This window comes from Triticum aestivum, chromosome 3A, assembly GCF_018294505.1.
Source record: "Triticum aestivum cultivar Chinese Spring chromosome 3A, IWGSC CS RefSeq v2.1, whole genome shotgun sequence".
Lineage (NCBI taxonomy): Eukaryota > Viridiplantae > Streptophyta > Magnoliopsida > Poales > Poaceae > Triticum > Triticum aestivum.
In genome coordinates this window covers 720,387,058-720,459,146 of record NC_057800.1, presented here as the reverse complement: position 1 = coordinate 720,459,146, position 72,089 = coordinate 720,387,058, and the positions used below count along the sequence as shown (strand labels likewise).

Here is a 72,089-nt window from a genome sequence, read left to right as displayed (position 1 = left end):
ATTTTAAAGTCTCACTGAAAGTTGAGACTTTAAAATTATTTTAAAGTGCACTATAATCTTATCTTTGATATCTTAATAGGAGCCCTACACCAGCGGATTTTTCCGGCTTCTCAAGCAGCCATGTCACCCGAATTAATTTTAGGTGTGGGATCAACTTTGAATACAATCGTCTTTTCAGTGCTTGGGTTGTACGACGAAGTCAGCCTATTGAGAGCATGTGGGCTGCCTATAGCCAAGTACTAGGTCGCAGACTCCTTAAATCGGCTGTATAGCTCATGGATGTCAACGGCCGCACTAGGTCGCTCACCGTCATCTTCTTGGTTGTAACTCTCATCGCCGCCGCTATCTCTTCCACTTCCGCGACCTAACCTCTCCCAGAATAATCCGCGCATATATATCAATAAACGGTTTTGCTAAAACTCAGCTAGCTGAGAAATAAATTGGTCTCATTCACATCCCTGCCCGTTTCGATCTAAAATCCTGTGCAATGTGAGCCACAATGGGCTTAACAAAACTGTTTGCAATGAATACCTAACACACACGGTGATATGAAATCCAATAATCCATGTTGCAATGAGGTATCTCATTGCATTAGGAGATTCAATAGAACCGGTGCGTGGTGTGGCACCACAGTGCAATGGGTTAGCGATCATTACAATATGATCTTCGCATCAACGACACAGGTCGATAGCGCTGGGCCAGAGCATCGTATGTCCATGTGTGATGTGTGGTTTTTGTCAAACGAGATATGTATGAGAAGATAGATAAGATAGATAGCCGCATGGGTAGTTTAAATTCTGTATTCGGTTGTAACTATACTTCTTATCTCCTATACTTCTTCTCCCTCAAGTTATGTATCTCCAATAGAATTGTACGCGTATCAGGGACTCGCAATCCCCTATATAACACGTACCACGTCCCCCTTGAAGGGTAAGACGTTTCCGCATCACACATGGTATACAGAGCCTTCTCTTCCAATCTCATCTAGCCTAGCTCATCGCCATTAGTGCCCTAGCCATGTCTTCCTCCGGCTCCTCCCACCCAAACCTCAACCAACAGGTTACGGACAGTGGCGGACCCAGGAATTGAAGTTAGCCGGGGCGAATATTTACGGTCTAAAAAAATTTCGGTACAAATACAACTCTATTCAATCAAAACTCATAACATTCAACAAAAAAAATATAAAACATGTCTTAAACACTAGTAAACTAACATATCGTGTGCAATCGAAAGATTTTTTCAAGATCAAATGGTAAAAAAATCAGTGTCCTGCTGCCAGTCTACTGTTCCTATCCAACTAACATGTCCAGTACTGAACATATCAAAGGAGACTAGAAGAACTGAAGAGGATACATGCTGATGATGCTTGTTCTTGGAATCATGTGGTCGCTTCCGGTTGGTTGACCTGACTGTACCATCCGTTGCCACCGCCAGAACCAAAGCTAGAGCCCCAGCCTCAGCTTCAGCTTCTTCAGCAGCTAGCCAAGCTGCCTCTTCATCGGAAATTTCGGAATCCATCAATGCAGGCGGCAGACAGTGAGACAAGAGACAACAGCAGCACGGAGCAGCGGGGCGTGGCGCCGCGGCGGTACCGCACGGAGTGGCGAAGGAGCGGTGGGAACGTCCAACACTGGCGGAGGTCGCGAGGCATCGGCGTGTCGGGTGTCGACGGAGGCGCGGAGCAGCGTGAGGCGGCGTCAGGCGGCAGTGCAGTACCGCTGCAGTGGCTAGGTCGTAAGGGGAATTGGGGAACGACTGGGATCGATTGGGGATTTTTTTGTTTGACGAGCAGACCTGTCGATTGGGCATTTGGGCCTGCAGTAACGTCTAACGCAGCCCAGTTCTGCATTCAAGCCCAAATCTCTTCCTCCCTCAAACTGCTCACGTACCCCTTGGATTGGATAGAGTCATGTGTAAACAGAGAACAACGCCAATGTCGCCGCCACCACCATGAATCGCTTGATGGGGTCATGTACCTAAGGTAGGGTCATGGACCTGATCTAAGTACCTTACCCAAAGACACCCTTAGAAGAGGTCGCCTTCTAGTCGACCAACGAGGGACTCACTCGACTGACTGAAGGACTCGACCACGAAGACTCACTCGACCACCAGGAGGTCAAGAGGCACTCTGCACTGCAACGGCCTGTGATTAAGTAGGCTTTATGATAGTAAAGACACTTTATGTGGGGCGTTATCAATAACGCCCCAGACTTAACTCACCTTAAACCCTCTCCTACGTGGGCTGGCTGGGGTCCTGGCGCACTCTATATAAGCCACCCCCCTCCACAGGCAGAAGGGTTCGGCACCTTGTAACTCATATACTCATAATCCACTCGACCGCCTCCGGGCTCCGAGACGTAGGGCTATTACTTCCTCCGAGAAGGGCCTGAACTCGTACATCCTTTGTGTTTACAACCTCTCCATAGCTAGGACCTTGCCTCTCCATACCTACCCCCCACTCTACTGTCAGGCTTAGAACCACGACAGTTGGCGCCCACCGTGGGGCAGGTGTTTTAGCGATTTTGTGGAGAAGTTGCGATTCTTCCGAGTACTTTCATCATGGTGTCTGCTGGAGTTTTGGTCGAGGGTCAAGAGATCCGTCTCGGCACTCTCACCTTCATCGCCGACGACTCCGCATGGCTCCAGGAGGCTCCACTCGACGTAGATGCGCTCCCCGTCCGCGGTGCGACGCATTTTCGCGCATGTGTCCGCGGCGTTCTGCTGTGGCAACCGTCGACCCAGTATCGGTCGGCTCCTCCATCGTCCACCCTCCTGGTCTCCCGCCAGCGCAAGCGCTCGGGCCGGTCGAGGCTTCAGCGATGGGTGAGGCACGCGGTGGCTCGCCAATCAGCCACCACCCAAGTCGCGGCAATCGAGCCCGACGAATATCTCTACGGCTTGTTCGACCTGTCGACTGGCTCCGTAGAGACTGCATCCGAGTGCGATAGCAGTGATCCATCGGCAGAAATCTTGATGGTCGACGGGCCCCGCGGTCCCCCTGGCTTCGCCCATGACGGTGGAGCAGGTGACGGAGACGACCCCGCACGAGGCTACGAAGAGTACCAGCCCGAGCCACTCGACTCTCTGCAAAGAGAGGAACTTCGCCGCAGGAACGTGGATGCCCTGCATACTCCCATCGCAGGAGAAACCCCCGAGGCTCGTGCCTTGGAGGAGGCGCGTCTGGCCAATTTGGCCGAGCGCACTCGGCTGGAGAACCTTCAGCGAGCACTCGACGAGCGCGCGCGGCAACGAGTTCCCGACACCAATCGACGTCAACTCTTCCCGCCGACTCAGGTATATCGAACCCCAATCCAGAATTTAGCAGCTGCGACCCGTATAGCAGAGTCCATCCAGCCTTCGCAGTCGGAAGCTGGCAGAGGTTTGCTGCAGATCAGGGATCTGCTTCGGGCAGCAGGAGATCAGAATTCAGCCGTGTCTCAGTCGCGCAACAGAATTCACAGTCGATCCGTCACTGTGAATACGGTTCAGTCGGCTCACAGCCCCAGATCGCCTCCGCGGCGTGAAGGGCGCGAGAATCGGCGAGATCAATATGGCGACAGACTCGACCGAGATGATAGGCGTCGAGTGCCCAATTCCCCTCCGAGGGGAGGGTCTTACGCTCCTCGGCAGCCAGATGATAGGCGTCAGTACAGTACAGGGCGTAGGGTTCCAGTCGACCCCAGAGAACCAGGCTTCGACGCGCGATCCATTATCGTGCAAGGGTTGGTCGACCGGAACAGAGCCCATCGAGGTGGACTCGACAGAGATGTACCCACAAGCAGTCGAGTGCATGTTTCTGGTCCTGAATGTTTCAGCAGAGCTATCAGAGCCGCAGTTATCCCTCCCAATTTCAGGTTGGCAACAGGAGTCAGCAAGTTCACTGGTGAGTCTAAGCCTGAAACTTGGCTTGAAGACTACCGAGTGGCAGTTCAGATTGGCGGTGGGAACGACGAGGTGGCCATGAAGCATTTGCCCCTCATGCTGGAAGGTTCTGCCAGGGCATGGTTGACTCAATTACCTCCCAGCAGCATTTACACTTGGGAAGATCTGTCCCGAGTGTTCGTCAGAACGTTTGAAGGAACTTGCAAGCGACCAGCTGGATTAACAGAGTTGCAAGTCTGCGTGCAGAAGGCTAATGAGACTCTCAGAGAGTATATTCAGAGGTGGATCACTTTGCACCACACTGTGGAAAATGTGTCTGATCATCAGGCAGTCTGCGCCTTCAAAGACGGCGTCAAGAACAGAGAACTGAGTTTGAAGTTTGGTCGAACCGGTGACATGACCTTGAGTCGGATGATGGAGATTGCTACTAAATACGCCAACGGTGAAGAAGAAGACCGACTCCGAAGCGGCAAGCACAAGCCGAGTCAGTCGGAAAAAGGAAACACCAGTCGGAAACAGAAGCGGAAAGCTGAACCGGCAGCTCCTGGAGAGGCTCTGGCCGTGACTCAGGGAAAGTTTAAGGGGAAACCAAAAGGATCCTGGAACCCCAAGAAGGTAAAGGATAAAGAAGGGAACGACGTAATGGATATGCCATGTCACATCCACACGAAGAAAGACGAAGAAGGGAATATCATCTACCCGAAGCACACCACTCGCCAATGTCGACTCCTGATCCAGCAGTTTCAGGGAAAACAGTCTAAGGACAAGGAGAAGGAGTCGGACAAAGCTGAAGACAAGGAGGACAGTGAGGAAGGATATCCGCATATCAACTCCACTCTGATGATCTTTGCAGATGTGGAAAGCAAGAGTCGACTGAAAGTCATTAATCGAGAGGTGAACATGGTTGCCCCAGCGAAAGCAAATTATCTGAAATGGTCTCAAACACCCATCACATTCGACCAATCTGATCACCCGACTCATATTGCCACCCCTGGGAGGCAAGCTTTGGTGGTCGATCCAGTTGTCGAAGGCACGCGACTGACAAAGGTGCTGATGGATGGTGGAAGTGGGCTGAATCTGTTATATGCAGACACACTGAAAGGAATGGGCATTCCGATGTCCCGACTAAGCACTAGTAACATGAGCTTTCATGGAGTTATACCAGGGAAGAAAGCCGAGTCACTCGGCCAAATAGCCTTGGACGTGGTGTTTGGTGACTCGAAACACTTTCGCAAAGAAAAGTTGACGTTTGAGGTCGTGGATTTTCAGAGTGCATATCATGCCATTTTGGGGAGACCAGCTTATGCACGGTTCATGGCTCGACCATGTTACGTGTACCTCAAATTGAAGATGCCCGGCCCCAAAGGAGTGATCACTGTCACCGGTGATAGGAAAAAGGCAGAAGAGTGCTTTCAGAAGGGCTCCAAGATTGCCGATTCCCAAGTGACAGCGGTCGAGTTCGAGGAGTACAAGCAAAACGCAGATCCGAGTGATTTGCTGCGATCAAAGAAACCCGCCACAGAGTCTGCATTCCAGTCGTCTGGGGAGACGAAGCCTGTTCATATTCACCCGACCGACCCCGATGCAGCTCCGACCCGCATCTCCACAACACTCGACCCAAAATAGGAAGAAGCGCTCATCCAGTTCCTCCGTGAGAACTGGGACATTTTTGCATGGAAGCCCGCTGACATGCCAGGTGTTCCCAGGGGACTGGCTGAGCATCGCTTAAGAGTCGACTCATCTGCAAAACCAGTCAAAGAGCATCTTCGGCGGTCCGCCGTCCAGAAGAGAAAAGCCATTGGTGAAGAAGTGGCTCGACTGTTGGCGGCAGGATTTATCCGAGAGATATACCACTCCGAGTGGCTCGCTAATGTCGTCATGGTTCCTAAGAAGGACAAGTCGCTCCGAATGTGCATTGATTTCAAGCACATCAACCGGGCCTGCCCGAAAGATCATTTTCCTCTCCCTCGCATAGATCAAATTGTTGACTCGACCGCGGGATGCGAGAGGTTATCTTTTTTAGATGCTTACTCCGGGTACCACCAGATCCGTCTGTACGGGCCCGACGAGGTAAAAACAGCTTTCATCACTCCATTCGGGTGCTTCTGCTATATCACCATGCCATTCGGCCTCAAGAATGCCGGAGCCACATTTATGCGAATGATTCAGAAGTGTCTACTCACTCAAATCAGTCGGAATGTGGAAGCATATATGGATGATATCGTTGTCAAGTCACGAAAAGGTTCCGACCTGCTCGCTGATCTCGCCGAAACATTTGCCAACCTCAGAAGGTATGATATCAAGCTCAATCCATCAAAGTGCACATTTGGAGTTCCTGGTGGCAAGTTACTCGGTTTTCTCGTTTCCGAACGGGGAATCGACGCTAATCCAGAGAAGATTGGCACTATTCTCCGAATGAAACGCCCTGTGCGAGTGCACGATGTCCAGAAGCTTACTGGATGCTTGGCCGCATTAAGTCGATTCATCTCACGACTCGGTGAAAAGGCATTGCCTCTTTACCGACTGATGAAGAAGACAGACAAGTTCGAGTGGACTCCAGAAGCTGATGCAGCGTTTGCCGAGCTCAAAACTCTGCTCTCCACCCAGCCGGTGCTTGCTGCTCCAATCAGCAAAGAGCCTCTGTTGCTCTATATTGCAGCCACAGGACAAGTCGTCAGTACTGTGCTTACGGTCGAGCGGGAAGAAGAAGGAAAAGCTCTCAAAGTTCAGCGCCCAGTGTATTATTTGTCTGAAGTCTTGACTCCATCCAAGCAGAGATATCCTCATTATCAGAAGCTTGTGTATGGAATATACATGACCACAAAAAGGTTGCTCATTATTTTTCTGATCATTCCATCACAGTCGTCAGCGACGCTCCACTATCAGAGATTTTGCACAACAGAGATGCAACTGGTCGAGTGGCCAAATGGGCGATTGAACTTCTTCCCCTTGATATCAAGTTTGAGGCAAAGAAAGCCATTAAGTCCCAGGCAATAGCAGATTTTCTCGCCGAGTGGATTGAACAACAGCAGCCGACTGAAGTTCACTCGGAGCATTGGACCATGTTCTTTGATGGCTCTAAGATGTTGAATGGTTCCGGTGCTGGGGTTGTCCTGGTTTCCCCCAGAGGAGATAAGCTCAGATATGTGCTCCAGATTCACTTCGATTCCTCCAACAATGAGGCAGAATATGAGGCCCTCTTATATGGGTTGCGCATGGCCATTTCACTCGGCGTCCGTCGCCTGATGGTCTATGGCGACTCGGATTTAGTGGTCAACCAGGTGATGAAAGAGTGGGACGTGAGAAGCCCGGCCATGACTGGATACTGCAGTGCAGTGAGGAAGCTGGAAAAGAAGTTCGAGGGGTTGGAGCTCCATCACATACCCCGACTGAAAAATCAAGCAGCTGATGATCTAGCAAAGATAGGTTCCAAGAGGGAAGCCATTCCGAGTGGCGTGTTCTTGGAGCATATACACACTCCGTCAGTCAAAGAAGATCCTTTCACCGAAGAGACTCCACAGCCCAAGAGTGCCACAGATCCGACTGTGGTCGAAGTCCCAGCAGTGGTCGACTTAATCATGGAGGTCTTGGTGGTCATTCCCGACTGGACAGTTCCATATGTCGCGTATATCCTGAGAAAAGAGCTTCCGGAGGATGAGGAAGAGGCTCGGCAGATTGTCCGTCGATCTAAGGCCTTTACCGTAATCAAAGGACAATTATACAGAGAAAGCGCGACTGGAGTTGGGCAGAAGTGCATAACACCAGAAGAAGGTCGACTCATCCTCAATGATATCCACTCGGGGACCTGTGGTCATCATGCGTCCTCTCGGACCATTGTGGCCAAAGCATACCGAGCTGGATTTTACTGGCCCAAGGCGAATGAGATGGCAAAAGAGATAGTGGATAAGTGCGAGGGATGTCAGTTCTACTCGAATATGTCACACAAGCCTGCGTCGGCTCTGAAGACCATCCCACTCGTCTGGCCTTTCGCAGTATGGGGATTGGACATGGTCGGCCCTTTGAGAACAGGACGAAGTGGCTTCACGCATGTACTGGTGGCAGTCGACAAGTTCACCAAGTGGATCGAGGCTAAACCAATCAAGAGCCTTGACACCGGTACTGCTGTTAGCTTCATCAGGGAACTAATATTCAGATATGGAGTCCCGCACAGCATCATTACGGATAATGGGTCGAACTTTGACTCAGAGGAATTCAGAGCTTTCTGCGACTCCCAGGGCACACGGGTCGACTACGCTTCAGTCGCCCATCCGCAGTCGAATGGACAAGCAGAGCGAGCTAATGGACTGATTCTTAAGGGATTGAAGCCTCGACTGATGCGTGATCTCAAACACGCGGCTGGAGCTTGGGTCGACGAACTTCCCTCTGTACTCTGGGGACTGCGGATCACGCCTAATCGGTCGACCGGAAGAACTCCATTCTTCTTGGTCTACGGAGCTGAAGCAGTCTTGCCGAGTGATCTTCTCCATAATGCTCCCCGAGTTGAAATCTACAACGAAGCAGAAGCTGAACAAGCGCGGCAGGACGCAGTCGACCTTTTAGAGGAAGAAAGGGAGATGGCTCTGATCCGCTCGACCATCTACCAACAAGATTTGCGTCGTTTTCATGCCAGAAATGTGAGAGGTCGAGCCTTCCAGGAAGGAGATTTAGTTCTCCGAGTGGATCAGCACAAACCACACAAGCTTGCTCCTTCTTGGGAAGGTCCCTTCATCGTCACCAAGGTTCTCCACAACGGGGCGTACCGTCTTTACAACGTCGAGCATAATATCGACGAGCCCCGAGCTTGGAACGCGGAGCTACTCCGCCCATTCTACACTTAAGTTTTATCACTCGGATGAGTTGCAATAAAATACTTTTGTAGTTCATGGACCTCAAGATAATAGTGTCATAGTCCCTCCATAATTTCTGTCACTTTTTATTTTTGTCCACATAAAATTCCCCCTCAGTGGGTGACTTAGCTGCGAATCCGTTTCGCCTAAGTTTGTAAAAATCCTACGGAGTGGTGAGCCAGACTCCCACTCGGAGGCTTAGCCGCGAATCCGTTTCGCCTAAGTTTGTAAAAATCCTACCGAGTGGTGAGCCAGACTCCCACTCGGAGGCTTAGCCGCGAATCCGTTTCGCCTAAGTTTATCAAAATCCTACCGAGTGGTAAGCCAGCCTTCCACTCGGGGGCTTAGCTGCAGTCCAAGGACTCGCCTAAGTTTATCAAAATCCTACCGAGTGGTAAGCCAGCCTTCCACTCGGGGGCTTAGCTGCAGTCCAAGGACTCGCCTAAGTTTATCAAAATCCTACCGAGTGAAGAGCAACCCTCACACTCGGGGGCTTAGCTGCAGTCCAAGCACTCGCCTAAGTTATAAAAATCCTACCGAGTGAGGAGCAACCCTCTCACTCGGAGGCTTAGCTGCAGCCCTGTGCTCGCCTAAGTTATAAAAATCCTACAGAGTGAAGAGCAACCCTCACACTCGGGGGCTTAGCTGCAGTCCAAGGACTCGCCTAAGTTTATCAAAATCCTACCGAGTGAAGAGCAACCCTCACACTCGGGGGCTTAGCTGCAGTCCAAGCACTCGCCTAAGTTATAAAAATCCTACCGAGTGAGGAGCAACCCTCTCACTCGGAGGCTTAGCTGCAGCCATGTGCTCGCCTAAGTTATAAAAATCCTACCGAGTGAAGAGCAACCCTCTCACTCGGGGGCTTAGCTGCAGTCCAAGCACTCGCCTAAGTTATAAAAATCCTACCGAGTGAGGAGCAACCCTCTCACTCGGAGGCTTAGCTGCAGCCCTGTGCTCGCCTAAGTTATAAAAATCCTACCGAGTGAAGAGCAACCCTCACACTCGAGGGCTTAGCTGCAGTCCAAGCACTCGCCTAAGTTATAAAAATCCTACCGAATGAGGAGCAACCCTCTCACTCGGGGGCTTAGCTGCAGTCCAAGCACTCGCTTAAGTTATAAAAATCCTACCGAGTGAGGAGCAACCCTCTCACTCGGGGGCTTAGCTGCAGTCCAAGCACTCGCCTAAGTTATAAAAATCCTACCGAGTGAGGAGCAACCCTCTCACTCGGAGGCTTAGCTGCAGCCCTGTGCTCGCCTAAGTTATAAAAATCCTACCAAGTGGAGAGCGACCCTCTCACTCGGAGGCTTAGCTGCAGCCCTGTGCTCGCCTAAGTTATAAAAATCCTACCGAGTGGTAAGCCAGACTTCCACTCGGAGGCTTAGCTGCGGCCCAGTGCTCGCCTAAGTGGACTGAAGAATAAGTCGATTGCAATAAAGGCGCCTTGCTTTGAACCTGCAAAAGACATTTCAAGCCGAAGGCAATCGTATTCAAGCACCAATTCAAGTTTGAATCGATATCTAAAGGAACCGAAAGTGCTCAGGCGTCAAGCCCGTTAAGGTTTGTCGGTTACAATTCCACTCGGCATACCGAGGCAAATTTAAAGCGTCGAGCCAGAAGAAGTTTTTTACCCCTCCTGTGGAGGGCTGGAAGGTGCAACGAATTCATCAAGGTCAATTCCGTCGGCGATCCGAGTGGCAGCTGCAAGGAAAGTTTCCATAAAGGACCTGAAGTCGTGCTTCTTGGTATTGGCCACCCGAAGGGCCGCCAGCTTCTCTTCTCGCGCATCTTTGCAGTGGACTCGGGCCAGACACAGAGCGACATCTGCACCACACCGAGCCGAGGACTTCTTCCACTCCTGCACTCGACCAGGGATCGTGTTCAAGCGGGCCATCAGCGACTCAAGGTCATTCTGAAGTGTCTCCTCAGGCCAGAGCGTCGAGTCGATGCGCGATGTGGCGGCCTTCAGCCTTGCGAGATAGTCCACGACAGCTGCAACACGGGACTCTAGTCGGAAAACTTCCATGGCAACTTCGTCATTCACCGGAGAATTGACGGGGTCGAGGTTTGGCTCCAGCCGGCTAGTTTCTTCTTCAAAGTTTTGACAAAATTCTGCAAGGGTGATCACTAAGTCAATGGGATGGTCGAATGGAAAAATCACAATTGGAAATGTCTGCCAAGCATAGAGGTTTACCTTCAAGCATAAGAAACAGCTTCTTGGCAAGTCCACTCAGGAAGGCCTCCAGATCAGTTTTCTTCCCAGTCAATTTGCTGACTTGGTCGGTCAGGGCAGCTTTGTCAGTTTTCAGTCGACTGACCTCCTTGTTGGCAATCCCAAGAGCAGCTTTCAGATTGGTATTGTCTTGTTCAAGCTTGGTGACTGAAGCTAACTTCTCGTCAGCAAGCTTGATCTTCTCAGCTAGCTCAAGGTCTTTCTTCTGTTGGGCCTCCCTTACCTTACCTGCAAGATTACAGCAAGATCAGATTTTGAAACAAGCAAGGGGAAAAGCAGTCGTCAGGGTCTCACCAAACATACCTTCGGTCTCCTCCTTTGCCTTTGTCAGCTTCTCCTGAACCAGCTTCAAGCTCAGCTCGACTTGAGTATGCTTGTGTTCCAGCTCTGAGTAGCGAGCCACAAGATCACAAGAGTTCTGCGAAGAACCAATCGACTAAATGTCAAATATAATTCACTTCCGAGTGAAAAAGGGAAAAACACACGTTTCTAAGACTACAGCCGAATACAAGCATTCGACCGTAGTCTCGGGGACTACACCCAGTGGGTGCACTCAGCGTGCCCCCACTAATCCTGTTGAAGACAAAGTCGACCAGTCGACCTCAAAAAAAAGTGCGAGATGCATTCTCTAAGACTGTGATCAACTGCAAGCAGTCGACCACAGTCTCGGGGACTACACCCAGTGGGTGCACTCAGCGTGCCCCCACCGGTTCGTGAAATCCAGTCGACATAGTCGACTGACAGAAAGATTGACATCATAAAGCCTAAGGCCGACTGCCAGCAGTCGACCTTAGCCTTGGGGACTACACCCAGCGGGTGCACTCAGCGTGCCCCCGCTAACTCGGAGTTTATTCGACACACCCAGTGGGTGACTACTATAAATTCCGGAAAGGAAAAGTTTTTGGTAGCATATCCAACAGAACAGACAGTGGTCGACTGACCTGGACATTGCTTTGGAGGGCAGAGCTAGCGTCATAAGCTGCCTGGCTCGCGTCCCGGATGGTCTTCAGCTGCTCCATCATGATTCCCGCCTGGCGTATCGCCTCCTTCGTTGCGCCAGCTTGGTCCTCTGGGACGTGGTGCGTCGTGAAGAGGGAGGGTTGCTGAGCACTCGTCAGCGGATTTGCGAAGGACACCGTGTGTCGAGTGGTGTTCTCTTCCTCCACAGTCAGAATCTCAGGCGCCGTCACATCCTGAGGCACCTTACTGACGGACGCTTTCCGACTCCTCCTGCGCTTCAGCGGCTCTTCGTCCTCATCATCATCAGGAAGATTAATAACAGTATTGGGTGGAGCTGCGGAGAAGAATCAGGATTAGAGATCGCGAGTCAGTCGACTAAGAACGGCGTTAAGAATACAGTACCTGGGTTCGAAGTTGCTGCGTCCTCCATCTCGTGGTCATCAGCCCGGGCCGAGGTTTCAGAAGTAGCAGCACTGCAACTCCAAAGGATCAGTCGACTAATTTCAGCGTCGACCGGAGACAAAGTCCACACAAAATAAGAAGACTTAAGCAGCACGATTACCCTGATATGGTGGGGATGGACACCTTCATCTTCGGCAGGAGCTTGATCGGCTTCGACGAGGCCGCCCTGGGCTGCTTCGGCGCCTTCTCAGTCGGCACCGGAGAGGTGGTCCGAGGGCGCTTGGTCGACTGAGCGGCGGTCGCAACCCCCTTACCACGTTCGGTCGAAGGGTCGTGGACAAGCTTCGACCGCCTTTCCGAGCGCGGTGGTACGACCTCCTCCTCCTCTTCCTCCTCGTCTTCAACGTCATCTTCATCACCACCATCATCGTCATCATCATCATCATCCTCTGCAACGTCCGAGTCCCATTCCTCCTCGTCCTGGCTCTCGCCCCCACTCGCCTCACCCTCCTCAGTCGGAGTTTGTGCCCCATTGGGCATCGAGTACAGCTCGGTGAGGGCCTAGCAGATATCAAGACAAGGATCAGTCGACCAGTCGGCAGAGTAAACAGAAATGAATGCGACAAGAACGCAGTGGAGTGCAGAGCAAGTGTACCTTGTTTGGATCGCTGTTGTGGTCGAGTGGAGGAATCCTTCTAGCTCCGCGTGTGTTGTCCTTGTTTCCGGTAACGGCTACCATCCATCTTTCCAGAGTGACATCGTCGACTGCTTCCGGATGAACTCGAGTCTCGTCTTCAGTCCCACAGTACAACCACATGCAGTGGCTCCGGAACTGCAGGGGCTGGATACGACGCCTAAGGAAGACCTCCAAGAGATCCATGCCCGTCACTCCCTCCCGAACCAGCTGCACCACGCGCTCCATCAACATCTTCACGTCCGCTTTCTCCTCCGGAATCAACTTCAGAGAGGAAGGCTTGTTCACTCGGTCCATGGTAAACGGTGGGAGTCCACTCGACTGCCCCGGCGTCGACTGGTCCTGGCAGTAGAACCAAGTCGACTGCCAGCCTCTGACCGACTCGGGAAAGGTCATGGGCGGGAAGGTGCTCTTATTCCTCACTTGGATCCCCTGACCCCCACACATTTGGACGACTCGGGTTCTCTCATCACCTGGGCTCGCCTTCTTCACGGTCTGAGAGCGACACGTGAATATATGTTTGAACAAACCCCAGTGCGGTCGACAGCCCAAGAAACCCTCACACATGGACACAAATGCGGCAAGATAGGCGATAGAGTTTGGGGTAAAGTGGTGGAGCTGCGCTCCGAAGAAATTCAAGAAGCCACGGAAGAAAATACTCGGAGGCAAGGAAAATCCACGATCAACATGGGTGGCCAAGAGCACACACTCACCCTCTTCTGGCTGGGGCTGCCATTCCTTCCCCGGAAGCCTCGCAGCTCCATGAGGGATCAAGCCCTCGTTGGCCATGTCGAGGAGGTCCTTCTCTGTGACCGTCGACTGGATCCAGTCTCCTTGGACCCAGCCCTTCGGCAGGCGAGATCTGGAAGAAGACCCTCCGCGGCTGGTAGATCTCCCCTTCGCCTTCTCCGACGCCGACGCCTTCTTCGCATGCTCCAGCGCCGCCGTCTTCTCCTTGGCCATGGTTGCCGGCGAGGTGCGCGTGGGGGAGTTGTGCGGGGGCGAGAGCGAGCGCGCCGAACGGGAACGAAGGGAGCAGAGAGAGAGAGAGAGAGAATGCTGAGGCACAGTACAGAAATCCTCGCCGGGCGCATTTATAAGGTCCCTTCCGAGTGGATGACAGGTGGGCCCGGTCGATCTAATCATATCAAGGACAGTTGCGCAGGCGGGATACGTGGCGAAGAAAGCGGCCCGGAGATCGAGGCGTCTACGCCCCGTCCCATCCGAACGCCGCGGTCCGCTCCGCTTCGCGCGCGTCCCCAAGTTTCGCATCCCGCTAAATCCGCGAACGGCAGATCGGTCTGTCAGACGTGGGGTTTCCCGCGATCTGTCGCTCGGAGACCGCCGAAGCCCGAAAAATCACTCGACGGAAGAAGAGAATGGATCGAGTCGACCGAAGACAAGTTGCTCACTATCGACGAAGAAATTCTTTGGCCCAGAACAACGCACGACCAGTGTGCAAAGGTTAATCGGAAACGACATCAACTCCTTCCTCACTCGAAGCCTCAATCCATTCGGGGGCTAATGATGGGGTCATGTACCTAAGGTAGGGTCATGGACCTGATCTAAGTACCTTACCCAAAGACACCCTTAGAAGAGGTCGCCTTCCAGTCGACCAACGAGGGACTCACTCGACTGACTGAAGGACTCGACCACGAAGACTCACTCGACCACCAGGAGGTCAAGAGGCACTCTGCACTGCAACGGCCTGTGATTAAGTAGGCTTTATGATAGTAAAGACACTTTATGTGGGGCGTTATCAGTAACGCCCCAGACTTAACTCACCTTAAACCCTCTCCTACGTGGGCTGGCTGGGGTCCTGGCGCACTCTATATAAGCCACCCCCCTCCACAGGCAGAAGGGTTCGGCACCTTGTAACTCATATACTCATAATCCACTCGACCGCCTCCGGGCTCCGAGACGTAGGGCTATTACTTCCTCCGAGAAGGGCCTGAACTCGTACATCCTTTGTGTTTACAACCTCTCCATAGCTAGGACCTTGCCTCTCCATACCTACCCCCCACTCTACTGTCAGGCTTAGAACCACGACATCGCTCGCCGGAGGAAACGAGGAGGAAGAATATGTAACGGCGGTTCGATTTTTCGCCACCAGCGACCCGGGGCGGCCGCCCCAGCTTGCCCCAATGGTGGGTCCGCCACTGGTTACGGAGAAGCTCACCCGCATGAACTATGTTCTGTGGCGCGCCCAGATCGTGCCGCAGTTGCGGGGTGCTGGTGTCTTTGGCTATGCCGACGGCACCACACCAGAGCCGGCTCGACTCCTCGTCACCAAGGACAAAGACGGGAAGGAGTCCTCAACGCCCAACCCTCTCCACCCAATCTGGGTCAAGTAGGACCAGCAGGTACTTGGTTATTTGCTCAACAATCTGTCCAAAGAGGTTCTTGTGCAGGTGACCGCGATCACCACGTCGCCCGCGCTCTGGGCTGCTCTGGCGGGCATGTTTTCGTCGCAGTCTCTCAGCCGGGCGAACAACATGCGCACGGCCCTCATCAACGCGCAGAAGGGGAACCAGTCCGTCGCCACCTACTTCGCCCACATGCGCGGCCTCGCGGACGAACTCGCCGCGGCCGGCAAGCCTCTGCAAGATGATGAGCTTGTCTCCTACATCCTCCATGGGCTGGACATGGACTACCAGCCCCTGGTGTTCGCCCTCGACGCCCGCATCGTGCCTATCTCCCTCGACGAGCTCTTCTCCATGATGAGCAACTTTGACCAGTGCGTGGCGCTTTTCCAGTCCTCGGGCGCCTTCAAGTCGTCGGCCAACGCCGCTTTTCGTGGCCGCGGCGGCGGCTCCTCGCATCAGCGCAGATCACCTCGCAACAGGGGCAAGGCCTCGGGCGGGGGACACGGCAACAACAACTCTAGCACTCGCGGCGGCGGCGGGGGCCCCTCTTCTGGCAACAATAGGGGCCGTCACGGTGGCTCCACCAGGTCACGGCCAGATGCACCTCGCTGCCAGATCTGTGGTAAGCTTGGGCATACGGCCAAAGACTGCTGGTATCGCTACGACGACGATGGCGACTCCTCCCAAGACAAGGAAAAACTTGCTACTGCTGCGGATGGCTCCTATGGGATCGACACCAATTGGTACGTCGACAGTGGCGCCACCAACCACATCACCAATGAACTTGAAAAGGTGACAATGAAGAAAAAGTATCGTGGCAAGGATCAAATCCACACAACTAGTGGTGAAGGTATGAGGATTAACCACATTGGTCACTCAATTTTTCATACCCCCCGTAGAAAAATTCTTTTTAAGAAAATCTTGCATGTTCCTAGTGCCAATAAAAGCCTTCTTTCTGTTCATAGAATTGCTCTTGATAATCACGTTTTTCTCGAATTTCATCCATATTTCTTTTTGATCAAGGATCAGGCCACGAAGAGAATCCTCTATCGAGGTAGATGTGTTCGAGGGCTTTACCCATTGATTCCGAAGCGCACAAGATTCAATAAACAGGCTTTTGGTGTTGTCAAACTCTCGTCAACACGATGGCACGATCGTTTAGGACATGCTTCTTTTGCTTTAGTTGAAAAACTTCTTAGGAAAAATAAGCTCCCGTATGTTGGTGAGCGCAATGTTGAAACTATTTGTGATTCTTGTCAGCGAGCTAAAAGTCATCAACTCCCCTATCCAATTTCTACTAGTGTGTCTACTCAACCATTGCAATTGATTTTTTCTGATGTTTGGGGACCGGCCCCTAGCTCTGTTGGTCGGCACACTTACTACGTAAGCTTTATTAATGACTATAGCAAGTTTTTCTGGATCTATCTTCTTAAGAAAAGATTCGATGTTTTCCAAGTGTTTAAAAACTTTCAAGCACTTGTTGAGCGTAAATTTGATTCCAAAATCATCGCTATCTAATCTGATTGGGGAGGGGAATACGAGAAGTTGAACTCCTTCTTCCAAACCCTTGGCATCTCACACCATGTGTCATGCCCTTACGCTCACGAACAGAATGGCTCAGCTGAGCGCAAACACCGTCACATTGTTGAAGTTGGTCTTGCTCTTTTAGCTCATGCGTCCATGCCATTAAAGTTTTGGGACGAAGCGTTTCTTACTGCTGTACACATTATCAACATGCTCCCTAGTCGTGTCATAAATAATGAAACTCCAGTAGAACGCCTTCTTCATGTCAAACCTGACTATTCCACTCTTCGTGTGTTTGGGTGTGCGTGTTGGCCTAACCTACGCCCATACAACAAATGCAAGCTCATGTTTCGATCAATCCAATGTGCTTTCCTTGGGTACAGCGCCCAACACAAAGGTGTAAAGTGCCTTGACATCTCCACTGGTCCAGTCTATATATCACGCGACGTGGTTTTTGATGAGACCAAATTCCCTTTTTCTGATCTTCATCCAAATGCTGGTGCTCTACTTCACAAAGAAATTCTTTTGCTTCCTCCAAGTCTCTCTGGTTATGATCAAGGGGGTGTTGATAATTGTTATGATCATATGTTGGCTAACCCTCTTGCGCATGAGTCACCTGATGATGTTACAGGAGCACCACACTATGGAAACAGAGAAGAGAATGGCGAAGACATCAACCCAAACGGTGACGAAATCCATCCAGATGGCCCTCATCACATGTGTCGCGGCGAGGGGAGCAAATCCCCCTCGGGATCGGAGCTGCAGATGCCCAGGCAATCGCCTCTGGGATCCGTGCCAACGACCAGCCGCACGCCCGCGTCAGATGCACCAGGTGCGGCCGGTTGCGTGGGCTCCAAGGGCCCGCTGCATGACGCGCGGCCCCCTCCGACAGGGCGAGACGCGCCCTCCAGCCCGCACCGGTCTCCCGCCGCCACGCGGCAGCGCGATAGTGGCCCAGACCGCACGCGCTTTGCAGACCAGCCGGTTTGCTACAAGCGGCGCGGCCTCATGCGCCATGCGGATGCGGGGTCGGCTCCTGATTCAGGCAGGCCCGCGCAATCACGCGCTCATGATGAGCCGGTCGGCGCCCCTGGATCGTCTGCGGCCCCTGCGGCGTCTCCCCCACCATCGCCTCGGGTCACAGCCACAAAAAATCCCGTGCATCCAGAACCGACAGTGGCGGGCGAATCTTCCTCGAGTTCTGCTGCTGATCTGGCTCCTGCGGGATCCTCTGTGGCTGCAGATCCTGCTGGTTCACCAAAATGCCGCACAAGACTACAACAAGGTTTGATTCAACCGAAAAATTACAAGAACATAATCAAATATGGTCTAGTTTGTTCCACAGGTGAACCAGGTGAGCCCAACACAATTGAAGATGCTCTCAGTGATGACAAGTGGAAAAAGGCAATGGTAGAAGAATATAAGGCACTTGAAAGAAATAAAACGTGGCACTTGGTTCCCCCCAAGCAAGGTAAAAATATCATTGACTGCAAGTGGGTATTCAGAATTAAGAGAAAGTTTGATGGAACCATTGATCGCTATAAGGCTAGACTAGTTGCAAAAGGCTTCAAGCAACGGTATGGCATAGACTACGAGGATACTTTTAGTCCAGTTGTAAAAGTTGTTACCATTCGTCTCGTACTGTCTATTGTTGTTTCCAGGGGATGGAGCCTTCGACAATTAGACATACAGAACGCGTTTCTTCACGGTGTTCTGGAAGAGGAAGTGTACATGAAGCAACCTCCTGGGTTTGAAAGCAAATATACACCTTCCTATGTGTGCAAGCTAGATAAAGCATTATATGGACTGAAACAAGCTCCAAGGGCATGGTATTCCCGTCTCAGTAAAAAGATGCAGACACTTGGCTTTGTTCCTTCCAAATCTGACACCTCCTTGTTCATTTATAACAAGTTCAACACTTCCATGTTTGTTCTCATATATGTTGATGATATTATTGTCACGAGCTCATCTAATGAGGCAATATCAGGACTCTTGAAGGATTTAGGTGCTGAATTTGCTCTCGAGGATCTAGGAGAATTGCATTACTTCCTAGGAATTGAGGTGAAGCAGCACAAGGATGGGCTACATCTTTCTCAGGAAAAATATGCCACAGATTTGGTAAGGAAGGCAGGTTTGCAAGGTTGTAAACCCACACCCACTCCTCTCTCTAGTACAGAAAAATTATCTCTTACAAAGGGAACACTCTTGGGTCTAGAGGATAGTACAAAATACAGAAGTCTTGTAGGTGCACTTCAGTACTTAACATTGACCAGGCCAGACATTTCCTTTGCTGTCAACAAAGTATGTCAGTTCCTACATGCACCCACCACAGTTCACTTGACTGCAGCTAAGCGCATTGTCAGATATGTCAAGTATACTTTGAATGTTGGTCTAAACTTCAGCAAGTCACCCTCTACTCTTGTCAGTGCCTTTTCTGATTCAGATTGGGCAGGATGTTTGGATGACAGACGCTCCACTAGTGGCTTTGCAGTATTTTTTGGACCCAACCTTATATCATGGTGTGCCAGAAAACAAGCCACAGTGTCCAGGTCGAGCACTGAAGCAGAATACAAGGCCTTGGCCAATGCAACAGCAGAAATCATCTGGGTACAGTCAATCTTGAAGGAGTTAGGTGTGAAAAGCTCTCAAGCTCCATGCTTATGGTGTGATAATCTTGGTGCCACCTATTTTTCTGCAAACCCAGTATTTCATGCTAGAACAAAGCACATTGAAATAGATTTTCATTTTGTCAGAGAGAGAGTTGCTAATAAACTCTTGGACATTTGTTTCATTCATTCAAGGGATCAAGTGGCAGATGGGTTTACAAAAGCTTTGCCTACAAGGAGTTTTGAAGATTTCAAGCATAATCTCAACTTGATGAAGTTGTGATTAAGGGAGGGTGTCAAACAAGATATGTATGAGGAGATAGATAAGATATATAGCCGCATGGGTAGTTTAAATTCTGTATTCGGTTGTAACTATACTTCTTATCTCCTATACTTCTTCTCCCTCAAGTCATGTATCTCCAACAGAATTGTACGCGTATCAGGGACTCGCAATCCCCTATATAACACATACCACGTCCCCCTCGAAGGGTAAGACGTTTCCGCATCGCACAGTTTTATCCGTGTATGTGGTGGTGCTCTTCCAGGCAGACGTCATGTCTGGTTTGTAAATTTGCCTTAGGGCATCGGCACTCTCTCCTTGATACTGTCTAATTAATAATGGGTGGATGTTCTCTGGAAAAGTAATGCTGCGTTATGTACTTAGCCTGTCTTCCTGTGTTAGACGTATTTAATCTTGAATTAATGTAGAAATATCTGGAGAATAGTATGATAAACTTCATAACATCTCGAGTTTGGTGTGAATAATGTAGAAACAACTCAGATAATAACAACTGAAGCAAAGTAATCAGCTATCTGCCATCTGGCTCTTCAGTGATGGTTACATCATTATTACTACATGGGACAACAACACTAGCTGATTCATGTACCTTAGATACCCTTAAGTTGAAGTATGCTGGATGATTAGGCTCTGGGAGAATAACATTCTCACTATTTAACATTGCAACAACATCTGACATGGTGGGCCGATCATCTGTGCTCTCTTGAACGCACATCAATGCAATGTTAATGTACCTCCTAGCCTCTGTTGTATGGATCTCCTTAACAATTGACACTTCTAGAAGCTCAAGCCACTTTCCTCCTTCCCAGAGTTGCCATGACTGCATGAAGTCATAATATATCTTTTTCATATACATATACATGATAAAGGTACTTCAGTCTAAAACATAGTACACTCGCATGCGAGAGTGTAGAAAATGCTCACATATCCAAGAAGGTTAAGAAAGTCTCCGTACTGATGGAAGCCAGAATTCCTTTTCCCACTAAGGATCTCAAGAAGTAACACACCAAAACTGAACACGTCAGATTTGATTGAGTAAATGCCTTCAGATGCATACTCCGGAGACATATAACCACTGAAATGAGATAGACGCAAAAGGAAATATTATATTATATCAAAATTTAAATTTAGGCTCATCAACTAAAAATTGGTGTCATAGGCACTATCTATATTGTAATTTGTCTTTAAGAAAGGCATGCTTACTATGTACCCACTACCCTCTTTGTGCTTCCCTGAGTATCATTTGAGCTGAAAATTTTAGCTAGACCAAAATCAGAAATTTTAGGATTCATTTCCTGATCCAAGAGAATGTTGCTGGCCTTAAGGTCTCTGTGAATGATGCGCAAACGAGAGTGCTTGTGTAGATAGAGAAGACCTTGGGCTATCCCTTCGATTATCACGCGCCTCTTTTCCCAATCAACCAACGTTGTTTTGTTTTCATCTGCACATTAGGAAGTGCATTTTAGAGTATGAACAAATCACAATAAAAAATATGGTTCAAAACTGCATTGTGGGTACCAAATATAAAGAAGTCCAAGCTCTTATTTGGTAAATACTCATACACCAAAACTTTTTCCTCTCCCTGAATGCAGCATCCCAAGAGTTTGACCAGATTGTTATGTTGTAGTTTTGCGATAAGTTCAACTTCATTCTTGAATTCTCTGAAACCCTGTCCTGAATGTGAAGCAAGCCTTTTAACTGCAATTTCCATTTCATCTGGTAGTCTTCCCTGTAAGAACGTACAAAACAAAATTGGAGGTGAGGTGTCTTACTGATCTTATAATTGTGCCCGTTTCAACACTGTCAGTCGTATGTATGTATAACATTTGGCTTGAACACTATGCTATAGTATTTGATAATGTACTAACTACTCAGCAGTACTAGGTGGTACTTCCCCAGATCAGAGAGGAATTTGCCATAGCGATCTACTGCTGTACGGAAACTCTTGTACATATCTCTTTCTCTTAATATAAGGACATGCAAGTTTTTTCCGTGTTCTTGAATTTTTTTTTCAATGACAGAACGTGACATCCATATTAAAGAACTTTGGGACACAAAACCTCACATGTTGAAGACATGTTCTTAATATTCCATTTCATTGGATCAATTCAATTGCCTTTTGAGTTCCAGTCCACTTTAGGACAAAATAAACAACTATATCAAGACTTCCTTATTTGTCTATTTCTGTAAAATTATGTACTATATTTTACGTGTACTTGGATGAATGCATTAATTTGTTAGTGGCCAGGAGATCTTTGATTCATTTAAGCCAATAGAGATTTAATTTATATATTTGGAATGAACTCAATCTTTTCAGGACAATACAATTACCTTGTAGACAGGGCCAAAGCCACCTTGCCCAAGTAGATTCCCTTTGGAGAAGTTGTGCGTAGCATTCAATATCTCAGAAAAGTCAAAGAGAGTGAACTCTGAACTCTTCTCCTCCAATCTCCAAACCAGTGCATCTTCTTCTGGCCTATTCGTGGCAGCTTGGTCATTTAAGTTTACCTTTCCTAAATTGAGAGGATACACAAATATACATCATTAAGTTGTGCCTCAAAACTGGCTGACTTGAATAAATTGTTGTTACAACAAACCTTTTCTTCGTCTTCTCATCCATACAACGAAGCAGATAAAGCACATAAGTATTGAGAGCAATGGAGCCACCACCGCAATAATCCACAGCGGCCTCTTGCTTCCGTTGCGTCCTAAGGAAAAATAATAATGTACAGTTCTCATATATAAATGAAACGAAGTTATTTGTGGACAGTGATAAATCAGCTTCACCAATTGAACAATAAGATACAGATATAACTCTAGCCCCAAAACTAAGAAAACTGAAGCTTTTTCCCTGACACGATTCTAAGATATTGTCAATTGGAGAAGTTCTATCTAAACACACAATTTATGTGCTATAAGATACAATATAGCTTAAGATATAGTGCATCAGGAGTATCATAATAATGAGAGGATCTTCATTTGACGAAACCCAAATGATGACAATATCTTTTTTTTTGGAAATTGAGGTATACCCCCGGCCTCTGCATCATAATGATGCATGCAGCCATAAATGATGACAATATCTAAGTATCTATTTTCCTTCTAAGTGGAGTTACCACAATGTAGACTAAATTAATCAGCTGCCAGGAAAGAGAATTTCATGTAGAATACTATTCTTATTTCCGAGCTTATTACTTCTCACAGCATATACATATATGTATAAGTTCTTTTAAAGTCTGCATCCATAAATGCTTTACTCAAATGGAAAGAAGAGATAACAAATTAAAAAGAAACATCGAGAATTTCAAATAACGATTGTATTTCCCCACAAGATGTGTGACATATTGACACATGACCTAAATTGATTAATCCAATTGCAGCCTTGGTGCCTTGTCCATCTATGAATGGCTGTGTACATCACTTGATGTAGATGCCGGGAGTAATCCTTCTTTTTGAAAATAAATGTCCATCCATGGATGTGCCAGGAAGGATGAGAATTTACATACCGTGCTGTTCTTTGATGGTCGTTTGCACATCTGGGGATGGCATAGCAGCAGCTGATGGCTGCGATCGTGGGAGGTTTGTATCTGGCTCTACACGTGGCGTGGTAGTAGTGTTGTCGATTGCCGGAACATCAGGGGCCAAGTTGGTAATATGCAGTATAGGATCTTGGAAGAACGGATATATTTCGTACCTTACGGTGCACCGTGTCCCAAGAATTCGACCACCTCGCTTACGGTCGATGTAATTGAGCGTATACTGCAAGGCCTCCCAGAAACAGGCCCCACAGTCTTCGATGGTGAGGTCGGGCGTGCACTGCATAAGACAGTACAACGTTGGGAAGGAGCTGATGTCTAATTGCGAGGTGATGAACCTCCTCGAGCTCTTAGTGGCGGATTGTGCCGTGCCGTTCAGAAGCGTGAACAAGAAGAGCTTGAAATAGTCAACGCTTGTCGTGAGATTCTGGTAGTTCTCGAGGATGGGTGTAGTATTGCCATTGACGGTGGTGGCAAGAAAATTTTGGTTGGAGAACCTGAGCATGCAGATATCGTAGTACACGGAGGCGTCCTTACTGTACGGGCAGAGCTGCTGAGCGTCCTGGAAGGCGGTAGCCACGCAGTCCTCGCAGGCGAAGTCATTGGTGTCGCCGCGGCAGAGCGTGAGAGCGTGGACCATGTCCGGAATATCACCCACTGTGGCGGTGGCGAAGAGGGTGGTGTTGGACGCGGCCTTGTTGGGAAGGGTGGAAGAGAGGAGCCTGAGGTTAGCTTGGTAGGTGCTATTTGGTGTGTAGTTGCCGTTGTTGCCGCAGTATTGCCATTGCGCAGCGGCGAGAGGCGCGAGGAGCAGGAGCAGAAGGAGGGGGGCGGTAACCATGTCCATCGACTAACTTGGTACCTGGGCTGGGCAGAAGCTAGTAGAGAATTCTTATACTAAACAATACTCCCATCAACATCACAAGCATGGAAATGTGTTGGGACGTGTGTACTGGTCTAGCCGCCGAGCGAGACTATGCGTGGAAAAAACTACAAGAAGATTTTGGTGTTTACGAGGAATCAAGTGTTTTAAGGGCATCTCTAATTGATAGCCAAAATCTAAAACCCCAAAAAAGGTATCCGCATAACTTTAAATCCCCAAAAATCCTGGGTATTAAGAGTCTGGTTTCTAATCGATGCTCAATACTTGACCGAAAAACATATTTGAATTGTAATTTTACTGCTTTGTACATCCATATGGCACATCCACTTCATAATTAGCATATGCTTCCTCCGTTTTTTTTTAGTTTGCATATAAAATTTGGTCAAAGTCAAACTTTGTAAAATTTGACTAGCTTTGTAGGAAAAGATATCAACATCCACACTTTGAAATCAATAATATTAGATGCATGATGAAATTAATTTTCATAACATGTAACTTTAGTATTGGAGATATTAATATTTTTTTCTATGAAATTAGTTTGACTTTGACCAAATCTTATATGCGAACAAAAAAGAAACGGAGGGAGTATGTACTGGATTCACTAAAAAAAATATTCTATGTAATTGAACATGTTATATAATTAAACTTCAGTTTGACATTAAACAGAAGCTCCCAGATAGCTAATCTCGAGGAATGCTCCAGGTGCACAAAAATATATGATAAAATGCTAGGTCAACAATTATGTAACACAATATATGTTAATGTTTACAAAAAAACTATTCGTGTGGTCGGAGGCGTACCCCGCAGTACACGCGGTCAGCAGTAGATGTCTGGATCACCCGGTCGTCGCGGGAGTCGCTTTAGACTTGGGACTCGGTTTAGTTGACGGGGGCAGCTTAGCAGCTCCTTTCAGCTAAATCAACTGACCGAGTTTCGGAAAATCTCTATGATTGGCAGGGGGCCTAGAAAGTTGACTGGGAGGGAGGGCAGGACTTGCTGTTGGGGCACTAGCAGTATACCGCTGACTTGGTTGACTGATTAGAGCATCTTTTAAAAAAGCTAAACTAAAACAAACTTATTTTGAATGGAATTATTGGCGCCTGCCTGCCCTCTGAGGCTTGCCCCCGCGTCGTCTCTTCGAGGCGACTTGGGCGGCCACCCCGCCGGGCGCCGCCATAGCCTCTTCTCCGGCCACCATAGCTCGCCGCGGCCGGCAAACAACGTTGGGCAAAGCCTGGCGAAGGCTGTTTGCCAGGGCCGTGGCGTCGTCTCGGCCTGGGTGACTGTTTGAATGTATCCCATGATACAGGTGATGTCGCGGCGTTGTGCGGTCTTGGTTGTCCGGTGCTTTTCGATTGCGTCGACGGTGCAGTGTCATGGTTTAGTCTCGGCTCACCGCTGCAGTTCGAGCGCCTGTGGTGCCCCTTGTTGTGATGTTTTGGGTGTGCTCTGTGGAGTTCTATGCTTGGGGATGCCCTTCGGCTACGCCGGTGACACACAGGTGTCGTGGCGTCATCTCGGCTCGGGTGACCGTTCGAATGTACCTCATGACACAGATGGTGTCGCGGCGTTGTGCAGTAATGGTTGCCACATTGCTTTTCGATTGCGTCGATGGTACAATGTCATGGTTTTGCCTCGGCTCGCCGGTGCAGTTCGAGCGTCCATGGTGCCCCTTGTTGTGTTGTGTCCCCGATGAAAATTCAAAAAAAAAACTTATTTTTATCTGAAAAAAAGTTAAGTTCGGAGGATTAAGCTTTTTCTCAACTAGCGGATTCCCTAAACTCCTAGAGTTGGGCCGTTCAGAGTTCAACTCCAGGAGTCCTCTAAATTTTGTACCGAGATCTTCGCCAGCTTCAGTCCGTAAACCCATGGAATTGGACCGGTCAACAGGAATTTCAGGGGCGTACCCACAGGACACCGGGTGCGATATATTTTCTTTGCAAGTTTTATTATGTAAAATATAGTGTGTGACACCCCATCTTTTTAAATGAAAAATATGAGCAATCATATGCTAGGACACCTGATCATTTTCTCTCTAGGTCTGCCCCTGAGGAATTTACGTGGAGTATGATCATTTTTACAAAAACTCTTGGTGTGGTCGGAGGCGGTAACCTACGAAGCACCGATACGCCAGAAACTGGGGTATCGGCGTACTGAACGTTGCCGATACGGCGATACGCACGATACACCCGGGATACGGGTATCGGCGAAGTATCCTATTTTCCAATTTAAAAAGAAAAGAAAAAACGTCGATACATCTTGTGCATCGACTACGATACGGGAGGGACACGGCAGCCCACTGGAAGGCCCATGGCTAACCCTAGCATCTATGCTCCCTCTCTTTTTGTTTTGTTCGCACGACACGAGCTTGTCCGAGGGAGCCGCCGCCGCTGGACAAGCCTCCCCGCCGGCCGCCGCCGCAGACTAGAGTTGCTCGCCGCCTGGAGTGGTTGTCGGCGCCGCCTTGCTCGCCGGCGCCGCCTGGTTTGCCTCGCTGCCGCCTCAACTCGCCACGGCGGGTTGACTCGAATCCATCACCAGTCGTGAGCAAATGAGAGGTAAGATAGATCCGGCGAATTGGGTGGACATTGCTTGGCTGGCTGCTTAGTTTTTGCAGATTGCTGCTATGCTGCTACTTCCTAGTTCCTACTGCTTGCTGATGTATGTTACTGCTTAGCATAGGTGCATACTACTGCTTGCTTTAGTATTGCTAGTTTGCTACCTACGAAGCACAGCCGCCGCAACCTGGAGTGTCTCGGCGCTGCTTCTTGTTGATGTTTGTGGAATGAAATTATTACTTGCTGAGGTAGAAGTACAACATGGCACTGCAGGGAGTTCCATGGCAACATTTTGATCTCATCTCACACATTTTATTATGTTTGCTTTTATTACATGTCATTTTATTATTTATTTATATATATAACTCGCCGTATCGCATATTGCTGTTTCTAGAAATCGCCGTATCCCGTATCGCCGTATTGATGTGCCCGTATCGGTGCAACGTAGACACCTGATCATTTTCTCTCTAGGTCTGCCCCTGAGGAATTTACGTGGAGTATGATCATTTTTACAAAAACTCTTGGTGTGGTCGGAGGCGGTAACCACGCAGTCAGCAGTGCATGTCTGGATCAGCTGATCGCTGCGGGCATCGCTGTAGACATGACTAATTTTCCCACCCGGTCGCTGCGGATGTCGATTCAATTGACGTGAGTAGCTTAGCAGCTCCTATCTGTTAAATCAATCGACTAGTACCCTTTATCGTTAGAGATACTCCTTTCATTTTTATATACAAGGCCACTATGAAATATTCATTTTGCATCTATACAAGGCTACCAACAATAACCGAGGCAAAGTTAATGATATTTTCTCGTACTAATAACTTGTTTAATACTTGTATGCATGCAGTCATAATGACAGTCAACTACTTCCTCCACTCAGTTTCTTTGCATGCATGCAGAGTATTAATGATCACAGTAAACAAAAAAAATTGACTTGTAAAGTAGGCATTAAATGTTGCATTGGTATCTATAATCCGAGTTTGTGACCTTGTATAAAAAAAATGAAGGGAGTACTAAGCTCCCGTGAAATCAAGCGCTCTCGTGCGTCGGGGCTTTGATGGGCGCGTGGACCCTGCTGGTCAGTAGGAGGTCGTGGGCTTCTTCCCCGCGTTGTGGCTCGCATCCTTTTTTTTAGGGTGACTCGCATCTTTTATTCCTTGTGTATTTTACGTCGGTTGGTGTTTAGTCGTATGGTCAGTTAGTCTGCTCGATCTTTTGCCTTCTCTCAATCTCGGTCTCTTCCGTATCCTTTCTCGATCTCTGCCGTCGCCGCCGCCGCATCCATCGCACCACGGGCCTGAAAAGGGCGACTCTATCGCTCCCTGTACTATAGGATGAAGTGGGAGCATCGAGAGGGAGCAGGCAAGCCGGAAAGGGATCGTACACCCTGCGCTGCCGGAAGGCCCTACCCCGTCTCCCCCGACGGGCCGGGCAGGAGGAGCTCCCCCGCCATGCCGTGGCTCTCGCGCCAGAGTCGCCCACCTCCTCACGGCCTAGATTTCTTACTCATGGCCGCATCGTGTCGCGGTGGGGCGCATGCTGCGGGTGGAGTCCCTCGGTGATGATGACCTTGGTGGTGGCGTGTGGCGCATCTCCAACTGCGTTCCCTTCTTCCCCGCAAAAAAAAAAACTGCGTTCCCTTCAAATCCGCCATCTGACACCAGCCAATCGACGAACGGAGCACAAACGGGTCAGATTAATCCTTGCACAACCGTTTCCCCACTGGCCGCAATAGCAGCCCCATCTTTTCTCTCATCGGATTTCACCTGGTAACCACTCTCTCCCCGTCTGTTTATGTTTCACACAAAGCTGCGTTAGTCGTAGGTAGCTAGATTTCCCTTGGCGCAGGTGGGACATATATGATGCATCATCAAATCAACCAGCTTAGGGATTATTTGATTTATTTTTTTCTGGTCTTCCCATCAACTGAAACCAAACAAGGAAAATATCCAACCAAGATTCAGAGGAAGTACATAATATAATGAGGACATTTATGAAATTCTTTGTTGGGATAAAATCTATAAGAACGGAAGTACACTGTTGTTTGGCAGAAAAAGGAAAATTCAAATGCATGTGATAATAATAATGATCGTACTAGCAAGATCTGCAGAGTTCACGATGTATACACTAGCAATACCGAAGCCAACATATAAAGGTATTCCAGGTTTTCATGTTACAGAAACAAAACATGTTCATGTAATTGGCTTAGAAATCATCGTCATCAATGGGAAGGAACATCTTCAAGGTAGTGTTATGTGAAAGCTTGGAGCAACAATTATTTTTAATTATTTGGATAGTATGTAAACTTTACACTAATCTTTTCAAGTCTGTGATAGCCCCACATGACTTTTTTGTTAACACCACATCACCACAACATGTCCTTTGCTGTAAAAAAATCCAATGGTGACCATATGCATTGAGTCAGATCAAAAGTATGTCTGACATATCATTGAATTAGCACCAAGAAGCTCCATTATGCATCATATATATTTAACACTGCAGCACCACCAGAAGCTCCTTTGTTGTAAAAAACAGTCAAACAGTATCTTGTGCAATGCCATGCCCATCCAGCATCTAAGATTGGTGTTGCATGCCCTGCAACTGTAACAAGATATATGATGTTTATTTCAAATATTTGAACCAAGGTCTATAGTGCTGGGTGTTTACAGATTCGGAATTTTAGTTGTAAATCAGATTATGCAGACATGACAAATAATTTTTGTACATTATATGCACATATACTTATCAGCCGGCATTTTAGCAGGACATAATTTAATTGTTTAAAATTACTATGCGATGTTCAATTACTGATTTTACTTGTATACTGAGAGATCAATTATTGACTAATAATCACTTTTGTTGTACTGAAGCTAGGTTGAGACCTCTGTTTCCTACTCATTGCAGATACTTAAGGCAAGAAAGTGATACTTTTGGACAATACTTATGGAATATTTCACTTCTGATGGTAGCTGCATGTTCATAAAATGTATTTCAGTTACATGTAATTGTGTATGCTTTCTTGATGAACAAACCTTAGAAGCTGTTAACCATCTGTAGAGAGACAACTCCTGTAAGGATACAACTTTACGTAATTATCTGTTAGGTACAAGGTTAAGAAAAATAGCTCATGTAGTAATGGTATGTGTCAACAAACTATTCAGGTTAATTAGGTAAAACTTGCACAATATAGGATGAATATACATAGAGGAAAACCAACTTCGTACTGATACACACAGTCATTCAAGTTGAGTTGAATCTCCAGCCAGTCACCAAAAGGGAGCAGCTACTGGCAATGTAATAGACTTCAAAATCAGTAGTAAATTTCCCACCATCACTTCAACGCCCCCTCCGCTGCTTGATTTCCCCACCATCAATTGTTCTTACTCCTATAAGACAGCCGGCAATACATCTGTTGTTTATGATGTCATGTTTCAAAAGGATACACCAAAGAAAAATTACTCTAGCCTATGTTGTGGCGAACTTTTGTGTGTTTCTCAACTCAGAATATCTACAAAAGCTACCGAGGATTTCCGGCGCAACATGCAGGATATCTTCTATTTTCTTAATATGTTGGTGATTGGCCTTAATATGTGCCTTGGACCATTTGGGTTTCTAAGGTTCTTTTATAACTAAATAGATGATCCCCACTAACCAAATGCTCTGAATATGCATACATGCCACTTCAACATGGAAACATGCATAGCAAAGACACACCTCGGAATGCATGAAAGCAAAGTCCACATAGATACAAGAAATCATATATATTCCATGGATCAGTCGTCATATTATTAATTCAAATATTCATTTTCAATCAAATTTCATCAGGACATATTACAATCAGTTCTTGCAGCAACGCGCGAGGTATCATCTAGTGTTAAGTAACATTCGTAACACCTTTGTAGGTGTAGGAATATTGGTGTTGGTTCCTTTGTTGGATGTGTGCGATTTATCAACAATGAGGTTCTTGAGCATGTGGGACACGATCTTGATATTTTCGTCACATCGGTGCCCCTGATCTCGAGGTTTTGTAGCACGGGGAGCCCGGAGCTGATGTGCTTCTCGAAATCCCTGTGGAGACATATCTTATGGAGGCGATGGGCGCTAGAGCTAGAAGCCAGAGGAGGCAGCTTGTTACCGGAGACGTCGAGCATCGTCGGGGAGAACCGGAGGCCATGGCAAACCCACCAACTATGCGACCAACAGGAACGGTCGTGGTAGTGGCACGTCCACAGTGGAGGGGACAAGGGCACGCTCAACCGTAGGGTGCCCAACGGTGAGGCACAAGCACGACGAGGCACGACGGGGATGTCCATGCATGACGAGGTGAGCCAGAGGTGGCACCATCTCGACGACAGCACGCGGGTCTGTAGGGCCTTGAGGCGTGACAGGATGTCGTGGAGGAGGCAGTCTGATAGGTTGCTCAGTCGATCGACGTCATCGTTGGCACCCCCTACGGTTGTCCATGCATGCATATGCTGGTGAATCTGATTTTCCTTTCTGCTTTCTCGACGCCGGAACAAATTTAGATCGATTACTCAAGTACAAACAACAATGTCTACCATGGGGACAACAACTCTCCTTTTTTTATTTGAGGGGAAACGGGAACAAGTACTTTTTGAAGGCAATGGAACAACTACTACTATACTACAAGTCTACAACAACCCCTAAAGCTGAAGGCCCAGCCCAGCTCAGGAGACCCAACCGCAACGGCAAGCCCAACCCACGCTAGAGAGGGCGAACCAGGAGCACTGAGTGCGAGTACTTAGGATAGCGCGCGACTATATCTCACATTAAGGGAGACGATAGGATGTCTCACTGAAGGGTCTACGTACACTAATCGGGCAGGCTCATTCGCGCCTTGTTAATAAAGGATAGCACGGCGACTATATCACATCAAGCAAGACGATAGGATGTCTCGCTAAAGGGTCTAAAGTTATCGGGCCGACCCATTTGTGCACAGTCAATAAAGAAAAAAGAGGGGAGAAAAGGGAGCGCGCAGGAGACTCAAACCCATGTCTCCTGGTTGACAGCAAGTGTGGCTAGCCACTGGGCTTGGCTCGAGTTAGTGATGGAGTAATATGGTGGGCCTACTTAAGAGGAAACGACGCGGTTTTCCACTGTTTCTTCTCCGTTTTTTTTTCAGGTTTTGTTTTATTTTCTTTTGTTTTTTCACAGGTTTTTCTCCATTTTTTTCTCGGTTTTCATTGGTTTTTTTTCTTTGTTTCTTTGTTGTTTTCTTTATTTATCTATTTCTTTTTTTCTTTGTTGTTTTCTTTATTTATCTATTTCTTTTTTCTTCTCTGGTTTTTTCATTCTTTTTGCATTTGTTTATTTTTATCATTATTTTATTTTTTTGTTTGGTTTATTTTCTTTCTTTTTTGGTTTATTTTCTTTTCTTTGTTTCTTTTGGTTTTCATTCTACATTATTTGCATAAGTCAACAACTTTTTTCTAATACACCTTTACAATTTTTCCTTCCAATACAATTTTAACATTTTTAATACATGGTCAAATTTGTTTTGTACACATTTAAAAATAATCAAATGCTTGATTAACATTTTCAAAACAAAATTAAAATTTTCTAATTAATGCTCAACATTTTTCTATGCACATTTAACATTTTTCAAAAGCTTGATTAACATTTTCTAAATGCAATGTTAACATTTTTTTAAACACATGGTCAACTAAACACATTTAACATTTTTCAAATGCTTAATTAAAAAAACTAAATACTTGTTTGAATATTTTTCAAATATATGACTAACATTTTTATATAGATGATCAAATTAATTCATCATTTTTACACATTTAACATTCTTCAGATGCTTGATTAACATTTTTGAAATACTTGTTAACCATTTTTAAGTGCTTGATTAACATTTTTATATGCATGGTTACATATTTTGCATCATTTTTTTATACATGGTCAACTTTTTTATATATACACATTTAACATTTTCCAAATGCTTGATTAACTTTTACAACATTTTTTCAAATGCTTGATTACAAAATTTAAATACATGATCAAATTATTTCGTACACTATTTTTGTATACATTATTCGTATACGTGATAAACATTTTCTCTATACACATTTAACATCTTTCAAATACTTGGTTAACATTTTTCATATGTTTTATATAGAGTGATTTTTGTAATATATTTATTTTGAACATTTGAAAATAGAAAAAAAGTAATAAATAAATAAATAAAAACATGAAAAACATATTACAATAAGTAGACATCAGTCTCCTCTTTTACAAAGAGAAATTTCTGTAATATATTTATTTTTGCGAACTCAATTCACTCGTGGAGTTCTTAGATCAGTAGATCTGGATAGAGTCTCGCTTATAAAGGAAGAGTGGCGCGCTAGGGCGGCTCGCTTTGCTTGTCGACATGGACCTCGTTGCTATGTTTTTAGCTTCAAAACTACAGGGTGTGCGTTAGCACTTCGGCTTTTTAGCCTCCCTTTGCTGGTTCCAAACTATCACTAGTCCCAGAGGTCAACCTTCAACCTTTTTCTTTGAATCTCGGGAAGGCTTTCTCGGGGAAAAAGCTAATTGGGGAACTGCTAAATGACCTAAAAGAAAAAGAGGAGACTGACTCCGACCTTTCAAAGCCATATCTCATCTGGTTGATAGTACAGGACTTCTCAGGTTTCATTCGGTTTTTTTATTTCTTTCTTTTTTTTGTTTTTCTTTATTTCTTTATTTCTTCTCTAGCTTTTTTATTATTTTTGCATTTGTTTCTTTGTTTTTTTATTTTATTTTCTTGTTTAGTTTATATTGTTTTTTGTCTATATTTTTTATTTTCTTTGTTTCTTTTGGTTTTCTTTCTATATTTTTTTGTATATGTGAAAAACTTTTTTCTAATACACCTTAACATTTTTCAAATAGAAATTTAACATTTTTAATACATGGTTAACATTTTTTGTACACATTTAAAAATAATAAAATGCTTTAATAAAGTTTTCAAATACAAGATTAAATTTTTTAATGAATGGTCAACAATTTTTCTATGCACATTTAACATTTTTTAAATGCTTGATTAACATTTCTTAAATACAATATTAACATTTTTTGAACACATGGTCTACTAAACACATTTAACATTTTTCAAATGCTTAGCTAAAAAATTAAATACTTTTTTGAATATTTTTCAAATATTTGACTAACATTTTATATACACGCTCTAAAAATTTCATCATTTTTTAATACATGTTAAACATTTTTTATACACATTTAACAGTTTTCAAATGCTTGATTAGCATTTTTGAAATACTTGTTAAGAATTTTTAAAAATCTTGATTAACACTTTTATATACAAGATTATATATTTTGCATCATTTTTTTACATAAATGGTCAACTTGTTTTCTATACACATTAACATTTTCCAAATGCTTGATTGACACTTGCACATCATTTTTTCAAATGCTTGATTACAAAATTTAAATGCATGATCAAATTGTTTTGTACACTTTTTTATAAATTATTCATATACATTATAAATATTTTCTCTATGCACATTTAACATTTTTTGAATACTTGGTTAACTTTTTTCAAATGTTTTATATAGAGTGATTTTTGTATATATTTATGTAGAACATTTGAAAGGACAAATAAAAGTTAATAGGAAAAGAAATTAAAAAAACATGAAAAAAATAAAACAAAAAAGGAGGATGTCATTCTCGCGCGGCTGAGCCGGCCTAACTCGCGCCACTCTTCAGCGAGGGTTCCTCCCGTCTCGCTGAATGCGAGATATAGGGGCGCCTCTTAGGATAGCGCGTCATGTGTGGCTTATATGAGAGAAAAAAGGAGTTAAATTCTGATAACTATGATTTTTTTTTTGCGGAGATAACTATGATTCTGCTACATCTGTATCTTCATTTTTTGTATTTACAAACAGATATTCTGGACTTCTTTTCAGAAAACGGTTGTGATCTTCTGATTATGCATATGGAACTACAATGAATGGGTGGATAGCTAACGGCAGTGATCCAATAATAGCAAATGTTCCACCATGTTAATGTCCGGGGATGTGATAGAGTAGATAGATATTACGACGCTGGCACAAAGAATGAAAATGTAGGAAAGAAAGAAATAGGCCTATATCAGGCCTCTGTCACATTCCGAATCTGCTTCACCTAAGCTCAGTGCTTGCGTGCACACATCTTATGCGCGATGCGCCAAGACGACCTCATCAAGATTGTGCCAGGTTCCCACAGAATTAATTCCATTGTAATCGTACACGCTTGTTCGTCTGGCCCACGTACCATCCATCTGTATTTGCCCACTTGTTCCATTTTCTGATGACATTGTTCTTCACCGACAGCTACTTGTGAAACTAAGCTTGCATTCCTATTACTTCTTCAGATTTAGGCGGGAAATATGACGCGTTCGCTCAACATTTCGCTACATTCCCCACAAGCTACATATGCATGTGTGCACGTTCTGTTCCTTCTCTCAGAGAACGGTGTCTGTTTGAAGTCTGAACCTTGCTTGGTCTGCACCCAAATGCTTGCAGGTGCAGCTTGCAGCTAGCTACGGAATACCGTGCGACAATGGCCACATGATTCCTGACCTTGGGGGCTCCTTTCCCCCTTGCTCCTGCCCAGCTTTGCTTCCTGCCGAGGCAATGCCATTGTCTCTGTCCCACACAAGGAACCTGGCCAGCAGTCTGCCATAATATATACGCAGCAATAGTCTACACAAGGGACCGACCATCCGTTCCTGCATTTCATCGAAGAAGATGGCTGACAATGCTGCCGAGGTGCAGCAGACACCTCAAGGTGAACACATTGCCGTTGTTCTTTTCTCGGCACAACATTCAGACTTGACTCAATGAACCTAAGCACATATATATGTATATGTTTTGATCAAACAGTTGTGGAGAAGAGCCAGGCCGCGGAGAAGAGCGAGAAGAAGGCGGAGCTGAAGCCCGATGAGGCGAAGAAGCTGATCGAGTTCATGGAGAGTAAGTACGACGAGCACGTGGCGAAGGTGGACTCGTTCGACGACTTCTACCACGCCATCTACGAGCTCATCCAGTAAGTTTTCTCCGAACCTTACATGCATTCAGTTCATGTCCATCGTGCATTCATCATCGCCGCTGAACGAACCCCCCAGGAAGTTCTGCGAGGAGCGCGGGCAGGTGCAGTACAGGATCCCGCCCAGGGAGAAGCTGCAGGAGGTGTACACGGTGAGTTAGTAGCCGCGTTCTTCAGTCCGGTCAGTACGTGTGGCTTGAATCGAGGGGGTGCTCATGTTCGTGTGGGCGTGCAGAAGCACCACAAGGCGGGGAGTGGCGAGGTGAAGCGGGAGGAGTTCGCGAAGATGAGCGGGGAGCTGGTGAAGCGGGACAGCTTCAGCTTCGGCAAGGCGACGACGGAGCTGCTCATGTTCCTGTTCGGCGCGCCCATGTGCGCGCTGGTGGCCAAGCGGGTCCTGCCGGGGCTGGGATGGCTCTCCGACGACACCGTCATTCCGCTCGCCACCTCCGGCGCCGTCGCCTTCCTTGTCCACACCAAAAAGCTCTGATCGATCGATCATGTCTCAACCGAGTGATTGTATATGGATATATGTGGCAGTAAAATAATGCGATGGCTCGGCTCAAATACTGATGCGAGAACAAATTCAACTGCAGTAATTGACTAGTAAACAAGAGTATCAGACTGCTGGGTTTTTTCTACGTATTTGTAATAAAAAGAATGGCGGCCAACGAAGGTTAGCTGGACGGGTAGAATAGTAATACTCCAAAGGCAAGGCACAAACACACGGGGAACCCAGGGGAGTGGCGTGTCCAACCACCGAAAATAGAGACCAGGAAGAAAAAAGGCACACCACTCTATATTTAAAAAATATAGTACTTACATACAAAGTTAAAACATTCTGAAAATGTTTTTGAACAAACCTGACCTTCTATTGTACTTGTTTAAAAAATCACAAAAATAAAACTCCCGTTGACAAAATTCTCAGTCAAAATAGTGTGAATAGTGACCTATAATGGCAATAAATTTTATTTTTTTGCCCTAAAGTCAACACTGGTTTTTTATTCATGAAAATTTAAATAGTAGTACAAAAGAAAGTCAAGTTTATTCTAAAACAACCTCTCAACTTGTTTTGCTTTTATTTTACGAGAATGCTATTTTCCTGCCGACTGGCAATTAGCGACAGGCACGTACGAGCCGTTGGATCCGCTTCTCGCGCTCGATAAACCGCTTGTTCAGTTCTAGCGCGTGAAAAAAGCTACCGAAAAATAAAATGAAGCACCAATAGGAGTCGAACCCACAACCAATTGGATGAAGCCCTCTGCACACAACCAACCGGTACATATAAATGTTCTGTTTTCCTACTAGTTTAACAGGATTTTATACCTTATTTAATGAGAGTGGGAAAGAAAAACAACATTGCCTTTGACCTAGAGACAAAACCATCTAGTCCAGGTTTTGTAAGGACTGATGCATCATGTTGTATTTATCTCTCTTTTTGTAGTGATGAACATTTTTCTAGTGAAATAAACATTCCGCTCACATAGAATGAAGTTTTTTTCTCATGTGTCGTCAAGAAAAAAAAGTTTGTTTTGAAATATCCCCTGATAAATTCTTTGTAATGAGTTTGATAATTTATGCACCACAAATCTGATAGCTTACATACAAACATCGTTAACTTTTTGACCTAGAAAAAACCATTGAAAACATATTTCTCGATAACTTCTGTGTAAATAGTGTGGTAATACACGTGTCGCATACCCGATAACTTACATCTAAATATCATGGTAACTTTTAAGCCAATGGAAATTTTCTTTAAGCATACCCCTGATAAATTTTGTGTAAGTAGCGTGGTAACTTACGTACTACATACCTGCTAAATTAGGTACAAACACCATGGTATTTTTGCACCATGAGGGGGGGGGGGGGGGGGGGCTAACATCTATGTAAAAATAGGATGGTAAAATACACAGCGTAAATCTGATAACTAATGTATGGACACCGTGATAACTTTTTAACTGAGGAAAATTGTTCAAAACATAACCCCACTAAGTTATGTGTAAATAGCATTGAAATACGCACCACATACCTGATAAGTTATGGACAAACACCGTTGTAACTTTTGACCTAGTGGATAAAATTTGTTGAAACATACATATGATAAGTTATTTGTAAGTAGCGTGGTAAGTTACATATTGTAGACCTGCTAAATTAGGTACAAACACCATGATAACTTTGAACCGGAAGAAAAAAATCGTTGCAAAGATATCCCCGGTAACATAAGTGTAAATAGCATGGTAAATTATACAGCGCGGAGCTGATAACTCATGTACGAATACCATGGTAACCTTTTTGACCCTCAGAAAAAAGTTGTTGAAAATATATCCCAGTAAGTTTTGCGTAAATAGCATGGTTTTTTTAACGCATTACAGACCTGATAACTTATGCGCAAGCCCCCGATAATTCTGACTCGGAGATTTTTTTTATTAAAAATATACCCCGATAACATGATAATTTACACGTCACACACCTGATAACTTACGTGTGAACACCCCGGTAACTTTTGTTTCCGTTAAAATAAGTGCAGAAACATCCCCCGATAAATTCTAGATAACTAGTATAACATGAGTGGCATGGAGACACCATATATCCATCCATGAATATTGTGCAGTACATAAATCCAGGGGGAAAAACTGAAAAAGCATGTTTCCTGTACTATACGTAGAAAACAAATGTCTTAATCTAATCACTAGCTCAATCTAGTCTGAGTGGTTGCAAGCTACTGCGGGCTATCAAGAGGTAGTGTGTTCAAATCCCACTTCTGCCAATTATTTTTATTGCGCTAGAAGAAAAAAAAATCCGCAGTGGATCGATGTAGCGCCAGGAAAATTGGAGCGAAGTGGATCGTACGTGGGCGGAATCGTCCGGATCTGTCGCTAACGACCACGAGTCGACTGGTCGTTAGCACAGTCCTTTATTTTATTTATTAAAAATATCTAGTATGAGGTGCACATACACTCCGAACAAAAGGGTATTTCCCCACCACCCACGCAAGACATGGCGACATGCAGGCAAAGGGTATTTCCCCGGAATTGGCCTTGGCTGCCATGCGCGCCACGGAGAGGTCATGGCCGAATGGGGGTAGAGGTGGGAGCTAGCTTTTGGAGAGAGAGAGGGGGGGGGGGGGGGGGCAGTGGTGGATCCTGAAAATCAACTTTGGGTGTTCAAATCGTCTGTTCACCCTAACAAGAAAGCCATTTTTTCTTCATTCTAACAGATTTATTTCCCCTACCTAAAGAGAAATCAAATGGTGAGCTATAGCAACTATATCTCTTGATGGAATCTAAAAAATTAGGGGTTTTCGTAAATATAAATGAATTTTCAAATTGGCGAATAGGCTGCCGTGTTGTTGTCCCCTCTCTAGCATCAACGACCGTAGCCTGCTCCTTTGTACGAGTGCTGACTATTGGGCTACTTGGGTTGCAGGGAGATGACCACCCAGATGCGCTTTTACAAGTTTGAGGTTTGAGCTTGGTTTGGACGAGAAAATACTACCTATAAAGGTCAACAATAACACAAGTGATATGTATTTTTTTAGAGAAAAGATTCAAAAGCCTGGCTTTGAATTAACAAAGCCATCAGCCAGCCAGGAGGACCAATCACATAGGATTGCATAGAGGAAATAACTAAAAAACAGGAAAAAGAAAGAAAGAAAAACAGCTGATACAGAGCGCTGGACAGAACAGCTCAAAGGCAACAGCAGCTGCAAGGAACAAGCAGCGCTAATGCCATCACCCTACACTAGGACCAACACCTGAGGGAAGCTATGGTCTTGAATTAAGGCACCACCGAGGACGCATCGTGCCCTTGTCCAAACTCAAAAGACCGCCATATGCAAGAAACAAGTGTCTTCGCCGCCACAGAGGGCCACAACCCTCTCGTCCTAGCTCGTAGGACGCCGCACCGACGACAAGCGAAGCGAATCACCCAGATCCCACTTGGACTTGGACACCATGGCTGCCAAGGAGAGGAGCAAACTCGGGACAAACTCCGTCGAGATGCCATCACCGCCACCGACTTAGCCACAACGCAGGACGAAAACCGTTGGGGGCAGCCGCAAGTGAACAAGGCCGGCACAAGCCGCCGGCCACCACCACCAAAACCACTACTGCACACCCGCCACCACTGCTATCCCCGGACGACGCCTCCAACAAGGAATACGACGTCGCAGCGCCATCGCTGCCCAAACAGGGGACCAAGGTAGACCACTAAGCAGGAGCCAGGAAGAGGAGGAGGGGAACCTCACCGAAGCCTCCAAGGAGGGGTTCGGCACCAAAGGTGTAGACTTCGTTGTGGCCGCCGCGCTAGCCAAGGGGTTACCCCGGTTCCCACTCACAGCCTCGAGCTCCCAACAACCCGAGCCAAAGGACAGCACCAAGGGGGACGCCGGCCACTGAAATCAGAAGGGGATCAAGCAGATCGGGCAAGATGAGGCGTGCCTTCTTCACAAGATGCTGATGCGGTCCGCAAGGAGACCACCGCGTCGCGACCCACGCCCGCTGCCCCCTTGCTACCCGCGCAGCCAAGATGACAGCCATCCAGTGCCCACCGGCGCCACCTGCCGAGGGATCCATGCCGGGCTCCCATCCGGGCCGCCGCCCCGGCGCCCTAGGCCCTCCACGAGATGCGGAGCAGCCAGATCCCCGCCGCCACCATCATAGATGACGCGCGCGCGAGCCGGGGGCGCACCTCAGGCGGCGGCGGAGTGGAAGGGGAGTGGGTAAGGGGGGTGGCGGCGCTAGGGTTGAGAACCCTCGAGTCGCCTCGGAGAGACGAAGCGAGGGTCGAGGGAGTCTGGTGAGTCACAAGTGATATGTATGTACAGTATATTAGTACTACATATACAATTTTCTTATAGAGAATGAAGAGAAAGAAAAAGGAAGTGAGCACAGAGGAGAAGACCACAGACAATTATTTTGGTTGGTAATATTAGCAGCGTTTCTGTCGAGGAGCGCTGCCGGTACATAGATCCACCACCTTTGCGACGTGCACTTGACAAGGATGTTGCTAATATTTAACATGCTAGCAACGTTTGTATAGCATGAACACTGCTAATAGACCTATCGCTAGCGACATTTCATTTCACTAGTAAGCTTGCACGTGCAACACATAATAACACAATAGACGGGCCTAAGGAAAAGATGGCCGTCCGCATTGCACTCAGCCGCGCCCGTGGGCTGGGAATCAATCGCGTCCGCCCAAATGGTGCATGGTCCGACGTGCAACATGTCGTCGTCGGCTCACCGAAGGTGGTGCTCTTCGTCTGGCGTCGAACGCTGTGCCAGACGCACATCCCCTTTGTTGGCGTGCCAATGACAAGGCCATCCGTGGACCGTACACTGAGTGTATAGTGCGGCGTGCCCTTCATGCGAGGCTGAGGGCGCGGAGGCCGTGGCGACCCTCGCAATTGACGCTGACGAGGCGGAGTCGCACTCTCCGGCGCCTCCACGGATGGCCTGCAACCCGGGTAGCACAGCCGCACCATGGTGGCCGTGTCGGCATCCCCCGAGCACGATGGATCCATCGTGGACCTCACTTCGATTGGCAACATCACTAGTAGAAAAGGGCCATTTGTCTCGGTTCGTAAGGCCCATTTGTCCCGGTTGGGAAACCGGGACTAAAGGGTCAGTACTAAAGCCCTACACCTTTAGTCCCGGTTCTAACACCAATCGGGACAGATGGGGCTCCACGTGGCCGCTGTGGCTTGCCCTGGCAGAGGGGGGGGGGGCTTTCGTCCCGGTTGGTAACACCAACCGGGACCAATAAGCTACCACGCGTCAGCATTTCAGGGGCTAGGGTTTTTGTTTTTTTCTAAAGGGGGGGGGGGTTGGTGGGTTTTGTATGGTTAATTTTGGAGGGTTTCATATATTGTGTTAGGTAGCTAATTAATTAATAGAGAGAAGTGTCCTCTCTTATCTCCGTGCTTGGTCGACGCTACATACTATACGTATAGAGAGGCCCTCGACACGCTAGCTAGTAAGCAAATGAAGGAAACCATTAAATACAGAAGTTCTTCATGAACATATTCATACAGAGAGAAGTGATATCGACCTCTCCTTCTCGAGAGATTGGTCAAACAACAAGTTTTTGTATATCTATCTGGCGCTACTGGCTACATATATACAATATTAAGATCTCTTTGAATATAATCCCCTAATTATATACGAAGTCAGCTTCCAGATGGTATTCTCCGGCTTTATTGATGACGTGGTCAAGAAAGAATCCCGCCAATTCCTCTTGAATTGCTTTGATGCGATCTTGTGGTAGGAGTTCATCCCGCATCTCCACATCTAATTTGAAGAAGGGGGTCAATACATATATATGAATGAAACTTAACACAAATGATGGTAATATAATGAAATTGTGAATATTATTGCTTACGCACATCAAATTGTCTTTTAGAGTAGCCCGGGTTTTTTTTGCAAGTTGTGTTGTAGATGAACTCACAAACGTAGTATCCACAGTAATCATTCCCTTTTCCCGCCTCAAGCACTTTACAAGAAATAGAGGTCAATCGAACTGATGATGAAGCATTATAAATGGCATTGATGAAAGTAGCTAGAATCAACATGATCGAGATGCGCAGAACTAGCTAGCTTGTACTACTTACTTTCGGGTATGTCCATCGCAGCCCCCCCCCCCCGGTAGTCCCGGAGCTTGTGCGGCGAATACTTTCCAAACCCTGCGAGACAAAGAAAACAATTACTTGATATCAGGAAATGAACAAAAAGTTGCCGATATGGTGCGATAATGATCGATTGAACTTACTTCTCGAGCATTTTAGTCATGTCCGTATAGGTCTCGGGAGATTTTCGTCTTGAGTCTAAGACGGTTACTAGTCCCTGCTAAAGCTTAATCTCCAGGAGAATATAGTGGAAGCTGCGCATGCATGCATAACTCATCAATTACATTACAATAACCTCGAGTAATAAGGGAAATCGAATATGCACAAGACAGTAACACTCACTTGAAGTTGTAAGGAAAGAGTATTTTATCTTTGTTTTGATTTTGAAGCAACGATTTGAGCAAGTTGGCCTCGGTTTCTTCGGCATCAAATTTAATCGTATATTCATCTATGAGATTTGTGTTAATGAACCCAATATCATAGATTTCTTCTTTTCTGCATTCAACGATCTTCAATCTGCATAATATAGTGAGGATAATTATATATACATGCAATGAAAGAGCTGAGCTATATATAGAGAGACTTAATGATAAAAGTAGTACTTACAGACAGTAGAAAGTGACCGTTAATTTATCGAGGGTCTTTTGATTAAACCACTCAAAGAACTCCTCAAATGGAACAGACAACAGTTCAATTCCAACGAGGTCGTGCTCCTCTTTAACTCTGAGCGTCAAAGTATCCTTCCCCCAGACTCGTTGCATGTTTTCATGTACCAATCATGGAATCTTCGCATCATCGTTCTCAGAGTAATTCCATCTCTGACGAGAGGCTTCCCGTACTGGTATTTGTGTTCGTCCACCTCCATTATATCATAATGTGCATCGTCGGGTAGGTAATCTCCAAGATTGGTATAACCGGGCACCATCCTCGGATCGTTAGCGACGATATCTAGACACCTTGAGCGGGGGTTACGATTGGTTCGCTTGTTCGCTGAGCTGGGCAATTTTTTCCCAGCTCGTCGTTCTGCTAACCTTCAATCACTGATAGTACTTCCCGACCGCTCCCCTTCGATAAATGACTTTCCAATAATGCGCTCATAGTTGGTTTTCGGCGGAGACTATGGTGGTTTCTTCAGGGCATCGAGTGTGCGCTTTGCTTTCACCGGATCTATCTTCTCCTCCGGAGGTGGATGTTTCTTTGCTTTCACCGCTTCAAAGAAGTCCCTCACTTCGGCTTCCATGATCTTGTTTTCCTTCACGGACCTCTCATATAGTAACTTCTCTAGAGGCTTTAGAGATGGACCAAATCTGAATTGCCCCCGCCTCTGGTTGTACTGCTAGATGCCGGAGCAGACGGAGCGGCTGCGGCTGTCTTCTTTGCTTGCTTACGAGGCGGAGGAGAATGAGTACGACGCGCCAGAGCAGCCGAAGCGTCGGTGGGTCTCTTCCGCCCTTGCTGACGAGGCGGAGAAGGAGGAGGCTGGCTGCTCGGGTGCGCCGGCGCAGGCGGAGAAGGAGGCGGAGTGCCGCCACGCGCCGGAGAAGGAGGCAGAGTGCCCTGATCACTCGCCGGAGGAGGAGGAGGAGGCAGAGTGCCCTAACTCGCCGGAGGAGGAGGAGGCGGAGGCGTCCAGTTCGGAAGGTTGATGAGCTCCTTCCGCCATAGGCATGGAGTCTTCAGAGCAGAACCCAGCCGAGTCTCCCCTTCGCCGGTAGGGTGGTCAAGCTCGAGGTCCTCAAATCCCTCCGTTATTTCGTCCACCGTCACTCTAGCATATCCTTCTGAAATTGGACGGCAGTGAAAAGTTGCACCGGGTTCAGGAGGTCGAACAGAGCCGACAGCCGCCTTGACTTTGAAGTTCTGCCATTCCGTCATAAGGTGGCAATGTTGAGACTCCGTGATAGCATCCACGGGGTAGCTAGCAAGAACCATGAAGACAGGCTCCAGCTGAAGCAGCTCGGTGGAAGCCATGCTGCTTCTCTGCTGAGATGGTGGGGTAGCTTCGGCAGATCGCTTGCTCTGAACTGCATCTCGTTCCTCTAGCGCTTGCACCCTTGCGTGGAGCTTCTGCAGTTCGGTTTGCTCCACTTTCTTCCTCCTCTCCTGGCATTTGTAACCACCTGCGTCCGAAAACCCAGCCTTCCACGAAACGGAGCCTGCGTGCCTCGTGTCCGCCCAGGGTGCTCAGGATTCCCGAGGGCCATTGTGAGCTCCATTCTCTCTGTCTGGAACGAACGTCCCTTGCTGCGCTGCGATGATATACTCCTAAAGCTTCATGACGGGTATTCGCATTTGCTCGTTCATCAAAATGCACTTCCTTGTTATAGGGTCCAAGCTTCCACCAACCCCGAAGAACCAAGTCCGGCAACGGTCTGGCCAGTGCAATGTCTCTGGTTTGACCCCTTTATCAAGCAGGTCATTCTCAGCCTTGGCCCACAACGGCCGGGCTTTGAGGTAGCCACCTGACCCCGTGTGATGGTGATCCTCCTTCTTTGCAGAATTTATCTTGTTTGTCGCTGACATCTTCTTACACTTATCCGATGTCTTGTGGGCCACAAATGCGTCCCAGTGATCTCTGATCTTCTCATACCGGCCGGTGAATTCTGGTGTCTCTTCTTTGTCGACAAACGTTGTTTTCAGCTCATTCTTCCACCTCCTGAATAGTTCTGCCATCTTCTTAAGAGCATAAGACTTGATCAATGGCTCTCTAACTGGCTTCTCCGGATCCTCCTCTGGCGGTAGGGTGAAATTTTCCTTCAACGCAGTCCAAAGATCATCTTTCTGCATATCGTTGACATAAGACACCTCAGGTTCTTCCTTCTTAGGCTTACACCATTGGTGGATGCTGATCGGGATCTTGTCCCTAACAAGAACCTCGCGTTGAGCAGCAAATGCTTCCTTGGTTCAGATGGGTTCAATCGGTTGGCCATCGCGCATGATTGTTGTGATCGTGAACCTTTCATTTGGGCACAACTTTTTCTTCGGGCCTCGTTTCTTTACCGAAGTTGTGCTCGATCCGGAGGGCTAAAAAAAAAGAAGAAATATGAGAGTTAATATGTGTACATACCAAAACAATGAAGGCATCAATTAGCTAGTCAGCACAGGCTTAATTAATATATATACCTAGCCAGACTCTGTTCGGTCACCGAAGCCGTCATCACGATCTCCTTCTTGCATCGGCATTCGGTCACCGGAGCCATCATAATCATGTCCTTCCTCCTCCATAGTTCGATAACCGTGGCTTGCTTCACCCTCTCCTTCCAGACCATCGATGTCGTTGAGATACGCCATGACATCACCTCCGGCTGCGATTATGTCGCCCAACACCTCTTCTGCGGCCTCATCTCGGCCATGCTCCATAGTTTCTGCAAATATTACAACATGGCAATTATTATACAAACATGACAGATGGATATATTAGTGGCAAACGTAGACCTAGCTAGTAATCACAACAAGGAATCATATTAGTGGCCTTGACGCTTTTCTAGGGTTTGGGGTGGCCTCGGCAACGCTTCTAGGGTTCGGGGTGGCCTCGACGACAACACTCTTTTAACTTGGTAAATTTGGGTGGCCTCGGCAGCGCTTCTAGGGTTTGGATCAACTTGTGCACATCCATAATGGGGGCATTCTTGATAAATCTGGACCCTCGACCACTGGACGACCCCTGACCCTCGACCCCCTCATGTCACGTTTGTGTAGTGTCAAAGGATTCAACAAAACCATGTCTTCATCATTAGGCGAAAGTAACGGGCGCATGATGGTACGAAGTTCTGCAAAGTTGTTCTGGAACAAAGTCCCAGCTAGGATAATTCGCTTTTTCATACAAAGTTCAGCAAGAGCCTTCCGAATATCGCTATTTGGAAGGCATTTGCTGAAATTCGTACAAAAGGCGAATTATTCTATCTGGAACTCCGTTCCAAAACAACTTTGCACAACTTCGTACCATCATGCCCCGGTTACTTTCGGCTAATGATGAAGCCATGGATTTCTTCAATATTTTGACACTAGGCAACCTCTCGACCCCTCGACAACCCTCGAACCCTCGGTGACCCTCGAACCTCTACCCTAGTTCCCGACCCTCGCACCCTGAACCCTCGGTGACCCTCGAACCTCTACCCTAGTTCCCGACCCTCGCCCCTCGAACCCTTGGTGACCCTCGAACCTCTACCCTATAGTTCCCGACCCTCGCCCCTCGAACCCTCGGCGACCCCCCATGTCGAAGTTATCGGGGAGGGGGTATATCGACCCCCACCCTCATGTAAGAAGAGGAAAAAAGATCGAAGAAGAAAAAAGAGGAGAAGAAGAAAGGAATAGAGGAGAAGATCGAAGAAAAAAGAAGAAGAAAAAGAGGAGAAGAAGAAAGGAATAGAGGAGAAGAAGAAGAAATAGAATATTCTATTTTTTCTTCTTCTCCTCTATTCCTTTCTTCTTATTCTTCTCTTTTTTCTTCTTTTTTTTCTCTTCTTATTTTTTCCTCTCCTCTTCTTCTCCTTTCTTCTTCTCCTTCTTCATCTTCTTATTTTCCTTTTGCCACTCCTTATTTTTCTTCTTCTTCTTCCTTCTTTCTTCTTCCTCTTTTCTTCCTTGTCCTTATTTTACTTTTTCCTCTACACTAACCTAAAATCGATATCTACTAATTGACAACCTAAATAAAAAAATTAATACATATATGAAAAAACATCATAGGAAAAAAACATCATATGCACAAAAAACATCGTATGAACATGATATGAAAAAACATCATATCAACATCATCACATATATGAAAAAAACATCGGAAGGCCGGAGGACCGTGGGGTGGCACAGCGGCGTCCGGGCAGCGGTGGCGCGGGGCGGTGATGGCGTTGGGGCGGCGTCGGGGCGACGAGGGGCGGGGACGGCGGCGGGGCGGCGTGGGGAGGTCACAGCGACCGCGCGGGGTGGCACGCGGCGACGGCGTCGGGGCGGCACGGGGCGCGCGGACGGCGTCTGGGCGACGGGCGGCGTTGATGAGCTCGGCGTCGTCGGGCGGGGGGCAACTGAATTCGTGAAGTTTCTAAGTGCTACCTTATATAGCCAGAGCATTGGTCCCGGTTCGTGGCACCAACCGGGACCAATGCCCCCCTTTAGTCCCGGTTGGTGCCACCAACCGGGACCAAAGGTCTCTTTTCAGCAGCCCAAAGGGCGGGAAGTAGACGCCTTTGGTCCCGGTTGGTGGCACCAACCGGGACTAAAGGGGTGCATTGGTCCCGATTCGTGGCAACCGGGACCAATGCACCCCTTTAGTCCCGGTTGGTGCCACCAACCGGGACCAAAGGCCTTGTGCAGCCTCGCGTCAAAAGTTTAGTCCCACCTCGCTAGCTGAGAGAGCTCGAGAGTGGTTTATAAGCGCTGTTGCTCCAACCCTCTCGAGCTCCTCTCAACTGCAGGCTTTTGGGCCTAATCTGTCACTTGTGCCTGTGGGCCTACTGGGCATGTTGGGGGCTTGAATCCTGGCCCATGGTTGGGTTTCTAGTCGTATTCAGGCCGTGCTGGCCCAGTAGGTGGCACTTTTTTTGTTTTCTTTGTTGCTTTATTTATTTTATATTTCGTTTCTACATACAACAAAATACTTATTGTTGTTATTTTTATTTATTTTATTTAAATTTTATTTATTTTTCTTTATTAAAGTTTATTTTGTTTCTACTTATTTATTTTATTAAAGGTTATTTTATTTTATTTTATTTTATTTTGTTTCTACTTATTTATTTTATTTTATTTTTGTTTCTACTTATCTATTTTATTTCTACTTATTTATTTTATTTTTTTCTACTTATTTATTTTATTTTGTTTCTATTTATTTATTTTATTTTGTTTCTACTTATTTATTTTATTTTTTTGAACAGAAAATACTTTGATAATTTTAGTTGCAAAAAATTTATATAATTTTAGTTTCAATAATACTAGAGATTTATAAAACTTTTTAGTTGATTCCTTTTGGTATTAGCGTTTCATTAAATTTTTCTAGTTCATTCTTTTTTCTATTAGAGTTTCATTAAAGTTTTCTAGTTCATTATTTTTGCTACTCCCTCCGTTCACTTTTGTAAGTCATTTTAGACAGCTCAAAATGGGTTCTTTTGTACATTGTCTGAAATGTCTTCAAGGTCTTATAAAAGTGAACCGAGAGAGTATTAGACTTTCATAAAAGTTTTCCAGGTCCTTTTTTATATTAGTTCATACTTGAGCTAAATGACCCTGAAATTGAAAAGCGCTTCAGATGAACTCTGAAGAGGTTGAAAATTGGCATGGTATCATCATTTTACCCACATAGCATGTGCTAAAAAGTAGAGAGGGTTAAAGAAAAACCTAGATGCACTTCGTGTACAAAATGGACAATCTCTTTCGAAGTATCAGGGTTTCGGACGAAAGCTCATCTGTTACAAATGGATTTAATTTTTTTGAACTCCAGACTTTTTGTGTGTGCAAAATGCACCATTCAAAGCCACATCATCAATTTTCAATCCTTTCTGACTTCATTTGTTATTTCTCATGCATTTACTGATTTTTTTCAGCTATATGACCCTGAAAATGAAAAGCACTACAAATGAACTCTAAAAAAGTTGGAAGTTGGCATGGTATCATCATAAGGAAATTCATCTGTTACATTGATATTCTAGATCAAAGGCATCATCATAATATTTGTGGAGAGAAAATTCTTCACTTTTTCTTCGCTTGTGTCCTTTGTTTATTGCACCGTAACCATGGATAATCTTCATTGTTTATCAGGGTGCCTGGGTCAGCCTTGACTTTGAAGGGAGGAATTTCATGAAACTTTTCATAATCTTCGGACATGTCTGTCTTGCCCTCCACTCCCACGATGTCTCTTTTTTCTGAAAGAACTATGTGGCGCTTTGGCTCATCGTATGATGTATTCGCTTCCTTATCTTTTCTTTTTCTCAGGTTGGTAGACATGTCCTTCACATAGAAAACATGCGCCACATCGTACCCAAGATTGTTCAAATCCACTGTTGTCATTCCGTACTGTGGGTCTACCTGTACCCCGCCTCCTGACAGATTGACCCATTTACACTTAAATAAAGGGACCTTAAAATCATGTCCGTAGTCAAGTTCCCATATGTCCACTATGTAACCATACTATGTTTCCTTTTCCTTATTGGTTGTTGCATCAAAGCGAACATGCTGTTTTGGTTGGTGCTCTTTTAATCTTGGGTGATCGTGTAAAATGTATTTTCATTTATCTCGTATCCTTTGTAAGTCAATACAGTCGAAGATGGTCCCCTGGACAACAGTACAGCTCATCACAAATAGTGTTGTCACCTCTGAGGCGTGTTTCCAACCAACTACTGAAAGTCCTAATGTGTTCACATGTAATCCAGTCATCACATTGCTTCGGGTGTTTGGAGCGTAGACTGTTCTTGTGTTCATTGACATACGGGGTCACCAAGGTAGAGTTCTGTAGAACTGTGTAGTGTGCTTAAGAGCAAGAATGCCCGTCCCTGCATATTATTGAGTCCACTCCAAGCGTACCTTTTCCAGTCAGTCTCCCCTCAAACCGTGATTTAGGGAGACCTATCTTGTTAAGGCCAGGAATGAAGTCAACACAAAACCCGATAACATCCTCTGTTTGATGGCCCATGGAGATGCTTCCTTCTGGCCTAGCGCGGTTACGGACATATTTCTTTAGGACTCCCATGAACCTCTCAAAGGGGAACATATTGTGTAGAAATACGGGGCCCAGAATGACAATCTCGTCGACTAGATGAACTAGGACGTGCGTCATGATATTGAAGAAGGATGGTGGGAACACCAGCTCGAAACTGAGAAGACATTGCGCCACGTCACTCCTTAGCCTTGGTATGATTTCTGGATCGATCACCTTCTGAGAGATTGCATTGAGGAATGCACGTAGCTTCATAATAGCTAATCAGACATTTTCTGGTAGAAACCCCCTCAATGCAACCAGAGCAGTTGCGTCATAATCACGTGGCAGTCAAGAGACTTTAGGTTCTGGAACTTTTTCTCTGGCATATTGATACGTCTTCAACGTATCTACTTTTCCAAACACTTTTGCCCTTGTTTTGGACTCTAACTTGTATGATTTGAATGGAACTAACCCGGACTGACGCTGTTTTCAGCAGAATTGCAGTGATGTTGTTTTATGTGCAGAAAACAAAAGTTCTCGGAATGACCTGAAACTCCACGAGATATCTTACAATAAATAATAAAAAATCCTCACCAAAGATGAAGACCAGGGGGCCCACACCCTTCTCACGAGGGTGGGGGGCGCCCCCCTAGGGCGCGCCCCCTACCTCGTGGGCCCCCTGGAGCCCCCCCCCCGACTCCAACTCCAACTCTATATAACTGCTTTCGGGGAGAAAAAAATAGGGGAGAAGAAATCATCGCGTTTTACGATACGGAGCCGCCGCCAAGCCCACAAACCTCTCGGGAGGGCTGATCTGGAGTCCGTTCAGGGCTCCGGAGAGGGGGAATTGTCGCCGTCGTCATCATCAACCATCCTCCATCACCAATTTCATGATGCTCACCGCCGTGCATGAGTAATTCCATCGTAGGCTTGCTGGACGGTGATGGGTTGGATGAGATTCACCATGTAATCCAGTTAGTTTTGTTAGGGTTTGATCCCTAGTATCCACTATGTTCTGAGATTGATGTTGCTATGACTTTGCTATGCTTAATGCTTGTCACTAGGGCCCGAGTGCCATGATTTCAAATATGAACCTATTATGTTTTCATCAATATATGAGAGTTCTAGATCCTATCTTGCAAGTCTATAGTCACCTATTATGTGTTATGTTCCGTTAACCCCGAAGTGACAATAATCGGGATACTTACCGGTGATGACCGTAGTTTGAGGAGTTCATGTATTCACTATGTGCTAATGCTTTGTTCCGGTTCTCTATTAAAAGGAGGCCTTAATATCCCTTAGTTTCCATTAGGACCCCGCTGCCACGGGAGGGTAGGACAAAAGATGTCATGCAAGTTCTTTTCCATAAGCACGTATGACTATATTCGGAATACATGCCTACATTACATTGATGAATTGGAGCTAGTTCTGTGTCACCCTATGTTATGACTGTTACATGATGAACCGCATCCGGCATAATTATCCATCATTGATCCAATGCCTACGAGCTTTCCATATACTGGTTTACGCTTATTTACTTTCCCGTTGCTATTGTTACAATCACTACAAAATACCAAAAACATTACTTTGCTTTCATTACTCTTTTGTTACCGTTACCATCACTATCATATTACTTTGCTACTAAACACTTTGCTGCAGATACTAAGTTTCCAGGTGTGGTTGAATTGACAACTCAGCTGCTAATACTTGAGAATATTCTTTGGCTCCCCTTGTGTCGAATCAATAAATTTGGGTTGAATACTCTACCCTCGAAAGCTGTTGCGATCCCCTATACTTGTGGGTTATCAAGACTAATTTCTGGCGCCGTTGCCGGGGAGCATAGCTCTATTCTTTGAGTCACTTGGGATTTATATCTGCTGGACACTATGAAGAACTTGAGAGATCCAAAAACTAAGATCTATCCCTCAACTACGAGGGGAGGTAAGGAACTGCCATCTAGCTCTGCACTTGATTCACCTTCTGTTATGAGTAAGCTTGCGACACCTACACCTGCTTCTGCTATTCGTTCTGATATGTCGCATGTTATTGATGATGCTACTTCTGCTATGCATGATACTTATGATGAAACTACCTCTATGCCTGATACTACTATGCCACTTAGTGATTTTCTAGAGGAACGACTTGCTAGGGCTAGAGAGATTGAAAATATTGAATCTGATTATGAAGATGAAAGTGATGATGAAGAATCACTTGTTATTCCTAAGGGTTATTTATTTGATCAAGATGCTTCTTTAGCTATTTTAGCCTGCAAAGATAGATATGAACTCAAAAGGTTATTAGCTAAATGGAATAAGCAATCTCCAAATGCTAGGATGAGACCTGACCCTGCTTTTGCTACTTCACCTATATGTGTTGCTGATAAGGATTATGAATTCTCTGTTGATCCTGATATAATTACTTTGGTTGAATCTGATCCTTTTCATGGTTATGAATCTGAAACTGTTGTAGCACATCTTACTAAATTAAATTATATAGCCACTATGTTCACTAATGATGAGAGATCTCGCTACTTTTATATCCTTAAAATATTTCCGTTCTCATTAAAGGGTGATGCTAAGATATGGTTTAATTCTCTTGATCCTGGTTGTGTGCGTAGTCCCCAGGATATGATTTACTACTTCTCTGCTAAATATTTCCCTGCTCATAAGAAACAAGCTGCTTTAAAGGAAATATACAACTTTGTGCAAATTAAAGAAGAGAGTCTCCCACAAGCTTGGGGGAGGCTTCTCAAGTTACTTAATGCTTTGCCTGACCATCCTCTTAAGAAAAATGAAATACTTGATATCTTTTATAATGGACTAACCGATGCTTCCAGAGATTACCTCGATAGTTGTGTTGGTTCTCTTTCCAGGGAAAGAACATCGGATGAAGCTGAAATCTTATTGAATAATATGTTGACAAATGAAAATAATTGGGCACCTCTTGAGCCAGCTCCTGAGCCGGCTCCTGCTCCAATTAATGATCCTATTCCTAAACCAACTCCAAAGAAGAGAGGTGTTCTATTTCTCAGTCCTGAAGATATGCAAGAGGCAAAGAAATCTATGAAAGAAAAAGGTATTAAAGCTGAAGATGTTAAGAATTTACCTCCTATTAAAGAAATACAAGGTCTCAATTTACCTCCTGATGAAGAAATATATGATCTTAATCCTTTATTTATTGAAGAACCTCCAGACCTCGATAACCCGTGTAGTAAAGGTTAATTCTCTCTATAGATATGATAAAGCTGAAATCCCATTTACTAAAATTGCTAGCCCATGCTTAGATAAGTTTGATAAATTTATGGCTAAGCAAGAAGACTTTAATGCCTATTTTGGTAGACAATTAAAATAAAATTCAAATATGCTTGGACACTTGGGTGATTATATGGCTAATATTAGAGGTGAACTTAAACTTGTTAGTAAACATGCTTCTATGGTTACCACTCAAGTAGAACAAGTACTTAAAGCTGAAAAGGAATTGCTCAATGATATGAATAGTAAGAAAAATGATTATGCTGTTAAAGTGGCTACTAGAACTAGTAGAATGACTCAGGAACCTTTGTATCCTGAAGGACACCCTAAGAGAATTGAGCAAGATTCTCAGAGAAACAAAATTGATGCACCTAGTCCTTCTAAAAAGAAGAAAAAGAAAAATGATAGAACTGTGCAAACTTCTAGTGAACTTATTGTTGAACCACCTGACAATCCAAATGATATCTCTATGTCTGATGCTGAAACACAACCTGGTAATGAACATGAACCTAATGAAAATGTTAATGATGATGTTCATATTAATGCTCAACCTAGTAATGATAATGATGTAGAAATTGAACCTGCTGTTGATCTTGATAACCCACAATCAAAGAATCAACGTTATGATAAGAAAGACTTTGTTGCTAGGAAACATGGTAAAGAAAGAGAACCTTGGGTTCAGAAACTCATGCCTTTTCCTCCCAAACCATCCAAGAAAAAGGATGATGAGGATTTTGAGCGCTTTGCTGAAATGATTAGACCTATATTTTTGCGTATGCGATTGACTGATATACTCAAAACAAATCCTTATGCTAAGTACATGAAAGATATTATTACAAATAAAAGAAAGATACCGGAAGCTGAAATTTCCACCATGCTTGCTAATTATACTTTTAAGGGTGGAATACCAAAGAAACTTGGGGATCCAGGAGTACCTACTATACCATGCTCCATTAAAAGAAACTATGTTAAAACTGCTTTATGTGATCTTGGAGCCGGTGTTAGTGTTATGCCTCTCTCTTTATATCGTAGACTTGATTTGAATAAGTTGACACCTACTGAAATATCTTTGCAAATGGCTGATAAATCAACTGCTATACCTGTCGGTATTTGTGAGGATGTGCCTGTTGTAGTTGCAAACGTTACTATTTTAACGGACTTTGTTATTCTTGATATTCCCGAGGACGATAGTATGTCTATTATTCTTGGAAGACCTTTTCTTAATACTGCAGGGGCTGTTATTGATTGCAACAAAGGCAATGTCACTTTTCATGTTAATGGTAATGAGCATACGGTACACTTTCCGAGGAAACAACCTCAAGTTCATAGTATCAATTCTATCGGAAAAATTCCATCGATTATATTTGGAGGTTTTGAATTTCCTCTTCCTACTGTCAAGAAGAAATATGATATACTTATTATTGGGGATGTGCATATCCCTGTTGAGGTAACCTAGTGTTATTCGAAATTTCTCCGGTTTCATGTTAATCGGAATGGGTTTGTTAACAAGACTTGATCAACCTTGTTAGTGGATTCCTTTTGACGAGCATGAGATGGATGAAACTAGAAGCACAACCTTCTGTACCCTCTCTATACTTTCTGTTATTTAGTTGAAATAAAGTAAAAATAAATAATTTTCTGTCTGTTATCTGATTATCCGTGCAATATAAAAATACCTCGAAAATAAAAGTTCTCTAAACGCCCTGAAAATTAAATATGATTTTTTATAGAACATTTGAGGATTTATGGAATAAAGAACACACCAGGGGGCAACCACCTTGCCATGAGGGTAGAGGGCGCACCCACCTCCCTAGGGCGCGCCCCGTGCCTCGTGGGCCCATGGTGGCCCTTCTCCACTTATTCTTCTAGCCACACACTTCATCTTACTCCCCCAAACACGAAAAACCAACTCAAACCCGAGTCCAAGCTCGTTTTGCTGCCATTTTCGATCTCCTTGCTCAAGGCACCTCCCACAAAACTGCTTGGGGAGATTGTTCCTTGGTATGTGACTCCTCCATTTGTCCAATTAGTTTTTTTCTAGTGCTTTATTCATTGCAAATTTGTGTTGTTTAGGTGAGCCTGTTCTTGAGCTTGCATGTCAAATTTATATGGTCAAAAGTAGTTTTGATGCATGATATAGGCCCTAGGCACTTGTAGGAGTAGTTGCTATCAATATTATTGAGTTTGGTTTACTTTTATTTTGAAGTTACTAAAAAAATTTCAGAATTTTTCAGAGGAAGAAATATGCTTAGGAAAATGTTCCAAGGTGGTTCTTCAAAGAAGCAAGGACCCAGGCTTGCAATGCGTGATGCTGACGAAGAGCCACCAAGAGACGCTCCAGTGCGTCCTTGTGAGTGGCCTTCTGAAAATTTTATGGATCAAGCGGGAATTAAAGAAGAATTTAACGCATATTTGCGTAATGCCGATCTTGAGTACTTTGAGGCAGACAAATGCCCCCAGTATCATGAGCTCACAAGCTCTTTTTTGAGGAGGTTTGAGTATTCATCTTCACGTAATTCTCCTTCAGTCATGTTTGATCTTTATGATAAATCTTATACCATGGACCTAGAGGATTTTACTCTTGCTTGCAAACTTCCACAATGGGGTTGTGTTAGGGATCCCCCTAAATCTGAATTTAGAAACTTTCTTGCTAGTATAACTGTAGGGGAATCTAGAGATATAACGCAGGCTACCATAGGGAGCATTCACTTTCCTGCTATACATTATTTTGCTCTCTTCATAGGTAGATGCATAAATGCTAAGGATGAAGCATGTCACATGTGTGTCCCTGACCTTAGCATTCTCAGGAGTGCTGTGTCAGGAGACCAATCTTATCATATGGGAGCCATTATAGCTCGTAGGTTGCATCATAATAGACATAATGGAGATTTCTTTGGAGGAATTTATGCAACCCGCTTAGCTAAATTTCTTGAGATAGACGTTCGTGAAGGAGACATGGAGTTGCCTCCTGCTTATTTAGATTTTGATTCTATGGTTTCCCACCATTTTGTCGAGAGGAACGAATCGCCTCTCCAGTACCGACTAATCTTTGACAGACGCCGTGATGTCCATATTACTCTCCCTGCTCCTGCTTTCTTTGATTATCAGGCAAGAGGAGGATATACTATTACCAGAGAGGAGGCAGATGAGTACGAGAGGAGAGCGGAGGCCGCTCATCGCCACGCTGCAGCTCAGGAGGCGATAGCCGCTGCATCTCAGTACGACCCAACTATTATTATGGATATCAGCCAGGCCAGCCGTGGCCATAGACCAACTTAGTCCAAAAGCCTAAGCTTGGGGGAGTACGCATTTCTCACCGACATTACATTTATGATCACACACACTCATTGCGAGATGTCGGTGCTCATACTTTTTCATTGTATCAACCGTGCTAGTTTATTTTCTTTTATGTTTTCTTCTTGTGTGTTTGATAAACCTTAAGAAAAAAACCAAAAAAAATAGTTGTAATTTTAATTAATTTACTTTCCATGCTGTAGTAGTAATTAAAAAGAAAACCCAAAAATATTTCCTGTTCTTCTGTTGCTTGTTGGGAGCTTTCCCGTGTAAATAGTTTTATTTCTTTTCTTTTCTTTGGGGGTCAGTAGGAGAAGACCATGATTAAATTGTGAAGTGGCTCTTATATGCACTATTATTTATCTGACAAAAGAGCCCATATTGCCTTGTCTTCTCCTGTTTATTGAATGCTCACAGACTCTAGCTTAGTCCAATGCACGTGCACTCTTATTATTATTCACATCGTTCGGTCGTGCAAGTGAAAGGCAATTATGATGATATATGATGGACTGACTAAGATGAGAAAAGCTGGTATGAACTCGACCTCTTTTGTTTTTGTAAATATGATGAGTTCATCGTTCTTGATCCAGCTTGTTATGAATAAACATGTTTGCAATGACAATTAGATATCATAGTTGCTTATGCCATGCTTGATTAGCTATGAGTTATAATGGTTTACCTTGCGTGCCAACATGCTATTAAAATGGTTATGATGTGGTATGATAGGGTGGTATCCTCCTCTGAATGATTTAAGTGACTTGACTTGGCACATGTTCACGCATGTAGTTGAAACAAATCAACATAGCCTTCACGATATTTATGTTCATGGTGGATTATATCCTACTCATGCTTGCATCCAATGTTTATTAATTTTAATGCATGTACATGGCTGTTGTCGCTCTCTAGTTGGTCGCTTCCCAGTCTTTTGCTAGCCTTCACCTGTACTAAGCGGGAATACTGCTTGTGCATCCAAACTCCTTAAACCCCAAAGTTATTCCACATGAGTCCACTATACCTTCCTATATGCGGTATCTACCTGCCGTTCCAAGTAAATTTGTATGTGCCAAACTCTAAACCTTCAAATAATCATCCTGTTTTGTATGCTCGAATAGCTCATGTATCAACTAGGGTTGTCTGTATCTTCCATGTTAGGCGGGTTATTCTCAAGAGGAGTGGACTCCGCTCCTCATTCACGAGATAAAGGGCTGGTCACCGGGATGCCCAGTCCCATGCTTTATGCAAACTAAATCAAAATAATTGCAAACAAAACTCCCCCTGGGACCTGATGTATGTTGGAGGCACTCGTTGTTTCGAGCAAGCCATGGATTGATGTTTGTTGGTGGAGGGGGAGTATAAACTTTACCATTCTGTTTGGGAACCGCCTATAATGTGTGTAGCATGGAAGATATCGCCATCTCTTGGTTGTTATGTTGACAATGAAAGTATACCGCTCAAAATATTATTCACCTCTATTTTAAAACCGAGCTCTGGCACCTCTACAAATCCCTGCTTCCCTCTGCGAAGGGCCTATCTATTTACTTTTATGTTGAGTCATCACCCTCTTATTAAAAAGCACTAGCTGGAGAGCGCAGTTGTCATTTGCATTCATTACTGTTAATTTATATTGGGTGTGACTATGATTGGATCTCTTTTACCATGAATTATAATGTCTAGTCAGTCCTTGATATTTAAAGGTGCTCTGCATTTATGTTTTGCGGTCTTAGAAAGGGCTAGCGAGATACCATCTTGTTATATCATATTATGATTGTTTTGAGAAAGTGTTGTCATCCGAGATTTATTATTATGGCTTGCTAGTTGATTATGTTATTGATATGAGTAATCATGAGACCTAAGAATTATTGCAAATGTGGTAAGTTATAATCTTTGCTAAAAACTTGAATGCTAGCTTGACATATTTACAACAACAAGAGCAAACAGAGTTTGTAAAAGTTTTTTTTATTTCTTTCAGTTTGTCAACTGAATTGCTTGAGGACAAGCAAGGGTTTAAGCTTGGGGGAGTTGATACGTCTCCAACGTATCTACTTTTCCAAACACTTTTGCCCTTATTTTGGACTCTAACTTGTATGATTTGAATGTAACTAACCCGGACTGACGCTGTTTTCAGCATAATTGCCATGATGTTGTTTTATGTGCAGAAAACAAAAGTTCTCGGAATGACCTGAAACTCCACAGGATATCTTACAATAAATAATAAAAAATCCTCGCCAAAGATGAAGACCAGGGAGCCCATACCCTTCTCATGAGGGTGGGGGGCGCCCCCTACCTCGTGGGCCCCCTGGAGACCCCCCGACTCCAACTCCAACTCTATATAACTGCTTTCGGGGAGAAAAAATAGGGGAGAAGAAATCATCGCGTTTTACGATATGGAGCCGCCGCCAAGCCCTAAAACCTCTCGGGAGGGCTGATCTGGAGTCCGTTCGGGGCTCTGGAGAGGGGGAATCGTCGCCGTCGTCATCATCAACCGTCCTCCATCACCAATTTCATGATGCCACCGCCGTGCATGAGTAATTCCACCGTAGGCTTGCTGGACGGTGATGGGTTGGATGAGATTCACCATGTAATCGAGTTAGTTTTGTTAGGGTTTGATCCCTTGTATCCACTATGTTCTGAGATTGATGTTGCTATGACTTTGCTATGCTTAATGGTTGTCACTAGGGCCTCAGTGCCATGATTTCAAATATGAACCTATTATGTTTTCATCAATATATGAGAGTTCTAGATCCTATCTTGCAAGTCTATAGTCACCTATTATGTGTTATGTTCCATTAACCCCGAAGTGACAATAATCGGGATACTTACTGGTGATGACCGTAGTTTGAGGAGTTCATGTATTCACTATGTGCTAATGCTTTGTTCCGGTTCTCTATTAAAAGGAGGCCTTAATATCCCTTAGTTTCCATTAGGACCCCGCTGCCACGGGAGGGTAGGACAAAAGATGTCATGCACGTTCTTTTCCATAAGTATGTATGACTATATTCGGAATACATGCCTACATTACATTGATGAATTGGAGCTAGTTCTGTGTCACCCTATGTTATGACTGTTATATGATGAACCGCATCCGGCATAATTATCCATCATTGATCCAATGCCTACGAGCTTTCCATATACTGGTTTATGCTTATTTACTTTCCTGTTGCTATTGTTACAATCACTACAAAATACCAAAAACATTACTTTGCTTTCATTACTCTTTATTACCGCTACCATCACTATCATATTACTTTGCTACTAAACACTTTTGCTGCAGATACTAAGTTTCCAGGTGTGGTTGAATTGACAACTCAGCTGCTAATACTTGAGAATATTCTTTGGCTCCCCTTGTGTGGAATCAATAAATTTGGGTTGAATACTCTACCCTCGAAAGCTGTTGCGATCCCCTATACTTGTGTGTTGAATCCTTTGTCAGACACAACATTCTCTGCCTTTCATTGCAGTAATTCCAGTACGGTACCGAGCTTTGTGTTGCCATCTTCGCAATTGGGGTACAACTCTTTTTTGTGATCCTCTAACATGCGATCGAACTTCATCTTCTCCTTTTCACTTTCGCACTATGTCCTTGCATCAACAATGACCCGGCGGAGATCATCATCATCGGGCACATCGCCTGGTTCCTTTTGATCTTCAGCAGCTTCCCCCATTGCACCATCACCGTATTCAGGGGGCACATAGTTGTCATCGTCCTCTTCTTCTTTGTTGTCTTCCATCATAACCCCTATTTCTCTGTGTTTCGTCCAAACATTATAGTATGGCATGAAACCCTTATAAAGCAGGTGGGTGTGAAGGATTTTCCGGTCAGAGTAAGACTTCGTATTCCCATAATTAGGGCATGTACAACACAAACCATTTTGCTTGTTCGCCTCAGCCACTTCGAGAAAATTATGCACGCCCTTAATGTACTCGGAGGTGTGTCTGTCACCGTACATCCATTGTCGGTTCATCTGCATGCATTATATATAACTAAGTGTGTCAAAAACCATTACAGAACATCATGAATAGATAAGTGATCAAATTAATAGAAGTTCATCATCACATTAAAACCAAAGTACATACATAGTTCTCATTGAACAACATATAGCTCTCTAGAGCATCTAGTTAAACCATACATTGAAACTATGCAAAACCTTTCAATGCAACAAAAAATGCGATCATAATCACAACCAAGGTAACAATTGATCCAACGGCATAATGATACCAAGCCTCGGTATGAATGGAATATTTTCTAATCTTCAACCGCATTGCATCCATCTTGATCTTGTGATCATTGACGACATCCGCAACATGCAACTCCAATATCATCTTCTCCTCCTCATTTTTTTATTTTTTCCTTCAAATAATTGTTTTCTTCTTCAACTAAATTTAACCTCTCGACAATAGGGTCGGTTGGAATTTCCGGTTCAACTACCTCCTAGATAAATAAAATCTATGTCAACTTGATGGGCATAATTATCATAAACAATAAATGAACCAAATAGTTATAAAAGGTAATATATACCACATCTGAATCATAGACAGGACGAAGGCCGACGGGGTCGGATACCAGAACCATCGCACTTTATAATAACAAGCAATAATAAAAGTAAGAAAAATTAGACAAGTATCTATCTAAAGTAAGAATTTTTTTTCTTTCAGAAGAAGATAAGAACAAGAGGCTCACCACGGTGGTGCAGGCGACGAGATCAGCGCGAGCGATCGACGGCGGTGAAGCCGGGGACAGGGCGTGACAGACCGCTAAACCTAGACAAATCTCGGGGAAAATGGAGTTTGGAGGTCGAGCTTCGAGAGGAGAAAGCTTAACTAGTGTGGCTCGGGCATTTCATTGAACCCCTCGTGTGCATAGGAGGTGAGCTAGAACACCACAAAGCTCTCCCCTCCCCGGCCAGAAAAAACATAGCAGTATGGAGTGCTCTGCTCGCGGGTGAGGGGTATATATAGCCACCTCATTGTTCCCAGTTCATGGATGGAACCGAGACTAAAAGCCCCCCTTCTGTCCCGGTTCTAGGCACGAACCAGGACCAATGGCTGTGGGCCAGGAGCGAAGCCCATTGGTCCCGGTTCATGGCTAGAACCGGGACAAATGGGTCCACATGAACCGGGACAAATGCCTCCCGAGGCCCGGCCGGGCCCCTGGGCGCACGAACTGGGACGTATGCCCCCATGGGTCGGTTCGTGACTGAACCGGGACTAATGGGCTTGGCAGGCTCCAACCAAAGCCATGTTTTCTACTAGTGCATGAAGGCAGGGGTTCTGAAGAGGATTAGTAGGGCATGGGAGACGACAGTGCCTTGAGCCGTGAGCCGGTTGGTTTCCCATGTCCTACTCTACCTCATCGGCGTTGGAGCAAAATTTGGGTAGGCGCAGCCGGCTGCCAAACATGGACACGGCGGAACCGGACGGGCTTCACTTAGATTAGGTATCATGTTGCATGTAACTGTATGGATTGAGGTTTCGTGATTGAGGTATCCGTGAAAATAAATTTTTGAGGTGTGATTGGTCACAGTCCGCGGACACGTCCGGGCATGTCCGCGGGCGTTTGAGGGGGTCGGATTTAGTGTATCTGGTTGTAGATGCTCTAAGCTATCGTTCAAAAGAAAGAAATCAACCTTGAGGCGGCTTTTCCTTTAGAAAAATATTGCAATGCTAATCGCTTTTCTTGGCTATCGTACTGAAAACTATTATCATGATCTCCAAATGACAACTATTAGGGAACAAAAACCGATACCTAAGACCTTTAGTTGTGGAAGGAAGCAACGATGGTGGTGACCCCTACGTCCTTGAACATACCGAAACCGGGACTCCGAAATATCCTCGTTTCCTTGTCATGTGTTCAAGGTCTGCTCGGAAGGCAGATACTTCAAGAATTAGACAACAATAATACTTTTGCTATTGGATTCATATCCACTCATAGAGCATGATAGAAAAAGTCGATCAAAAACAGAAAACAAGAAAATGTCACCTAACGCTATACTACTCAAACACATGCTTTTTTGGTATTCCAAACTGCAAGACTACTGTGAACCTTGTATCCATATGTTTATATATAAGCATTTGTAGATAAGAATGGATCGACCAAATTGTGACGAAGAAACAAAATTGCACACAGAGTTATAACAAGGAAAGGAATCAAAGGGGTTTATAATCTGGGTTGGGGAACCTATCAAACTTGAAATCCGAACAGGCTAAAGGCCAATGAAACCGCTGCTCTCACCTAAAGCACGGGGGAAGCTTCCATGTGGTTGGCACTGAGGTCCAGAGATTGAGGTTGTTAAACCAATCACCCATGCAAAATTCAGGATTTTTTTATGACGTCGGATAGATACCTTCATAATGAAAGAGTGACACTCGACAACGCAAGACACTGGATATTACAAGAAATTTCAGTTTATCATCTAGAAATAATTATCCCAGTGGCAAACCAGCAAGCACCAAGATATAAGACATCGTGGTGAACAATTTGAATAATATTCCTCTTGCAGTACGATGAGAGAAAAACATAGGAGACAAAGCGTAAATAGCAGACATCAATATTTCACCATAAGGAGTATATATTCAACTCTTGGTAAGTAAAAATGAACAGGGCTAGATTTAATTGAAGATGCTCTAGCCATAGTGTGAAATTCCTTTGAAATATCTAAAAACACATAGTTGTTATACCATTGCCTTCAGAACTGAACACGTAATTCTTCGTGGTACGCAGCCAAATCGTAAAGTTATCCATCTATTCCACTACTAATTTGATTCTACAAAGAAATTTTTGGAACCCATAGAGAACACAAGAAGTAGCAGATTATAAGCATATGATGCATACTGTGTACAATTTCAAGAGCATGTGTAAGTAAAATGCAATATGATCCGTCACCAAATTATCTAAGACATTCAGTGTTACGACATGGAGGCTGAAAAATAGAGAATATAGAAAACAAAATAAGTGGGTTATTTTGTGGCTCAAATTGAGATAATATATAAACATTTGAAATGAAGTTAATTTGTGACTCCAGAAATAAAAAGCTAGAAGTACTACCGGCACTAACTGTAATGCATACTGTCTATACACTGTTTATGCTATACTACCATGGTTTCCAACTCTAATATATTTGATGATAGACATATTTGTGCTTACAAATGAGAATAACAAAACAATACATTGTAGGGACCGTTCCTGTTTCTTGCAAGTTAGGATGTGAACAAAATAGGAGAAACCGATTTTCTAATTCTCGGCACCTCACCTCGGACTAAAAGGAGCGCGTGAATCAGCATAGCAAAGCAATGAAGGCCTATGGCAAACCAAACTGAGACACCCCCTCGGTGAATAGCAAATCAAGCAAATAAGAAAGTCGTATACATCTCATTTCACCAATTTCAGAAATGATCAAGGGATGAAATCCCCTTTGATTTTTACCTTTTGCGGACTGAGCTTTGCTTTCTGAAATTCCATACATCATTCAACCATGCTGAACTTCACGTGTACAGGGACTATTTTCAGATATCTAAATCTTCTCATCATCTTACATAGCATCTCCTATAAATTGTACACAAAATTTTACAATCTTAACTAAATAGCTTTGAAACAAACTGAAAAAGTATCAGCATCTGAACTGAACATCTGTGAAACAAACTAAAAAGTATCAAAATCTAAGCACATGTATGCCTCGCAATGGATCACAGCAAAAACCGTAGTTGCTGATTAATCCATCCTAAAAAATCTAAACTTTGTTGGAAAATGTAGTTGTTGATTCACGGAACCATCATGTTCTAAACAGGGTCTCACAATGCAGGAAAAGACCTTTCAGAATTCCACATGGTGTTTGGATTCTTATAGCTATACTTGTACGCTACAGTCAGAGTCATTCAGATTTTGGTGAGTTAGCATAAGGAGAAACATACTGAAACAATATTTGAGTTGGCCAATATTATTCATCTTGATAGTAAGGCACAACATTCATTAAGTTCCTATTATGATTCTTTGTATCTACACTACAACTTAGAAGAGTAAATCATACAACTATGTCTGAAATTTGATATCATATAATATGAAAGAAAAAATTAAACGGACAAAAATATACACATACCTTTACTCTTTAACTGCATTTAGAAGTATTTGATCCATTGCTGGGATAAAAAGGCTTCCTAATCCAGCACCTCAATCCAGTGTGGTATAAAAATAAATCTCCAATATAATCCAGCAAACAATAAAATAAACATGTGAATAATGTTCTTATGTGACAGCCAAGTCCATCTAATTGAACAAACAAGACTATAGAGGTACTCGAATATGGTGATCCGTGTGGTTGTGGTGCTTGTATGATAGATATAAATTCAGATATAGAAGTAGATATATAAATATATTGATTAATTCTTTTTTTGGAAATGGAAGCGTACCCCCGGCCTCTGCATCATGATGATGCATGCAGCCATCTTATTAAAAAGTCTCGAAGTAGCACAAAGTCATAAAGGTATTACCGCTCGCAAGCGGAGCAAATCAAAAAAAAATTAAAAGTATATGCTCCAAAAACACAACCGGCAAGGCAAAAGAAAGGATAAGCTCCGTAGACTCCTATCCTATTATGCGATCACTGATACGTCTCCGTCGTATCTATAATTTTTGATTGTTCCATGCCAATATTCTACAACTTTCATATACTTTTGACAACTTTTTATACTATTTTTGGGACTAACATATTGATCCAGTGCCTAGTGCCAGTTCATGTCTGTTGCATGTTTTTGGTTTCGTAGAATATCCATATCAAATGGAGTCCAAACGGGATAAAAACGGACTGAGATACTTTTTGGAATATTTGGAAAATTCCGGAAGAAAAATCCACGCGAGACGGTGCCCGAGGTGGTCACGAGGCGCGCCCCTACCCTCGTGAGCCACCCATAAGGTGGTTGACGCTCTTCTTTTGCCGCAAGAAAGCTAATTTTTGGAAGAAAAAAAATCACGGCGAAGGTTTCAGGCCAATCGGAGTTACGGATCTCCATATATACATGAAACGGTGAAACAGAGCCAGAGAGAACGCAGAAACAGTCAAAGACAGAGAGACAGATCCAAACTCGGAGGGGCGAGCCCCTCCCACGCCATGGAGGCCAAGGACCAGAGGGGAAACCCTTCTCCCATCTAGGGAGAAGGTCAAGGAAGAAGAAGAAGAAGAAGGGGGGCCCTCTCCCCCTTGCTTCCGGTGGCGCCGGAGTGCCACCGGGGGCCATCATCATCACCGCAATCTTCACCAACAACTTCATCACCAACTCTTCCCCCCTCTATGCCGCGGTGTAACCTCTCTCTTACCCGTTGTAATCTCTACTTAAACATGGTGCTCAACGCTATATATTATTTCCCTATGATGTATGGCTATTCTATGATGTTTGAGTAGATCCGTTTTGTCCTAATGGCTATTTGATGATCAAGATTGGTTTGAGTTGCATGTTTTATTATTGGTGCTGTCCTATGGTGCTCTCCGTGTCGCGCAAGCGTGAGGGATCCCGGCTGTAGGGTTTGCAATATGTTCATGATTTGCTTATGGTGGGTGGCGTGAGTGACAGAAGCACAGACCCGAGTAAGTAGGTTGTTTGCATATGGGATAAAGGGGACTTGATGCTTTAATGCTATGGTTGGGTTTTACCTTAATGAATCTTCAGTAGTTGCGGATGCTTGCTAGAGTTCGAATCATAAGTGCATATGATCCAAGTAGAGAAAGTATGTTAGCTTATGCCTCTCCCTCAAATAAAATTGTAATAATGATTACCGGTCTAGTTATCGATTGCCTAGGGACAAATAACTTTCTCGTAACAACAAGCTCTTCACTAAACCTAACTTAGTTGTGTCTTTATCTAAATAGCCCCTACTTTTTATTTACTTGCTCTTTATTATCTTGCAAACTTATCCAACAACACCTACAAAGTACTTCTAGTTTCATACTTGTTCTAGGTAAAGCGAACGTCAAGCGTGCTTAGAGTTGTATCGGTGGTTGATAGAACTTGAGGGAATATTTGTTCTGTCTTTAGCTCCTCGTTGGGTTCGACACTCTTACTTATCAAAAACTGTTGCGATCCCCTATACTTGTGGGTTATCAAAACCTTTTTCTGGCGCCGTTGCCGGGGAGCAATAGCGTGGGGTTAATATTCTCGTGTGTGCTTGTTTGCTTTATCACTAAGTAATTTTTATTTGTTATTCATAGTTATTCTCTATCTTTAGTTATGGATATGGAACACGAAATACCAAAAAAATTAGGTGTACTTGCTACTCATGGAGATGGGGAACCTCCTAAAACCCTCGATGCTGGTTATGTGAAAAATATTATGTACTACTTTAACAATCCTGAGAATACCCCATTCAGTTATGTAATGGGAGTAACGTTGGATCAACGTGAATACTTTAGAGATTATCGCTTGACACAAAAAGGGAAACTATTCTGGGATCAAATTCATATATTGAAGTGGTATGCTAGACAACTATGCTTAGAATATGATTATACTTGTTGCTCTAGGATGAATGCTCCACACCTTCCCTTTTCATGCAAATTTAATGATAATAAAACCTTAGCTTCTTATGCTAATGGTATATATGATTACCATGATGTGGAACAAATAGAAGAATTTGTTGCTTTTATGGGTGCTTATGAAATTGAATCTATGTTTAAAGAGTTTGAAGATTTTGATGATGTTTGTTATAGACCTAAAAATTTAGCTATCCTCGGATATTCCTATGAGAATTATGAATACAATTCCAATATTAATGCACTTATTGAGAAAGTCTCCGCTATCCAAGAAGAGACTAATATCTTGCAGGAATCTATGGAAGAATAAGTTGATGAAACTGTGAGCTCATTGGATGAAAAAGATGAGGAGGAGAGCGAAGAACAAAAGGAGAAAGAGTGGATTGATCACCCGTGCCCACCTTCTAATGAGAGTAACTCTTCAACTCATACATTGTTTAATTTCCTTTCATGCTTACCGAAGGATGAATGCTATGATAATTGCTATGATCCCGTCGATTCTTTTGAAATATCCCATTTTGATGATGCTTGCTATGCTTGTGGCCAAGATGCCAATATGAATTATGCTTATGGAGATGAACTTGCTATAGTTCCTTATGTTAAACATGAAATTATTGCTATTGCACGCACACATGATAGTCATATTATCTTTTTGAATTCTCCCAATTACACTATATCGGAGAAGTTTGCTTTTGTTAAGGATTATATTGATGGGTTGCCTTTTACCATTGCACATGATGTTTTTTATAGATATAATATGCATGTGCTTGCTGCTCCTAGTTGCAATTATTATGAGAGAGGAACTATATCTCCACCTCTCTATGTTTCCAACACGAAAAAATTGCAAGAAATTGTTTATACTATGCATTGGCCTTTACTATGTGTGCATGAATTGTTCTTTTATGACATGCCAATGCATAGGAAGAGAGTTGGACTTCATCATTGCTTGATATATGTTACTTTGTGCTCACTACTAAATTACAAATCATTGTTGATTCAAATTGGCTTTGATATACCTTGGGATCCGGGTGGATTCACTACTTGAGCACTATATGCCTAGCTTAATGGCTTTAAAGAAAGCGCTGCCAGGGAGAGAACCCGGAAGTTTTAGAGAGTCATTTATTTCTGTTGAGTGCTTTCATATAGTTTTAAAACAACAAAAATAAAGAGGGGAACCCAAAACTTTTTCTAAAAGAAAAGTGAAAGTGAGAGAGACAAGCATTGTGAAAGTGGGGGACGTCCTTGAACTTTGTTCATGCCCATGGGAACTTTTTGAATCTTAATTACAGAAACCTTTCAACAAAAATAATTATCCCCTTGTACAATTCCATTGTATTATAAAAATAATGTGCCAAGGTTTGCCTTTAGGATGTTTACATTTGCTTGATGGTTTGTATGGTGCAGGACAGAAACTTTGGTTGTAGTGCGTGATTTTACATTTTTTTTTCTGGAACGTCAAATGGTTCTGATTCTTTTTGCATTGTCTTCATATAATTTTTTTTATTTTTCCTAATTTTGGCAGAATTTTTCAAGTATCAGAAGTATGGTGAATGTTCAGATTTATACAGACTGTTCTGTTTTTGACAGATTCTGTTTTTAATGCATAGTTTGCTTTTTTTTGATGAAACTATCAATTTATATCAGTGGATTAAGCCATGAAAAAGTTATATTACAGTAGACACAATGCAAAAAGAAAATATGAATTGGTTTGCAACAGTACTTAGAGTAGTGATATGCTTTATTATACTAACGGATCTTACCGAGTTTTTTGTTGAAGTTTTGTGTGGATGAAGTGTTCGATGATCGAGAAGGTCTCGATGTGAGAAGAAGGAAGAGAGGCAAGAGCTCAAGCTTGGGGATTCCCGAGGCACCCCAAGTAAATATTCAAGGATATTCAAGCGTCTAAGCTTGGGGATGCCCCGGAAGGCATCCCCTCTTTCTTCAACAAGTATCGGTATGTTTTCGGATTCGTTTTTGTTCATGCGATATGTGCAATCTTGGAGCGTCTTTTGCATTTAGTTTTCATTTTTCTTTTATGCACCATGCTGGTATGAGATAGTCCTTGGTTGATTTATAGAATGCTCTTTGCACTTCACTTATATTTTTTTGAGTATGGCTTTATAGAATGCTTCATGTCCTTCACTTATATCATTTGGAGTTTGGATTGCCTATTTCTCTTTACATAGACAACCGCCATTTGTTTTTTTTTACTGTGGACAACCGCCATTTGTAGAATGCTCTTTTGCTTCACTTATATTTGTTAGAGCGTGGGCATATCTTTTGTATAAAGAATTAAACTCTCTTGCTTCACTTATATCTATTTATAGAGATGACAGGAATTGGTCATTCACATGGTTAGTCATAAAATCCTACATAAAACTTGTAGATCACTGAATATGATATGTTTGATTCCTTGCAATAGTTTTGCGATATAAAGATGGTGATATTAGAGTTATGCTAGTGGGTGGTTGTGAATTGCAGAAATACTTGTGTTGAGGTTCGTGATTCCCGTAGCATGCACGTATGGTGAACCGTTATGTAACGAAGTTAGAGCATTGAGGTATTTATTGATTGTCTTCCTTATGAGTGGCGGTCGGGGACGAGCGATGGTCTTTTCCTACCAATCTATCCCCTTAGGAGCATGCGTGTAGTACTTTGTTTCGATGACTAATAGATTTTTGCAATAAGTATGTGAGTTATTTATGACTAATGTTGAGTCCATGGATTATACGCACTCTAACCCTTCCACCATTGCTAGCCTCTCTAGTACCGCGCAACTTTCGCCGGTACCATAAACCCACCATATACCTTCCTCAAAACAGCCACCCTACCTACCTATCATGGCATTTCCATAGCCATTCCGAGATATATTGCCATGCAACTTTCATCATCATCATATACATGACTTGAGCATTCATTGTCATATTGCTTTGCATGATCGTAAGATAGCTAGCATGATGTTTTCATGGCTTGTCCGTTTTTTATGTCATTGCTATGCTAGATCATTGCACATCCCGGTACACCGCCGGAGGCATTCATATAGAGTCATATCTTTGTTCTAGATATCGAGTTGTAATATTGAGTTGTAAGTAAATAAAAGTGTGATGATCATCATTATTAGAGCATTGTCCCATGTGAGGTTATCAAAATAAAAGTGGCCAAAGAAGCCCCCCCAAAAAAAGAGGCCAAAGAAGCCTACAAAAAAATAAGAGAAAAAGAGAGAAGGGGCAATGTTACTATCCTTTTACCACACTTGTGTTTCAGAGTAGCACCATGTTCTTCATATAGAGTCTCTTGAGTTATCACTTTCATATACTAGTGGGAATTTTCATTATAGAACTTAGCTTGTATATTCCAACGATGGGCTTCCTCAAATGCCCTAGGTCTTCATGAGCAAGCAAGTTGGATGCACACCCACTTAGTTTCAGTTTGAGCTTTCATATACTTATAGCTCTAGTGCATCCGTTGCATGGCAATCCCTACTCACTCACATTGATATCTATTGATGGGCATCTCCATAGCCCACTGATACGCCTAGTTGATGAGAGACTATCTTCTCCTTTTTTGTCTTCTCCACAACCACCATTCTATTCCACCCATAGTGCTATGTCCATGTCTCACGCTCATGTATTGCGTGAAAGTTGAAAAGGTTTGAGTACGTCAAAAGTATGAAACAATTGCTTGGCTTGTCATCGGGGTTGTGCATGATGTGAGTATTTTGTGTGGTGAAGATGGAGCATAGCCAGACTATATGATTTTGTAGGGATAACCTTCTTTGGCCTTGTTATTTTGAAAAGACATGATTGCTTTATTAGTGGGCTCGAAGTATTATTGTTTTTATGTCAAATGATAGACTATTGCTTTGAATCACTCGTGTCTTAATATTCATGCCATGATTAGACATATGATCAAGATTATGCTAGGTAGCATTCCACATCAAAAATTATCTTTTTTATCATTTACCTACTCGAGGACGAGCAGGAATTAAGCTTGGGGATGCTGATACGTCTCCATCGTATCTATAATTTTTGATTGTTCCATGCCAATATTCTACAACTTTCATATACTTTTGGCAACTTTTTATACTATTTGTGGGACTAACATCACTAGTAGAAAAAAGGGCTATGGTCCAGGCCGGCTCAGCCCATTAGTCCCGGTTCAGTCTAGAACCGGGACCAATGTGGGCATTGGTCCCGGTTCGTGAGCCCAGGGGGCCGGCCGGGCCACGTGGGCCATTGGTCCCGGTTCGTCTGGACCTTTTGGTCCCGGTTGGTGGGACGAACCGGGACCAATGGGCCTCGCTCCTGGCCCACCACCATTGGTCCCGGTTGGTGGCTTGAACCGGGACCAAAGGCTTCCCTTTAGTCCCGGTTCTTGTCATCAACCGAGACCAATGAGGTGCCTATATATACCCCCTCGCGCAAGAGCAGAGCACAGTGCTCTGTTTTTTCTGGCCGAGGGGGAGAGGGCTTTGTGGTGCTCTAGGTCACCTCCTATGCACATGAGGTGTTCGATGGAATGCCCGAGCCACACTACTTAAGCTTTCTCCTCTCGAAGCTCGACCTCCAAGCTCCATTTTCCTCGAGATTTGTCTAGATTTAGCGGTCCGTCACGCCCCGTCCCCGTCTTCACCGCCGTCGATCACCCGCGCCGATCTCATCACCGACACCACCGTGGTGAGCCTCTTGTTCTTATCTTCTTTCTGAAAGGAAAACTATTCTTACTTGTATGTTTAGATAGATACTTGTATCATTTTCTTACATTTTTTATTGCATCTTATATAGTGCGATGGTTTTGGTATCCGCCCCCGTCGGCCCTCGTCCTGTCTATGATTCGGATTTGGTATGTATATTATCTTTATAACTATTGGTTCATTTATTGTTTATGAAAATTATGCAGACCAACGTGACATAGATTTTATTTATCTAGGATGTATGTGAATCAGAAATGCCAACC

General features: G+C 44.5%; 2 protein-coding genes across 2 annotated transcripts; one reads left to right on the top strand and one right to left on the bottom strand.

Annotated features, from left to right (window-relative positions):
- Positions 1–20,204: 20,204 nt before the first annotated feature.
- On the bottom strand, positions 20,205–24,192 carry LOC123059427 (cysteine-rich receptor-like protein kinase 10). Its single transcript, XM_044482004.1, has 7 exons — positions 23,316–24,192; positions 22,407–22,517; positions 22,141–22,322; positions 21,328–21,538; positions 21,013–21,250; positions 20,734–20,884; positions 20,205–20,629 (listed from the first exon to the last, which is right to left on the bottom strand). The coding sequence occupies exons 1-7, from the start codon at positions 24,190–24,192 to the stop codon at positions 20,321–20,323; spliced, it is 2,079 nt and encodes a 692-aa protein (XP_044337939.1). The 3' UTR covers positions 20,205–20,320.
- An 11,204-nt stretch (positions 24,193–35,396) lies between these two features.
- Positions 35,397–36,442, top strand: LOC123059426 (uncharacterized). Its single transcript, XM_044482003.1, has 4 exons — positions 35,397–35,573; positions 35,669–35,831; positions 35,911–35,983; positions 36,067–36,442. Exons 1-4 carry the CDS (start codon positions 35,534–35,536, stop codon positions 36,319–36,321), a joined length of 531 nt encoding a protein of 176 aa, XP_044337938.1. The 5' UTR covers positions 35,397–35,533; the 3' UTR covers positions 36,322–36,442.
- Positions 36,443–72,089: the final 35,647 nt, after the last annotated feature.

What these genes read in the sequence shown, in the direction of transcription:
- LOC123059426 (XM_044482003.1), top strand. Translation starts at nt 35,534, where the DNA reads ATGGCTGACAATGCTGCCGAGGTGCAGCAGACACCTCAAG. An exon ending in GGTGCAGCAGACACCTCAAG is followed by an intron (nt 35,574 to 35,668) that starts GTGAACACATTG and finishes TTGATCAAACAG; the next exon opens with TTGTGGAGAAGAGCCAGGCC. An exon ending in GCCATCTACGAGCTCATCCA is followed by an intron (nt 35,832 to 35,910) that starts GTAAGTTTTCTC and finishes CGAACCCCCCAG; the next exon opens with GAAGTTCTGCGAGGAGCGCG.
- LOC123059427 (XM_044482004.1), bottom strand. Translation starts at nt 24,192, where the DNA reads ATGGACATGGTTACCGCCCCCCTCCTTCTGCTCCTGCTCCTCGCGCCT. An exon ending in GACCATCAAAGAACAGCACG is followed by an intron (nt 22,518 to 23,315) that starts GTATGTAAATTC and finishes ATTTTTCCTTAG; the next exon opens with GACGCAACGGAAGCAAGAGG. An exon ending in TTCTTAACCTTCTTGGATAT is followed by an intron (nt 20,630 to 20,733) that starts GTGAGCATTTTC and finishes GACTTCATGCAG; the next exon opens with TCATGGCAACTCTGGGAAGG.